This window comes from Euphorbia lathyris, chromosome 3 (genome assembly GCF_963576675.1).
Source record: "Euphorbia lathyris chromosome 3, ddEupLath1.1, whole genome shotgun sequence".
NCBI classification, from domain to species: domain Eukaryota; kingdom Viridiplantae; phylum Streptophyta; class Magnoliopsida; order Malpighiales; family Euphorbiaceae; genus Euphorbia; species Euphorbia lathyris.
Window position 1 is genome coordinate 70305736 of NC_088912.1, and position 71585 is coordinate 70377320.

At 37.2% G+C, this 71585-nt stretch overlaps 6 protein-coding genes across 9 annotated transcripts in view; 4 read left to right on the plus strand and 2 right to left on the minus strand.

The window, feature by feature from the left end:
- Positions 1-1615, plus strand: part of LOC136222686 (3-isopropylmalate dehydrogenase 2, chloroplastic-like) — a 6868-nt gene extending 5253 nt beyond the window's left edge. The window contains exons 10-11 of the mRNA XM_066010419.1: positions 128-280; positions 1272-1615. Of these exons, the coding sequence (XP_065866491.1) occupies positions 128-280; positions 1272-1346 (228 nt within the window). The 3' untranslated portion in view covers positions 1347-1615. The remainder of the gene's footprint in view (positions 1-127; positions 281-1271) is intronic.
- A 2084-nt stretch (positions 1616-3699) lies between these two features.
- On the plus strand, positions 3700-5471 carry LOC136222798 (histone deacetylase 5-like). Of its 3 annotated transcripts, XM_066010514.1 has the most exons (6): positions 3700-3887; positions 3980-4098; positions 4203-4373; positions 4452-4516; positions 4596-4830; positions 5043-5471. In XM_066010514.1, the coding sequence occupies exons 3-5, from the start codon at positions 4296-4298 to the stop codon at positions 4759-4761; spliced, it is 309 nt and encodes a 102-aa protein (XP_065866586.1). In that variant the 5' UTR covers positions 3700-3887; positions 3980-4098; positions 4203-4295; the 3' UTR covers positions 4762-4830; positions 5043-5471. The 3 variants fall into 3 exon arrangements, 1 of the variants encoding a protein (XP_065866586.1); XR_010685697.1 differs by having other exon boundaries at positions 3700-4098; positions 4631-4830; XR_010685696.1 differs by having other exon boundaries at positions 3701-4098; positions 4619-4830.
- A 13843-nt stretch (positions 5472-19314) lies between these two features.
- Positions 19315-25748, plus strand: LOC136224130 (BRAP2 RING ZnF UBP domain-containing protein 2). The gene is made up of 12 exons (XM_066012387.1): positions 19315-19667; positions 19773-19888; positions 20572-20680; positions 20801-20921; positions 21953-22050; positions 23486-23592; positions 23670-23916; positions 24007-24060; positions 24454-24597; positions 24756-24820; positions 25166-25220; positions 25313-25748. The coding sequence occupies exons 1-12, from the start codon at positions 19452-19454 to the stop codon at positions 25481-25483; spliced, it is 1503 nt and encodes a 500-aa protein (XP_065868459.1). The 5' UTR covers positions 19315-19451; the 3' UTR covers positions 25484-25748.
- A 3489-nt stretch (positions 25749-29237) lies between these two features.
- Positions 29238-30724, plus strand: LOC136222996 (peptide deformylase 1A, chloroplastic). Its single transcript, XM_066010731.1, has 4 exons — positions 29238-29681; positions 29885-29974; positions 30064-30131; positions 30231-30724. Exons 1-4 carry the CDS (start codon positions 29289-29291, stop codon positions 30472-30474), a joined length of 795 nt encoding a protein of 264 aa, XP_065866803.1. The 5' UTR covers positions 29238-29288; the 3' UTR covers positions 30475-30724.
- A 244-nt stretch (positions 30725-30968) lies between these two features.
- On the minus strand, positions 30969-40848 carry LOC136222995 (dehydrodolichyl diphosphate synthase 6-like). The gene is made up of 3 exons (XM_066010730.1): positions 40619-40848; positions 40417-40481; positions 30969-32426 (listed from the first exon to the last, which is right to left on the minus strand). The coding sequence occupies exon 3, from the start codon at positions 32397-32399 to the stop codon at positions 31455-31457; it is 945 nt and encodes a 314-aa protein (XP_065866802.1). The 5' UTR covers positions 32400-32426; positions 40417-40481; positions 40619-40848; the 3' UTR covers positions 30969-31454.
- An 895-nt stretch (positions 40849-41743) lies between these two features.
- On the minus strand, positions 41744-46409 carry LOC136222966 (probable polygalacturonase At1g80170). Of its 2 annotated transcripts, none has more exons than XM_066010674.1 (8): positions 45964-46409; positions 45617-45748; positions 45321-45491; positions 45197-45217; positions 44837-45044; positions 42463-42632; positions 42256-42372; positions 41744-42184 (listed from the first exon to the last, which is right to left on the minus strand). In XM_066010674.1, exons 1-8 carry the CDS (start codon positions 46168-46170, stop codon positions 41906-41908), a joined length of 1305 nt encoding a protein of 434 aa, XP_065866746.1. In that variant the 5' UTR covers positions 46171-46409; the 3' UTR covers positions 41744-41905. The 2 variants fall into 2 exon arrangements, with proteins under 2 accessions (XP_065866746.1, XP_065866745.1); XM_066010673.1 differs by having other exon boundaries at positions 42463-42650.
- Positions 46410-71585: the final 25176 nt, after the last annotated feature.

A 71585-nucleotide genomic window follows, 5' to 3' on the forward strand; every position in this document is an offset into this window, starting at 1 on the left:
AAAGAATGGGACCATTTTCTCAATCCTTACCCTCCCATCCTTCTCATATATTCACTTTTCTCCCAAGAGAGAGACAGAGAGAGGTAACATATAACCATGCTTTCTGATGTCGACTTTTGACATTTAGGATAAGGCAAACCCATTGGCAACAGTGCTTAGTGCTGCAATGCTTTTGAAGTATGGCCTAGGGGAGGAAAAAGCTGCAAAGAGAATTGAAAATGCTGTTTTGGATGCTCTGAACCAAGGGTTCCGAACGGGTGACATTTACTCTGCTGGAACTGTATGTGATTTCTCATTTCTATCATCTATTTTTTTATTTTACAACTTTTAAGAAAATCGTTGAACTTGAAGTTTCAAACTCATCTATTTTTTATTATTTTACAAGCTTGTGAGTTTTACTTTTTATTATTTTTCCTATCTCTAGATCAGACTGTTAAACAAGTCAACTTCTAATGTTTCTTGGGAATTCCAGTTTCTTATTGTCTAATGTCCTAGCATTTTCTTCACATTTCCCATGCTATTAAAACAATGTTTCTTGTTGTGCTTACTAGTTTGTTTTATTTTCTAAATTCTCTTTGAACATGTCTGTTTTGGTGTGAAGTAGTTGCATGGGCAATGAGAAATCCATACTTAAATATTGAGAAAATAGTGTAAAATCTCTTTGAACATGTCGTGGTGTAAAGTAGTTGAAAGGGCAATGAGAAATGCATACTTAAATATTGAGAAAATAGGTCTCATTTTGAACCGTGGATTGTTGCAACTTCATGTGATCAGTGGGGGCACAGGCTTGTCAACAAACACATGGTGTCAGGTCAGTTGATCAAAAGATATAGATAACCATATGCGATTTCACGAATTGGACATTCACCATCAGAATATTAGGAGAACAATTAACTAATAATTACTCTGTAGTAGAACACAACCTTATGTCTTAAGAATTACACCTTGACTTAATTTGGAAATTAGGGGAGATGTGGTTTTGGGTCCTAGGAAATGGATATTGAGGTTATGTTGTTCGGCTCTTTAGAGAGTTAGGCTCTGCTGTTTGAGTAGAGAGGGAATTCTAAATTCATGTGGGGGGTTGAGTTTGTCTCATAGAGTTTATCTTTGATTCCAGCTTTGTTTTGCTTTTCTGTTTCTGCTGATTTCAGTGTTACTAGTGAAGAACTATCAATACAATAATTCTATTTCTTCTCTTTTCTAGTTATGAATTTCTTACCCTTCAATGTCGGTGTTTCGCCTTAGTGATTGGTAATGGACTTGGTTTGCAGAAATTGGTGGGATGCAAAGAAATGGGTGATATAGTGCTGAAATCAGTAGACAGCCAAGTTCCTGCTGCAGTTTGAACTAAAACAGCATATATTGCTACAAATTTAAGGAGCTCAAAAGTTGTTTGTTTATCGATAACCTTGCACAGGCCTGATGCTTGAAGAGGATATTTTTTTGGTTTATGATATATAGCCTTGTTCATTAGTTCTCTGATTGTTCCCTGTCTGCTTGCTACTTTGAATAGGTGTTGTGTTGTATACTATTTTTATTCAATTCCTTGGATTAGAGAAGTTGCAAGCTCAAGACATTCACGGCATTATGTAATTTTAATAGAGCTTTCCAGTCATACCCTGATTAGTTTTGCTAGTTTACAGAAATAAAATTAGGACAAAGAAAAGTTTAATAGTGTTGGAAACTTTATTTAGTTAATACCCTGTTTTTGATATTCTAAAACTTTACAATGGATTTGGACTACCATGTCATTTATTGACTGGGCCAATAAAAAAATTTACACATCAGCTAAATTAAAAGGGGAAAGTTGTGAAGGTTTCATAGCACCTGTTTATAAAAAAAAAAAAAAAAAAAAAAAAAAAAAAAAAAAAAAGAAAAAAAAAGAAAAAAAAAAAAATAGCACCTGAACTTGAACATTTTTCTCATTTGACACCGTGAAGTTTCACTTGAACCTATCACACACTTGAACCCAAGCTCGATCCATGAGAGGAGATTTGTGTGTTGTTCTTACAGTTTTTGTGTTACTTGAGATTACGATTTTGGATTTTGGAAGAGATAATGATGTACAGAGAAGAGAGGAGTGTTATAGAGAGAGAAGGATTAACGAGATGAGAAGTAAATTGAAGAGAGAAGATAGTTGCAGTCTTGCAGACCGAAGTGTTTGGTGATTGAACAAATCAGAATTGTAGAGATTTGGAGTTGAGAGAAGATGATTGAAGTGAGGGGTTAAGTGTACATCTGGTCATTGAATTTAAACTTTAGTGAATTTGTTTCAATAAAGTCATAAAATTTTGACTTTTGTTTTAATAAAATCATGCAAAAATTATAAAACTAGGTCAAATTGGAGGTCCATTTACCTATTTAACCCATTTACTCAACCTATTACAAATCTAGACTGATTTTGTGTGACTTTTCCATAATACTTCTAACCTTCACACTTCCCACAACGCGAACGGCCGCTCCCCTCATCTCCTTGGTTACGCAAAAAGTTGGCTCCTCCATTAATGATTTCAAGACTTTTGATATTTCTATCTTCCTTTAAATTGCACGAAATCTGTACCATTTCGCCAAATCACAATGAATTTCTCTTTTTCCTCTCTTCATCTCTTGATTCTGCAACTTCTTAATCCTAGAAAATGAAACCATGGTTCTTCATCTTCCTGTTCTTGCTCGTTACTTGGTTTCTTTCTTCTTGTTACCATCAAAGAAATGGTTATTCTACGTTATTTCCTCCGTTTTCCCCAATTTATCATATTGTTATTGTCGCTTTTAAGGGTGAAAGGCGCGAAAAATGTAAGTATCTGTTGTTTTTTCTGCGTTTTTTCATGGATACACTTCGAGTAGTCGATGATTTCACGAAGATTTGCGAAGAGAAATAGCCTGAAACGTGACGATCTACTTCGTGAATCGATGATTTCGCGAAGATCTGCGAAGAGAAAGAGCCTGAAACGTGTGGATCTACTTCGCGAATCGATTAGTTCGTGAAGTATGCGAGTAGAAAAGTTCATGATTTGACTCGCAGACTTCGCGAAAGCATTGATATGCGACGTAGATCGTCACGTTTCAGACCTCACATACCTCGCGAAAACATCGATTAGCGAAGTAAAATCACCTCTTTCCCTACACATTTACATTCGCATACTTCGCTAATCCTCATTTCGCGAAGCCAAAATTGTCTTTTTCCCTGCCTAACACGATTAATTTTTTCTGAAGGTGATTGATTACATAACATCCCTTTCTAGAAGGCGACGTATTGGGCTGCAGGGGAGATAATTTTCCTTCTTGTACAAGGAGAAATTTCCCTCAAGATTGGCACATTCACTCCTAAAATGGTTGGTTAGGGGAGATTGTGCCAATAATCCGGTACCAATTTTGAAGCGGATGAGTAATCTTGGTGTGCACTATGAGACACATCCATCCCAAAAGGTCTGGACTTCTATTTCTCATCCCAAAAGGCCTGAACCTTTTATTAGGAGTTTATTGTGCTTTGTTAGGAGTTTATTGTGGCAATCTACAAAATAATTGGGCTTTTACAACACTTTTCTAGCAACACTTATTAAAACTGTCTCATGGACTTAACTGATAAAAAAGCCCAAACTCTAAAAAAATCCTTTTAATCTGGATGGACTTTCAGAATACAAAACCAAGTCCAAATAAAAAAAAGCCCGATATTTCAAAATGAAGTCCACTTTCTTATTTGATCTACATCTACATGAGAAGCCAGAAGCAAAAGCGATGATGCAATTTCAACTCACGACCTAGATTGAAATCCAATCTCGATCAAATCGGTGTCATCAAATCGATCTTCATCAAATTGTTTCTCCAATCTCCGTATGGATCTTCGAGCTTCTCATACGCACAGAGATCGTGTCCTTTCTTCGCGAGTGGTATTAATTGCTAACCCTACTTCTGATTGCTTTTTTTTTCGATTTTGATATCAATGGTCTTTGCTCGATGTTGAAACTGCTCCGAGTTTAAGTTTAAGTTTGCTTGAGTTCCTCCGTCTACTTGAGTTCGTTCTAGTTCGAGTTTGAATAATTTTTTCTGCCAAAGTTGCACTGGACTTTGGAACCCCTTGTTTTGGTGCTACAATTTCAGGTGAGTTAGCTGCATTTATTTGTTTCTTGTTCAATTTTTTTTTCCTGAACACCAACTATTTGATGAAATGCCTTAACTAACGATTTACATTTACTGGGTTCAAGTCTCTTGGCCTCAAGGAATAAAACGGAAAGGCTACCGTGTCCCTGTCCCTATCCAATGCAAAACCATGCTTCTCAAATGTTTCAAATTATGACATGAATGCCTCAGTCTTCAACTTGGCTGCTCTGGATTCCATCTCAAGCCAAGGGTCTATCTCTCTGGAGGTTTTTAATGTATGAATGGTTCCATTCTACTGATCTATTGCTAATCATTTCAAGCATTTGAACATGTGATATTTTGTTTTGATGCAGAGGGGATGGTACCATAATGTAGTTTACTTGGGACAGGAACAAGATATTCCAATTCTGACAATGACGTACGCAACATTATGTTTCCTCATCTCTTTTTTTCTTGTGCTCTTCTTCTGCCTAACCTTTTTTTTTGTAATTATTTAGCTGCCCTCTTTTGAATGTTGAAGGCTTTAAAACAGGGAAGCTTCCTCTGTGTGCTCCATCTAAAGAATATGCTAATGTCTTGGTAAAAGGCCTGGTGGAAGGAGGGCAGTTCTTAGAAGATGAAGCCATTGCTTACATAAAAGAAGCTTCTACCAGACCAATATGATTGATGGCAATTATAGTTGAGGAAGGTTCAACTATAGTTGAGGCAGGTTCAACTACAGTTGATTGAATGGTATGAATATAGTTGAGGCAGGTTCAATTTTTTTTTATTGATGAGCTTTATTGATTGAATGGTATGAATGAATTGAATTGATTAAATGGACAGGTTCAAACGAAGTGTTTTTGCATTGTAAATGATTTCCTTGATCTGAGCCTACTCATTTTAGTTGATTTGTACTATATGGATCGGTATTTTGCTACAATATGATAGTGTTAGTTTTTTAGGTTCAAAGATGATGAGCGGGTGACGAAGGAGGATATGAAGAGAGCATTAGAGGAGTAGTATGGTGGCTGAAGTTTGTTCTTGGATTTAGTTTGTTCTTTGTGATGCTGAAGTAACATTTTCAAAAAGAAGAGCTGGTTTATTGAAGAAAGCTCATGAGATCTCTGTTCTTTGTGATGCTGAAGTTTGTTTGATTCTCTTCTCCCATAAAGGGAAGCTCTTTGAATACTCTACTGATTCATGGTACTTTCTAATTTTACTCTTCTTAGGTTTTTTCCTTATAAGATCTGAATTGGGTTTTCATGTTAAACAAATACCATATATAGGAACTTATAGTATGTTGAAACATTTAACACATAAATTGCTTTTATATGAAACTACTAATGGTTCAAGTTTATCTCCTGAGCAGGACATAAGACGAAGCGTTTCAGGTAAGCTAAAAGTGTATGTTGATCCAAGTGTTAAAAGTGTCTGCTGATCCAATTCATGAAATGAGTAATAGATCCATAGTTCATATTTAATTTTTCGGCTTTATCAAACATGTAATTTGTCTATTTTATTTATTAATATATGCTTGTTTAAGTGTTTGATCCATCTCTATTCCCTTGCAGTAAAAACAAATGATATGATGTTGGTGATATATTTGTCTCTCTCATCCGAAGCGTCATTGCACTCCACAACTTGATTAATAACAAGGTGCCAGCCTCTTCCATGAAATTAGTTAGACTTGTAACATCTGCCCTTGTCCATGAACTACTGTATGCAATTGGTGTTAATATCAGAACAGACCTCTCTAACATGCTGCTAACTGGGTCTCCCGAAATGTACTAGCTCATTATCTAGCCACGAATATCACTTCCATTTCAAGGTACACTGAAATTTCAGAGTCATGAACCTGAGGTACACTGAAATCATGCCATGTCTGCTTAATCTATGTTCTCCATAGAGTGTTGTATGTATATTTGCTGCATGATTACTGGTAGAATGAGTTATAAACTTATCAATACCCAACTGCATAATATTGAATCATTGCCCATGTTTAAGAGATACTGGAGATACTTGGTGCCTCAGAATATTTTGCAGGTATATTCACTTTGTGAAAGGGTATACTTTAGTTCCGTACTTACAAAAGATTGCAGTCAGACTAAGACTAAGCATGAGCTTAGCCTAGAAATAGAATAAAGTAGGAGAGAGACATGTGCATCCCTTGACTCTTCTTCATCTATGTCCTGTTTTGAGGGCTTTCAGCTATCAGTAGCCTCAGATTTCCTTCTAAGCCATTCCATTGCATTAGATTCAGGATTTCCATACCAGCTGTTAAGTCCTCAAGCTGAAGAAGCTGCTAAGCTTCTTGTTTTTTCCCCTTTGAGACCTTGTGATCTGCAAATGGAATACTCTCTGGAGTCAAATGTCTATTTTTACGGCAGCCTTTGGATTTAGGCCTCTTTATCTATTTGAATGTGGGTTTCTTTTGTTAATTAGTATAGGATGAAATCTTCTCTTCATCGTTTGCTGCTGCCATGACAAATTATTGGTTGGTATCAGGTGGTAGTTATCATCATCTACATGCAAATTATTGTTTGTGTTTATGGCCATTTCACATTGTGTGTACTGTTTCTTAATTGATTCTTTTATAGGTATATGTGATAGGGGGAGAAGGCATATTGGAAGAGCTGCAGCTTGCTAGATACCCAGTACGTTCCAAACTTCCATTTATGTATTTTCTGTATATTTATTTCTTTTTTATCTCAATTGTTTGGTCCCTGTATGTATTTGAGCCCATAAATAAGCTATTAGCAATTTATTTTGTTGATTCATAGCTCTTTTTCCATAAAAGTTAATAGAATTTTTGTCCTTTTAGGTATGTGATAATTGGGAAATTTTTTTAAGATTCTTACAGTTTTATTTATGTGGAGATTAGAAAATGAGTTCCAACATATTCAAGGGTTTCAACCGACTCCATTTGAGCTCTTTCTAAAATTTGGAGAAGGCTTTTATTATTTTTGGACATTTAAACTTTAGTCACCTTAGTTATGTTGATTTCAGATTTTGTTATTTCTAGTTTATATTGGTGTAAATTGTACTGAAATTTTATTTGCATGGTATGTATGTGGTTATAATTGTTTTCTAGCACAGTACAAAAAAAAAAAAATATAGGATTTCTAGAAATTTACTGACAAAAATTCTTCGGTAAAATTCGTGCTTTAAATTGTTTAGATCGGATTACCGACCGATTTCTGTCAGTAAATCGTTTTGCTTTTTTTTTTTAAAATGGATTCTAGCGGCGGTTTAAACCGATATTAGAAAAGCGTCACTAATCAAAACCTTACCCCGTCGCTTTCATAAAACCGTCGCTAAAGTAGCAGCAGTGGCACTAACAACACTGAAAACCGTCGCTAATATCTTTACCGACGGTTAAAACCGTCGCTATAGCAGAAAAAATCCGTCGGTAAAGGGCTATTTTTTTTGTAGTGAATCTTGTTGTAAATTTTGATGTTGTTGTGATTTTAATGTTGTTATTGTGGCAATCTTGTTGTAAATTTTGATAATGTTATGATTTTAATGTTAGAATCCGTTGTTGTTTGCCATTTTTTGTTATATACCACTTCGCGAATTAGCTTCAAAACACATCCAGGCTTCGCATATGCGAATTAAATTCATCAAGTAAACCAAACTTTAACTTCGCATATGCTAATGAAATTCATCAAGTAAACCAAACATTAGTTTCGCAGGGTTCGCATATGTTAATTAAATTCATCAAGTAAACCCAAACATTAGCTTCGCAGGCTTCACATAATATGGAATCTGCGAAGTCAGACGGGAGGGGGCGAGACGCGCGTAAATATTGAGGGTATTATGGGAAAGTCACACAATCAGTCTAGATATGTAGTAGGTTGAGTAAATGGGTTAAATATGTAAATGGGCCTTCCATTTGACCCATTTTTATAATTAACCCTAAAATCATTCCGGTAATGTCAAACAAAAAAAAAGACTATCAGATTTGTGATGTGGCATCCAAATCAGCAAATGACCACTTTGCTTAGTCATGTGGCAGACATGTGTTTGCCATGTGGTGAACTATTTTTATGATATTTTTTCGTTAACTCGATCATATAAAATTATTAGTTTTAAGTTAACTTGACTATAAAGAGAATGAGATTATAAAGCATATATGTGCTACATTTTCTTGAAAGAAAGATGGAAATTATTCAAATAGTGATTGATTTAATTATTTTCAAAATTGAAGTTGTTGTTGATTGATTAGATATTTGTACATAAAAAAATTGAGAAAAATTTACTTAGCTTTTTTTTTTTTTTAAAGATTGGTTAGCGAGGAAGGAAAAACGGCGGACATTCCAGCTATGCTGGCACCTCCACCACAGACCCAAAAAAGCTCCGAACCAAATTCATTAAAAGAGTAAATAAATGTCATAATACAAAAAGAATAAAGAATAAAATAAAGCCAATGAATTAGGAAAAACGATAAACGCAACGTCCTACACGATCATGAAAAAAGACTGATCCATAAAAATCCGGGACAACATCCCACCAAGTCGAAGCTGTTGCCGTCGGTCCATAATTTGCAAGCGAATCCGCAACATGATTTCCTTCACGAAAAATATGAGACACCACAAAAGCCACAGAATCGATCTGATTTAAACAATTGAACCATTTTTGTCTAAGCAACCAAGGAACCGAACAAGATTTAGATTTGAACATCTGCACAACATACATTGAGTCGTTTTCAAGCCAAATTTTCTGTCGACCTTTGCTGATAGCCATGTCAATGGTGTAAATAGTAGCAGATAGTTCAGCAAGATAAGCAAAGGAACTTTCAATCGGAAAGGCAATCGCACCAAGGCACATGCCAGTATGCGAGCGATAAATACCTCCGCAACCCACACGACCAGGAGCACCCGTGACAGACGCATCAGTATTGATCTTAATCCAATCCCTCGGAGGTGGTTGCCAAAAAATAGGAGTAATGTGCGGAGCCTTAACAAGACGCTTTTCAATCCCGAGCTCACCTAAGATTTGAAGTTCAACTAGCGAATTCCAAATGGAGCCTCGTCCAGTGTGATCAGATTCACGAATAGCTCCCCAAATCCGTCTCAGCGTGACGGAAGTATCAACCTTCTCATCCTCAAAAATGGACCAATTACGAGCAAGCCATAGAGCCCAAATTGTATTAACAATTGCTGCCGCCCACAAATCAGCGATTTGAGTACTGAAACGTTGAATAACAGCATGATCAACCAGATTCTTAAGAGTCGAGTCTGTGTTAATTCGTCTTCCAAACAATGAGCTAACACCATGCCAAATAAATTTGGAAAACCGACCGGAGACAAAAAGGTGGTCCAACGTTTCAGAATCTAACGAGCACAAATTGCAACGAGAAACAACTTGACAGCCGCGCAACTGAAGTTGATCATGTGTTGGCAAATACCCAAGATAAGCCCGCCATCCAATAAGCGAGTGTGCAGGAGGAACACTCTGACACCTTAAAAAACGACTCCAAGACTGTTGAGTAGGAGGAGATCTAAGCCAAGCGTACATGAGCTTAACAGTAAAACCCCACTCGTAGCAGGCTTCCAAACACAAATATCAACATCGTCCCTACCCCGCCTAATATTCCGAAAATCTATTCTCCACATCCGCAGGTAACACGGGCAGATTATGCCAATTATTACCATCCAAATAATCCTCCACCAAATCAAAACAACGACGATGTTGACTAGCAGATAGGCCAACCTGTGCAGCCAGTGAAGGACACATCCAGGTCGCATTCCAAAAATTAAGTTCAGAGTGCTGACCAATCCACCAAAAACAGTGATGCTCAACTTCAGAATAAATGGATTTTATCGAGCCCCAAATAGAAGAATTCATGATATAATGTCGTGACTGTCCCGCTTTATTGAGAAAACGAGTTCTAAGTAAGTTAAAGCAGAGAGACTTTTCTTGAAGAAGACCCCAAGCCATCTTTCCATTCAATGCCTTGTTTAGAATAGACAGATTCTTAATTCCAAGACCTCCATCCTTGAAGTTTTGACAACAAATTTTCCAAAGGACAGTGACAAGCTTCTTGCAATTAATGGACCCAGACCAAATAAAATTCCTCATATGCCTAGTCATACGTGTAAGCAGCGCAGAGGGCCACTTATAAATGCAAAAAGAGTGAATGAAGCTACCAGTAATTACAGAATTTACCAGAGCCACTCTCCCAGCCATAGACAAACAATGCCCTTTCCATTTAGCAAAGTGAGCAAGCACCCTATCCATCAAACTAGTCAAATATCGTGTCTTTGGTAAACCAAAAAACAAAGGGACTCCAAGATAGCGAAATGGAATAGACCCTTGACGAATACCAATAATATCAGCAAGACGATTGCCACGTCCAGAAGAAACAAAGGAGCCCAGAAATAATTCAGATTTGTTCCAACTAACACACTGACCCGAGATAGATCCATACAACTCAAATACACCCTTAATAACAGCTAGATTACCTGAAGAGGCCCTGCAGAAGAGAAGAATGTCATCAGCATAAAATAAATGAGTCGGAAACACCTTTGCAGAAGTATATTGCATTGGAGCAAGTCGCCCAGTATCCACGAGGTGAAGCAACCAACGGCTAAGAAAGTCCTCAGCAATACCAAACAATATAGGAGATAGTTGATCGCCTTGTCGAACCCCTCTTGAACATCTGAAATATCCACTAATGGCTCCATTGTTCAAAATTGAAATCCGAGATGCAGATAAAACATTCAGAATCCAGTCTTTGAATTGAATAGAGAAACCAAAAGCGTCCATCACAGCAAGTAAAAAATTCCAATTTAAAGTGTCAAAAGCTTTCCTGATGTCAACCTTCAAGGCTAAGTTCCCTCCAAAACACTTTTTCCGAAGCATATTAGTGCATTCAGAAGCAAGCGAAATGCATTGGTGAATACTTCGTCCAGGAATAAATCCAAATTGATTCTGAGAAACAATGCGAGATGCAATAGAAGCGAGTCTATCAGCCAAAATTTTTGCAATTATTTTATAACTAAAGTTGCTCATTGCAATAGGCCTATACCGATCAAGAGATATCACACCCTCCACCTTCAGGATAAGGACCATAATACTGGAGCACATGCCAGGATGTATCATGCCACTCATAAAGAAGCTTTTGACAACATCAAACACATTAGCACCAACAATATCCCAGAAAGACTGAAAAAAGACCCCAGAAAAACCATCAGGTCCAGGAGAACTACTGATATCCATTGCAAAGACTGCCATACAAACTTCATTCATATCCGGACAACGAGTAAGCAAATCATTATCCAAGTCAGAGATAAGATGTGGAATGATGCGCCCTCACCTAAGTCAGAGATGAGAACTCACTAAGGGATAAGTGTACCCCGTCGTTATCAAGTAATAAATTTCTGGTTTAAGTCCAGGTTATCGTCCACAGGATTTATTTCTGCAAGTACCGAGCTACTCGATCTCGGATGTTATCTAGGCTTAGGGGGTTTTGAGTTTGTTTGATTAAATTAATCTACTCCTAAGTTGAATTACGCTATTCCTAGCTAAGTTATCTGATTCTAACTAAGTTACTCTACCCATAATTAAGTTAAACTACTCCTAAGTGATCTTTTACCAATGCAATTAACCGAAGGAACATGAAGGGATACGATGATAATGAAAATAGAATGTTTAAACAATTGAATTGAAACCTAAGTCACTTGTGTCCAAGGCGATTAACCCGACCTATCCTCCTAAAGTCCCTAGTTCGTGATTCCCTTGTAAGGCCGAAACTAGTTCTAAGGCTCAGTAATTTGGGCTTAATCTTCTATAGGGTCGTCAATCCTATAGGCACTGACTAGGTCAGATTCAGCTCGCAATATGTGCCAACCTAATTTTGGGATTATCGAATGAGTTAAACCAATCAGACAAAGCGTAAGACAAAGATTAAAACATCAAAACAATTGAATAAACAAGAACTATAATATATATCAAAGATGGAAACATTGTCACGAAGTTACAATAAACCTAGAATTCATAGCATGTATCAGAGGCTAGACAGAATGTAAAAGAAGAAAAATCCCTTTCAGGGAACCTGTCTACCAATGCAGGCGTCTTTCTAGGATTTAAGGATGAAGCTTGAGCAATCCTCGGTGAATGGAGCTTCGGAGGTGTCTTCAATGGAGGTTTGAAGGATATGGAGGAGGTGGAGAGGATTTCTCAAGGTGAAAAGCTAAGAAAATTACAAAGGAAAAAGATCCCTAAATTACAATGAAAAAATCCTATTTATAGACGCGGCTCGGGCCTCGTTTTGACCTATTTTCGTGTCCTTATTGGTGTAGGAAGACGTGGGGCCAATCGTGGCTTTGTGGGGACGGAATTGGTCTTTTTGACCAATTCTCGCAGGGCTGCTCGCCGAGCAGGGCGAGCTGCTCGGCGAGCAGGGCTGCTCGCGACGAGCAGCCCCCTGCTCGCCGAGCAGCCCCCTGCTCGCCGAGCAGGAGCCTGGCGGCCTGCTCGGCGAGCAGAAATGGCCCACGGGGCCCTGCTCGCCGAGCGTTTTCGCTCGGAACGCGCTCGATTCTTGCCGAGTATCCTTTACGTCCTTTTTCGCCCGAACTTACACCTGCGCACGTATAGAAACTCCAGATAACATTAGTCCGAAAGCTAAATTGATCCGTCAATCGCTTATTTTGAGCACGCTTCGTTTGGTGCGACTTTTGACGAACCAATTAGCTTCAAAAGATAACGGAATTATACTATGCATGCTATTTCGGCCATAATTGCCTAAATTGGTCATAAAACGAGCCTAAACAACGAAAAATAAATAAAACGTTTCCAATTCCTAATTAACTCACACAAAAGCATTTAAATGCGAGAAATGCTCGCTTATTAACTAAATAATGCTAAAACCCGCCCTAAAACCGTACCCGAGGATAGGGGTTTTTGACCCCTATCATGGAACAACCTCATAAACTAGATCATAATTCTGCGGCAAGACCTCATCATTTTTAAAAAGACTTGAATAAAATTCAGCAATATCTGTCCCAATTTGATTCAGATTAAAGACCAGCTCATCCTCAATTTGAAGCACTGAAATCCCAGAGGTAGCAGCTCGAATAGATGCCATACGATGGAAGAAGTTGGTATTTCGATCTCCCTCCTTAATCCATCTAACTCTGCTCTTGTCACGCAAAAAGACCTCCTTTCTATGCAAAATATTATCCAAATGTGCATGAGCATTCATCTCCTCATGATGTAGTTCAGGAGTAAACCCATTCTCAGAGATTTCTGCCTGCACACGAGCCAGATCCGTCTCAGCATCAGTGAGACACATATCAATGTTACCAAAAACCACTTTATTCCAGTGATGGAGCACCGGCCGAAGTCGCTTGAGTTTATCGCATAAAGCTTGCATAGGAGGTAAGCTAGGATGCATTCCATTCAAAAAATCAGCAATCACCTCCCTAATCCCCGGATGCAGAATCCACATAGACTGAAATCTAAATCTAGAGATAGGGTGTTTCCCCTTAGAGCAGCTAAACATCAAAGGGCAATGGTCAGAGTGATGCCGCGGCAAAGCCAAACTGCAAATCGATTCCCATAAGTTCGAGAATAAAGCAGATAATAAAACTCTATCCAGCCGACATTCAACCCGCGCAGAGCCAGACCTGCCATTAGACCAAGTAAAGAAGGCCCCATGAGTAGGACCATCAACAAAAGAACCAGAATCAATAAAATCACGAAACTCCCTACAAGGACGCAAAGCAGGAGCCCGTCCCGATTTCTCATGAGATCCAAGGACAGAATTAAAATCTCCAAGAAGCACCCAATGCCCATTCAACCTATTTTGATGAGCCAAAATATTATCAAACATAGTGACACGTCTATTTGCCTAAACGCTCTCGTAAACAAAGCAGACAAAAGTATTTAAATTAGACAAACTCAGAATAACAAACTGTTCATGTCTGAAACAAATATTGGTAACCATGGAAGAATTAATCTTTGCAAAAACACATAGAGTTGGAAGCTCCTTATTGTTCATAGCAATTAAAGACAACCCAAGCCTTCTCCAGAAGGCCTCATTAACAGAACTGAACTCCACCATGGGCTCAGCTAAACAAAGAAAATCCGGTTTATGAAGAGAACATAAACGATGCAAGTAATCCTGAGTATCCCTATTAAGAATACCCCTACAATTCCAGTAAAGAAAGATCATTTAAAACGGACCGGAGGTTTACTGGCTCATTTGTTTCGAGCTGGCAAATTCTCCGTTGTTGTCATAATTTTTTCCCTCCGCCTTACTTTCTTAGTGCTAACTGTGTTCCAGCTATTGTCATCCTCCTCTGCCATATCAGCCCAGGATTTAGTACGGGATGATGATTCAGATGCTGAATCAGCTCCTTCATATCTAGTGAGAATATTGTCCATTCCAGGTGAATCCGGCCTATCAGTTTTATCACAACTGTATTCATCCTCCTTCCTAAGTTGCGGGCTGCTAGGTAGAACAACCTCCACTACACAACCAGTATCAGTAGGAGGCCTAAGCTTAGAAACAATCCGTGAAGTGTCATGTTGAACAGGCACCTCGGTCTGGATTGCATTAGGCTTTTTCACAAACTTCCTCTCCTGTGAAATCATTGTACGTTTTCTTTCAATAACCGGAGCCTCTAGAACCTTTTCCAATGGTTTTTTATTTTTCCTGAAGTCATAAGCCATGTGGCCAATGTTTGAACAAACTTTACAGAAGCTTGGTAATCTCTCATACACCACATCTATCCAAATTTGTTTTCCTTCTCTCTCAATACCCATTTTAACAGGAAGCTCATTCATCAAATCCACATCAATTAACATTCTAGCATAATGACCAAACTCACCTTCAAGAGTGGTATTATCAAATCGTATAAGCCCTCCAATACCCTTTGAAATATCCGAAAGAATTTGAGGATCCCAATACTCCCACAGAAGAGAATATAATCTAACCCAAACCTGAGCATTTGTAGACTTCTCAGCATAGGGGTCAAAGTCTGGAACCCATGGTTGCAAACGGAAAGTACCTGGCTTAGTATTGATAATGCCCCGCGCTAGCAACTGATTCTTGATCTCCTGGGATCCCAAAACCACATGAAAAAAGCCTCTCCCGATAGATATCAGTCGCCAAGAATCCTTCAAACCCCATACCTTTGTTAAAGTTTCCTTAAGAGAAAGAACCTTCCATGGGGCATCTCCTTTGTTTAAGATTAACCTGCCAATCAGAGATGAGGAGCAAAGGGCCGCACGCCTATCATAGGCAGATTGAGAAATTCTAATCGACCGAAGACCGCCAATATCAGAAATCACAGCAGACGAGCAAGGAGTCGGATCCAGATTCCCAGCAAGGACCTTCGCAAATGACCTACCCTGCACCTTCAAATTAGGCTTTCTCAAAGGATCCTGTGAAATCGAAGCAATCTGTGGCTGCGGGATACGCGATTGCGAATTTATGAAAAAGGGCCTTTGGATTAAAGAGAACCTCTATACCGAGGTAGTTATCTAGATAATCCATGATGGATAAAGAGTGATTCCTAAATGATTTGGAATTTAGTAAGGAAAGTTTTGGAGTCTTTTTAGGCAGATTTGAATCTCCATCAAAATTTTCTTAGCTTTAATGTATTGTTAATTGACTTTATTTGTTGCATCAAAACTAACATATAATATTATACTTATTTACTATTTCTAAAATAATATTACATTTTATATTTATTAAATTTAGATTTATAAAAAAGATAGAGTGTGGAATAACTAGGGTCTCAAAATGCAGGAATCGCCTTTGTATATTTTTTACAAAATGTATTATTATTTATAAAGACATTTTGTCGACGGGAGACAGGAAAAAAATTATTTGTCATGAACGAAAAATTTATTGCAAAAATAGTGTTAGATGCAATATCAATTTAAAAAGAAAACGAACAAAAAGAAGAAAAACAAACTTCTTAATAAATTAAATTATATAACAAATTAAAAATTATATAATACTTTTCAACCTTTTAGAAAGAAGAGGAAAATAAGAGGAAATTATTAAAACCTGCATAAAACAGTTTCCTTAAAACAAAATTTGCCTACTACAGAGCTGACATAAGTCGAACTTTACTTGTATGCAAAATTATCATCAAAGAAGTAAGAGTGAAAAAATGGACCAAATTTATAGTGTTTTTTCTAAGATAAGAAGATGAAGAAAGGAAATAGACTAGAGGAGATAAAAAAACCGCCTAAAATTAATTCTAAAATTTAATTCCATTCAATAAAATTAATCTACTTGCCACCACTTTAGATTTAAAAAGATTATGATAGTGGAGAAATGAAAATGGATTGGCCTAAAAGAAAAGAAAGTAATTCGGAATGACCCAATATAGTCGAGAGCCAATTTATAAATCATAAATCCTAAAAGATATATTTTAGACCTCTAATTTATAAAATCTATCCAAGGTGTTGCACTTTGTTTGGGAATTTTGCCTAGGTATCCTACCATGATTCTTCAACCTGCAGCGACGTAGAATTAATATTAGCGGCAATTGTACCCAGTGTGCTCACCCGATTGAAGATGAACTCTATATTTTTAAGCTCTGTCCAGCTGCGAGAGATGTATGGAAAGTGTTAGGTCGGCCATTTCGGCTTGACAAAACTAGGGCAGCAACTACAGTGGACCGGTTAGAGGCATGTATGGATAATTTGTCGGAGTATGAGCTTAAATTTTCTATTGTCATTTTGTGGTGGTTATGGTATCATCGGAACATATTCATCCACAATAATGATTGGCTCAAGACAGATCTTCTCATTGATAAGGTCCGAAATTTTTTAGTAGAATGGACCAAGCTACCTTCGTTGATAGTACTGGTACGTCTCATTCCCCCTCATCTAGTAATGTAACCCTTGGCCCTTACAAGGCATGGTGTCCCCCTTCTACTGGCGTCATAAAAATTAACTGTGATGCCGCATGGGAGGGTAATGGTTGTGTCATAAGAGCTGGCTTAATTGCTAGAAACTCGAATGGACACGTTATGGCATCTGCGGACATTCCTATTGGTATCTGCACTTCGATTGAGGAAGCTGAGCTTCAAGCAATATCTGAAGGTGTTAAATGGGCAAGAGACTATCAATATTGAATCAGATGCTAAGTCGGTGGTGGAAGCTCTGTCACATGGTTCTATCCCTTAATCCTCTCTTTACTTTCAATATACTGATGTAATTAGCCTTAGTTCTCTGTTTTCTTTATGCTCATTCTATTTTGTTCATAGAGAAGACAATAAAGTAACTCATTGGTAAGCCTCTTGAGCCAAAGGTTTTGATTCTCCTACTGTGTTAATGGAGGATTGCTCTGATTTACCTTCTTCATAATAGGATACTTTCTTTATGAAAAAATAATTTTTTTAGTTTGACATTATTTAAACTTAGTTGTTAAAATATATTACTTGATATTTTCGGATCTGAATTTCTACCTAAAATTTCTAAATTATTTTTGGACTAGTACAAAATTAATATATAAAATTTGGGTGGGACTACAATTAAATATTAAGTTGAGAATTAAAGATTCACCTTGTCCCTTGGAAGGAGGTCTGCCAGGCTAAAAGCATGGGGGGTCTTGGCATTAGACAAGCTAAGGACAACAACAAAGTTTTACTAATGAAGCTCCTCTGGAGAATGTGGCAATGCCCCTCTTTTCTTTGGGTTCGTCTGCTCTGTGGTAAGTATCGGAAGGATAAAACCTTTGGGGGCCCTAAGGAGAGAGTTGTCAATTGTTCTTTCCTTTGGAAAGGGCTTAGCGCCGTGTTTGCTGAATTCTGCTCGGGGGTTGGCCTGGAGGTCGGTAATGGCAAGTCCATTAACTTCTGGTATGACACCTGGATTGGAGATAACCCGCTTATAGATGTTTGTAGTTCCCCCCGCCTAGCAATATCCGCAACTGGAGGATTGCCGATGTGGTGGACTCTGATGGGGACTGGATTTGGTCAAAGTTTGATACCTTCTTTAGCCTGGATACTCTCCTTAGAATAAGGGGAGTTATGATTAGTAATCAAGAGGAAGACAAGGATAGGCATTGCTGGGCCCTGACTAACAATGGAGCTTATTCTTGCAAATCTGCCTTTGAAGCCTTTAACCTCAACAGATCCGACCCTCTCTCGGATACTTGGAAATCCATTTGGGCCCTTAAAATCCCTTACCATATATTAGGAGCTTCCTGTGGCTGGGAGTTAAGGATAGGTTGCTTACTAATTCGGATAGGCACAGACGACATTTGGCGGATTCAGGAGCTTGCAGTAGATGCAGAGGCCATGTTGAAACTTTGTGCCATGCTCTTAGGGTCTGCTCTAAAAGTAAAGAGGTGTGGAAGAAAGTTTTCCCACACCACATTCTCCCTTCCTTCATTGCCCACTCTGAGAATGACTGGTTCTCTAATGGGGTTAGTGGGAAGTTACTGGCTAACATGGAGCATGGTGACATTTTCTTTGCTATTATTTGTCACCAAATCTAGAAGTGGAGGAACGAGGAGATTTTTAGTGAGAAGACTGTCTTTATTCAGAACTTACCTGAGTTCTTCTCGAAAAAGCTCCTTATTATTATTGAGAGCTTCAAAGGGGATTCCCTTGCCAGGTCTACCCAGAATAAAGAGGTCCACCTTGTTGGTTGAAGTAGGCCAAAGGATGGGGTGGTGAAGTTGAATACGGATGGCTCCTGCCTCAACAATGGAAGAGTCACGACCGGAGGTGTTCTTAGAGACGCGGGGGGCGCCTGGATGTCTGGGTTCACCCATAACCTGGGGTTGGGCTCGTCCTTTTCGGCGGAGCTTTGGGGTATTCTCTCTGGTGTCAAGCTTGCCAGAAGTCTGGGTATTAAGAGGCTTTCTGTAGAGTCTGATAATAAGGAGGCCATTAATATGATTTCTGATAATCATGCTATTTGTCTTAATAGCCAAAACTTTATCAAAGCTATTAAAAGACTTGGCTCTTTCTTTGAGTTCTTAGAGTTCAGTCACATCTTCAGAGAACAGAACCGAATTGCGGATCGCTTGGCGGCGGCTGGGCATGAGGGAATGTTAGGTGTTACTACCCTTTCTGATCCTCCTATCTTTCTTTCTTCTATTCTCTTAGAGGATAGGATTGGGATCAGCTTTCCTAGGCTGATCCCATGCTAATTTGTTTTTTTTTTTTTTTTCTGTTTCTACCAAAAAAAATATTAAGTTGAGAATAATATAAATATTTAAAATTATTGGTGTATACATACTATACCACCAAAAGAAGTCGAACCTTGCGAATTTGTTAGACAGATTTAGGATGAAACCCAAATGAATTGCAACCCAGTACCATTTCAGACATAAATTGACTCTGATACCAAACCCCGCGATCACTCTTTCATTTTAACTGAATCTCATTGGAATGTCTCCGAGCTCAAGCGCTGCAGCCTCTATAGCTGCGCCGGAGGACCGCTTTCGGCAATCGGAATCGAAGATAACTGCTGACTTTAGTGACTCCTCCACGTCTTCATCGTCTCCAATTGCTCAAGCTTTCCCTTTCTCCTCTGGGAACCCTAGGATTGAAGAAACACGCGGTGTTATGCATCTATTCTCCAACGATACCGTTTCATCTCTTCCTGTAAGCTCAATTTCTCTCTCCAACCAACCGTGTTTCTGTTCACTTTAGAAATATTTCTCGGGGTGAACATTCACAACTTCTCCATTTCTTAATAATGTTGCTCAGGTTGGAAGAAAACCTCTTGTGTCAGTGCTTGGAGTGCCAAACCATATGACATATGCAGATTTTTGTCAGTTTTGCGCTTCATTTATTCCGCACATATCAGAGATGCGAATTGTCAGGTAATTATATAATTTTCATTAGTGGTCACACTTACAGTTTTTATTGAGGTATTAGATACAACCATCATAAATACCTAAAGAATGATCCGCATGTGTATACACAATATAGTTTTGGTTGTGAAAATTCAGGGGACTACTTTCAAGTTTAGCTAGTGGTGAAAGAAATTTTGATTTTAAAGAGGGACATTAAGCTACCCAGGACTAAAGAATGAAATTTAGAAAGTGATGCAGCATAATTGAAGGTGGCAACATCCTGGTTTGAGAATAAAAAAAAAAGGGCGGCCCGGTCGCACTACGCCTCCCCGCTGAGCGAAGGTCCGGGGAGGGGTCCCACCACAAGGGTGTACTGGGGGCAAGCCTTCCCCTACCAATTTATTTGGCAAGAGGGCGAGCCTTGGCGCATCGGTAAACGTTGTTGTCGTGTGACCAAGAGGTCACGGGTTCGAGTCTTAGGGGCGGAATGATCTAACTAGCCCAAGGTTCATGACATAAAGAACTGCTTTTGAAGCATGATCCAACTTCCAAGTGTAAAGGGATGTTTGAAAGGTTTGGGAGGAATAAAGAATAGACTGTACAGAGAGAGAACAAAAGAACAAGGAATAGACTGTTCTCCTTCTCCCTCCCCCTTTTATGTTTTGTTAACTTATGTCTAATATGATCCTTGTTTTGATTTTTTTTTGTAGGAATGATGGGATGGAGGATCGATATAGTATTCTGATAAGATTTGATAGTCAGGACTCGGCTGATAAATTCTATAAACATTTTAATGGTAGACAGTTTAATTCTTTGGAGGTAGGATCTGATCTCGTTTAATATTCTTAATGAATGGATGCAAGATCTACTAGTTCATAATTTGATGATATGTTGCTAAATTACCATTGGGAATATCTATTGATTTTTACATATATTTAGGAAGATGTTTGCCGTGTGCTTTTTACGGTTGATGTACAATTCACTGGCTATAGTGGTTCACTTGACAATCAGCCTGTCCCAACAAGTACAACTGAACAACCTTCATGTCCAGTTTGTCTTGGTAAGTTCAATTTCACGTCAGGAATTCTCAACTCTGGATCCTTGCTGCCTCTTTCATCTTCTTCCTTTTTCTTTCTATCTTTGTTTCATTTTTTTTTCCCACAAGTACACCTACTGTAAGTATTTCTGTGGTGAAAGAATTTATCTTCTATCTAAAAAATGAAAATATCATTGGAAGATGTTGGACATTTTAGAAGTTATAGATTTGGTAATTGGTAGTAAGTTATTTAATATTTCTTTTCCAAACATGTTGAACAAGGGCTTCTAATTTGTAAATGCTAGAAAAGCAGGAATTTAATTAGACTGAATGCCTAACTTGGCATATATATATGTGTGTGTGTGTGTTTATTTCGTAAAAATATCTACGTTTAGCTTACTGGAAATTGACTTGCTTAATATCTGTAAATGAATGTCTTTTGGGCTCTCAAATTCTAGTTTTATCATTTATGAAAAAATTGAGAAAAAAAAATAATAGTATTATATCTACATTGGAGATTTGTCTTCCTAAATGGCTTGACATTTCAGAAAATTGAAAAAGCTGGGGCATAATCTCCTTGACTTTGTGTCTGAGTGGGTTAAGCAATTATTACATTTTCCATGATGTCAATTGCATGGAGTATTAATGCAATTCAATTATCTTGATTCCTGGTTACTTTTATGATATAGACTTGAGTCTGGCCTGCTGCTGTGGTTTTTATCTGTGTTTACCTGCCAAAAGTAGAATTCTTCCTCTTTGTTTATTTTTCCCCCCTTATGCGAAATCATTTTACTTTGTTTTATGTATCTGTTTGACTTGATTTTCTTTTTCACCAACGAAAAGTAACTTTGTTGATTGTATTGGTACACCCACACTTGTGAGACAATGATTGCTTTGTGGTCTATTTGGTCATTACTTCTGTAGGTAAAATCAATTGGCCGGTGTACAAACTTGCTATTAATTTAGTAATGTTATCTATCCTGCTTGAAGCCATCATATTTATTAATTTATGCCAATTGTGTCTTATGCTTTATCTCATTCTTCTTCATTTACAGAAAGATTAGACCAAGACATGGGTGGAATTCTCACAACTATATGCAATCATTCTTTTCACTGTTCGTGCATTTCAAAATGGACAGATTCTTCTTGTCCAGTAAGTTACTGTGATTGTTTTGCATTTTCTTTATCTGTGGTAATAGTGCTGCTGGGCATGGCAAAGTGTCTTCCATACCTCTGACTTAAGCTTCCACTTGCTCTCTTAAAAAGCGTTGCTGACAATAGGCGAAGTTAAGTTTTTTAGATGTAGTAAAGCAGAATTTCCTGCATGCTTCATTTGATCAGCTAAAGAGAATAGTAGTTGAATGTGTAATGAAAAGATCAGCATAATTCTGCATTTATATATTTATGCGCGTGTTCTCTCTTTTTAGTTGAGCCTGAGCAAGTATTCACACCATTGCCTTTGTTGCAGAAGCAGCAATGTAGCGTATGTTGGTTATAACGGTGGTTCATTGATTGTAGCCTTGTAGATAATTATAATATAACCATATAATAAAACGATTCAATTCAGAAATCAGCTGTGGTTGCAGCACACTTATGATAAAAGTTTTCATAAAATTGCACCAAGTCATGATTGTGTCCTGTCCCTTAATTTACTGTGGTCTGACGGCTGGTAATAGTGATTTATCCATTTTGATCATCAAAACACGATCCAATAAAAGTTCAGGAGTTGTCAGATTTAAAAAACACCTGACTTGTTCTAGGCAAAAGTAGTTTTTGCAATCGCTGCTTAGGACTTCCATAGTTCTACGAATCCTCATTCATAGGCTATGCTAGAAGGAAGGTAATAAACTGTTAATCAGTCATTATGAGTGTTTCAAGTGTTCTACTTTTATGACCTATTTTGATGGGTTGGAGTAGGGTTCATTAGAGAGCCCTACAATTTCTAGGAAAGATAGCTAAAGACTGAAATTATGCTGTTTATTCATTTCCATGCTTAGCAATGTCTTATAGACAAGCCTAACAAACGTCTAGCCATAATTCAAAATTAAAAAACGATTAGCTATTATCACAACTCAGCTGCTATTGATTCTATATATAAAAAAAAGGGCGGCCCGGTCGCACTACGCGTCCCCGCTGAGCGAGGGTCCGGGGAGGGGTCCCACCACAAGGGTGTACTGGGGACAAGCCTTCCCCTGCCAATTTATTTGGCAAGAGGCCGCTCCTAAGACTCGAACCCGTGACCTCTTGGTCACACGACAACAACGTTTACCGTTGCGCCAAGGCTCGCCCTCCTATTGATTCTATATATATATGAAAAAAAAACTGCTTGAATTCTGTGTCTTCCAGATCAGCTCCTAATTCAAAATTCAAAATTGGAACTACCTTAACTGACTGAGAGTAAGCTGCTGGAAGCTGAGCTGGTTGTTGACTTGTAACCTATGGTCACAAGTTTGAGGTTCTTGCTGCTATGAGTTGCTGATTCCTTTATCTCTTTAGTAATTCATGTGGTGCATTATGAATTTTAAAGGTTCCATTCAGATAAAATATTATGGCCTAAGTAGCCAACTAATATCGACTTCTGATTTCAGGTTTGTCGATATTGCCAGCAACAACCAGAAAAATCAACATGTTTTGTATGCCAAACTTCTGAGAATCTATGGCTTTGTGTTATCTGTGGTTTTGTTGGGTGTGGGAGGTAATAATTTTCAAATTTTTATTGTGATCTCTTTCTCTCACTTTTTCCTCTTAGAAATTCTATTTCTTCTTGATCAGGTATAAAGAAGGGCATGCCATAAGGCATTGGAAAGATGCACAACACTGCTATTCTCTAGAATTGGAAACGCAACGTGTTTGGAATTATGTTGAAGACAATTATGTTCATAGATTGATTCTTTCAAAAACAGATGGGAAGTTAGTTGAATTGAATTCGCACTGCGTGCCCACTAATGAGGGTTGTGGAAGTTTTGACTGTGTAAACTCTGGCACTAGTGAGGCTCTTTTGAACAGCAAAGTTGAAGCTGTAGGCTTTCTGTATTTCATTGTAACAGATCTTTATTGCATTATTTTTGTGTCCTTTATGTTGCAATAATCTCATTTGGATTACTCACAGATTGTTAACGAGTACAATGAACTCATGGCTACACAGCTTGAGACCCAAAAAATAGTAAGTGTTTCTTTTCTTTTTCCATTGTTGGATTAATTCATTGAGACCATTTTTAACTTTAGTTTTTGATTGATATATAGTTAATTTTTTTTATCTCCGAATAAGTCAATGTAATAAATGTAAGCATGGCTAAGTCAACTAAAGCATTGTTAGACTGCATACAATGTCTCCTTGATTGAAGGAGAACCTTGTATATATATGTATTGCTATTAAGTAAAATACATCAATGTAGGCTCTTCTCTACATGATATCCCATGTATTCCTAGTGTATTACATGGTTTATTACATCCTATTACTGCTAAAATTTCTATGATGAACAAATGAAATTCGTATGATATCCTGAACATGTAGTATGCAGTTTCAGGAAATTTAATCCATGTGTTCTTTTGATAGTATTTTGAGAATTTGCTAGAAGAAGTCAAAGAAGATACTGAACGAGAAATTTCAGAATCAATTAAGAAGGCTGTTGCACAAAAGTTACAGAAGTTGCAGGCTAAACTGGATAGGTGTCTCAAAGAGAAGAAATTTCTTGATGAAGTAAGTGTCAGTTTCTAACCACCATATTGTTGTATGATAAGAATTTTATATTGGAATTTATTTATTTCATAGCATTGTTTATGATATATTTCCTCTGGAAAATATTAAAATAGATTACTTCATTATTGATCACTGCATTTTCTTGTTTCTGTTTGCAGGTGAATGAGAATCTTATGAAGAATAAAGAGATATGGAAAGCAAAAATACAGGAAATTGAAGAGAGGTATAGAATGTACATTGCTGTAAATAGCATAATCATAGGAATTCTCATTTATATATTTTCCTAGTATAGCTCCTGTATAAATACCCGATTATTCTAATAGAAGATGATTGTATTCTTCCCCTTTCTCTGCTTTCTCGCACATGATAGACCTTTATCCACTTGTGTTTGGTTTTTCAATTTTGATGCAAACAGTTTTCTAGTTAGTTTATAGATGAGGGAAGATTTTCAAAATCTCATCATACTCTCTTCCCAATATCTGCATTCTCTACATTTCTAGAGCGCGTTTACTTTCTGTTGCATATATAGATAGCATCACCTTACCTTATTATAAATATATATTTTCAGGGAGAAAAAGGCTATAAAAGCAAAGGATGATAAAATTCGGGACTTGGAAGAACAGGTGGTTACATTTATGACTTATTTTCTACGTTTTATTTATATTAGTGAGGGCATCTATGTTTATTATATGTTACGGTGGAAATTTGATTGCAGATTAGAGATTTAATGGTGTACCTTGAAGCGGGAAGAACGGTGGAGCAGGTGTCAGTTCCAAATGAAATCAAGGATGGAACTGTACTACCAATCTCAGTAGATTCTTCTTCATCAGGAAAAGGAAACAATTCTAAGGGGGCCAGAAAAGCCACAAACAGGAGAAAAAGCTGATAATGTAAAGGGTGCTTGAGTGAAGATAGCGAGTCGATCAGGAGTTTCATAGGTGTGGATTCTCATCACAGATGGGTATTTTAGTGCAGGTATATAGTGGAACTTGTTGGTTTTAACATAGTGAAGGAAGAAAGATTACAGTGATAATGGTGTATGTAGTATTTGTACAGTCATAGGTTTTAGTTAATGTGGAGTATTATTGCATCCTGTAAATATTTAAGGATTTTCAACTGCAAATAATTTTATTAATTTGTTTATTAGTTTATGTTGTGTCCAGTTTAGCAGATGATAAAATGAAAAGTAATTCTGGGAGTTGTAGAGTCTGTGTGGAGCATTTGGCTATTTAATATAAGAAAGTAAAATATGATTTGTAAATTACTAAATAATTGCATATTGATCATGCTATAAAATAAGGGCTAATTGCTAACCTAGCCTATTTGAAGGGGTTCATTAACATATTTGATTCACGTTGCTTCCATCTCACCAAATTAGACACTTTCATCTATTTTGGATTTGGATAAGAATACCCTTATTTCAATTCACCTCTTTCTCAGAGTCTCAACGCTTTCTTCGTCATCCCAAACCGACGAAAAGACGGTTTATAGAGAGAAGAGATTATATTTTGTTCAATCTTTGAAGAATTAGTGTATGCAGAAGATGATTAGGATGGAAAGCTAAAAAATGGAAAAAAAAAATCTAACAATTGAACTGCTGCGATGTTGCATTTGTGACGAATTCGTTACAAATGCGATAAGAGTTGTCGCATTTGTGACGAAATATGATAAATTTTGCCACAAATGTGACAACAATGGAGGAAAATGGATGAAAATTGAGGAAATTGAAACGATACCGTTACAGATGAAGAAAGAGGCAAGATCAGCGAGAAAAGCAGGCGTATAAGAGAAACATATAATTTCTACGGAAAATTGAACATAATACTTTAATAATCTCAAAAATCGTTAATGATTGGTATCAGAAATTGAAGAAGAAGAAGCGGGAGTAGATGGATCGATTGAATAAAACTAAGGATGATTTTGTTCAAAATGGATGAAAGTATCTAATTTGGTGAGATGGAAGTAGAAATAGATTAGATATGTAAATGAATTCTTTTAATTAGGCAAATTTGCCCATAAAACAATTCGGAATTGATTCATTGTTATATCATTGAGTAATTGCATTTGGTTAGGGAGTTATTATAGAAATTGATACTTACGGAAATGAGTCTTCTTTTCATAGTTTGATTTTAAATATTCTTGGCAATATTTTTATGTTGGAAAGATGAAGAGGAAATTATGCTTATTACTATATGCACGGAGCCAGTCCCGAGTTTAGACATAGAGGTGGTAAAAGTATACATGATCCGATTATAAGACACCAAATCGATATAAAATTTTAATGTTTGACTATAGCTTAGTAGGTAATTTGTCAGTTTTAGGTTAACTCGAAATTGACACGCAAATTTTTAGGTTGGGTTTATATTAACCCGAAAATGACGTGAATATTTAAAATTATTGTTATATTTTCTAATGTTTTTACATATTAATTTTAGTTATAAAGATAATAAAATTATAATTATTACTTGCAAACATGACTCGAACCTCCTATGTTATAAACACATTACATGATCCTCAATAGATTTTTGGATGATTAACGTCAATGTTAACATATTACTAAAAAATAGTATCATATCTCGTATTTTTTTCAAAACCATCATTAATATAAGTATATAGTAAAATTACATGTGATTCAAAAACACGATACGAAATCGACACTAACTCGATTAGGTTAACACGATTATGATACGCAAATTTTTAGGTTGGATTATGGTTGATTTTTTCAACTGAACTAACAAGTTGATCCATTATGAGGATACTATAAATATGTTTTAGTCAAAACACATGCAAGTTTGAAACTTTTAAGGAATGAAGATTCCTCGTAAGGTTTGGAATGCAAATCATCCAAAGCTCTATCACTCACAACAACAAACTCTTCAATATCAAACTACATTCTCACACCACCTATACCGAAATACATATATGATTTGTCCTCTTGATGAACCTTCCTAATAATAAAACAGTGTATAATAACCTTATTATGATAACTCAAATTAACTTATTTAAAAAATTACAAAAACATGTCTTACGGAACATCCTCAACGATTATTACTCAATCTAGACTTATGGCAAACATATTGATTTCACTTTCAATTTGTACATTAGAAGTACAATATTGAAATAGTATAGAAAATATGAATTCTAATAGACAAAACAAATAAAACAAATCATAAATAAATTAAGAAACACATTTCAATACAAACAAAATAACCCAATTTCACATGATTCCAACAAAAATAACACAATTTCCACCAATCTTATATAATTTATTCCACTTTCAAATAATTTAAACCAATTTCAGATGTTCAAAATAGTACAATTGCAAATAAATATAGAATAAACCAAATTTCAAAACTATTTCACATAATGCCAACCAAACTAGGTATAATTTCAATCTTATTCCATATCAAATAATTTAATCAACTTTATAAGATCAATTGCACATAATTTCATTTATTTCAAAGCAATTTCAAAAGCTTTAAGCGACTTAGTTTACACAGTTTAAACAATAATAATACAATCTCTTCGAATTTAATGTAATTTTGATCTTTAAGATACTTTTACACACTTTATTTCATACAAAATCAACCAAATGTGGAAAATTTCACCTAGAATCACACAATTTAATCGACTTTCCAAAACCAATAAACCAGGTTCAATTAATTTGAGCAATTTTAAAACACTCCTATAAAAAATCATCCAATTCGAATCACTTTAAAATCATTGCTAAACTTAAAGAAAAATAATAAAAACAAAATGAAGCAATATATACCATAAAAATATATATATAAAACTTTCAATAAAAAAAATTTTAAAAAAAAATAATATACCTAGAACTTACGAATCTACACAGTTTCATTACTACTACCTTTAAAACAAAACTTAATCATTAGCTTTTTGAGTGACTTTTTTTTTTTTTATGCATCTTCTTTCTAATACCCTTCTCAACAACAGAAGATAATATGATATCCTAAAGTTGGTGACCCCGTTTTGTCCCTCTTACAAAAAAAAAATGTTCATATTTATTTAAGATAATATATTTTTTAGGCTAGGCGAACTCACCCAAAAATTGAGAATTTTTTTTATGAGAGGGACGCGGAAGGGGATAAGAATTTAGTGACATCATATTATCTTCCATCCTTAACTTTCTTAACATCATCATCATGCAACTTCTTCAATGACTTTTTTTTCTAAGAATCACTGTCTTTAGCAATATTTTTGCTCTTCCTAACACCACAAACAAATAAAGAAAATAAAGGAATATGCAAATCCTTCATAACATCAAATACAATTTTACTATAAAAACTGTCAAAACCATAAGAAGTGGACGTTTTATCCTTATCAAAAGAAAGGCTGTAACAAACTTTCTTACTCCACCTTGTTATTCACAAAAACTCGAAAATGCAAACAAATTGAAATAAAGAATCAGAAGGAAACAGCAAATAAAATTGAACATGACAATTAATTAAACAAAAAAACCTAAAAACATTTAATAGCAAAGGACAAAAATTTAGGGAAAGCAATAACAAAGAATACTGTACATGCAATAATAACAAAATTATGCAGCAGAATGTTCTCTAAATTAACATTTTACGTAATTGTCCTTTCTAGTGAAATGGATAAAGCCTAAGGCAGTATGGCCCTAGTGAAGCCCAAAGGGAGGACTGACAGTCACTCTTCACTCTTTAGCCATGGAGACCCTTCACCGGTTCTCCCTCCGTCTCCTCGCCGATAAATGTGTCAACCCAACCACACTTTCTCCGATATATCGTTTTACTCGAATGCCCATATCCAAGCCCCAGTTTTTGAGCTCCACCATCAGAAGGCCCTTCTCTTCCCCTCCAATTGCTAAAGCTGGTTGGCTTCTGGGTCTTGGGGACAAGAAGAAGAACAACAACATGAGAAGTAGCTTGCCGGATATAGTTAAAGCGGGTGACCCAGTTTTGCATGAACCGGCTCGAGAAGTTGCTCCTGAGGATATAGGAACAGAGAGGATACAGAAAATAATTGATGATATGGTTAAGGTTATGCGAATTGCTCCTGGTGTCGGCCTCGCTGCTCCTCAGATTGGAATTCCTTTGAGGGTAACTTCATCATCTTCCTCTTTTATTGTTTGCTTCTCGACAAACCTCAGGAAAATCAAACAATCTGGACTGTTTATTCATCTCTATATGCTGTTTGTTTAGCTTAAAACATTGAAATCTTAACCCTAACATTTTTCTTTTGAATTCCAATATTTGATCGAGCTTAAAGGCATTCCATCTTATATACATTCATATTTGTGCAGATCATAGTTCTGGAAGATACAAGTGAATATATCAGTTATGCTCCCAAGGAAGAGACTAAAATGCAGGATAGACGCCCTTTTGATTTATTGGTATGTTTGTTATCCATTTGGATAAGGAGAGAATTATTTGAATTTACATTTTCAGCATACATTGCAATTTATTAGCTCATTTGAGGCAGGTCATTGTGAATCCAAAACTTATAAAGAAGACCAACACAACTGCACTATTTTTTGAAGGCTGTTTGAGGTAAGATAAACTTCAATCATATCACAATTCGTGTTTAGTGCACATTGATATAAATACTTAAATATCTTCATCACAATTTGTTGTTATATCTTTTTGCAGTGTTGATGGGTTCAGAGCAGTAGTGGAGAGATGTGTTAATGTCGAGGTAACAGGTTTGAGTCGATATGGCCAACCGATCAAAGTGGATGCATCCGGGTGGCAGGCCCGTGTCTTACAGCATGAGTGTGATCATTTGGATGGAACTCTATATGTTGATAAGATGGTTCCAAGAACATTTAGAACTGTTGACAATCTGAATTTACCTCTAGCTGAGGGTTGTCCCAAGCTCGGTGTCCGGACTTGAAAGTGCAGCTTGTGGGGGATTAATGGTAGAATCTCAAGCCATTGTGCGCTACATATAGTGCAGTTTAACTGTAAGCGCAGAGAGACTGTATGATCGTTTACACTCTTGACAATGATTATGTTGTTAGAAGTAGCATAGGACTTGGTTTCAGTATTTAATAAAATTAGTTAGTCCCAGATGCTAGTGGTATCATAATTGGAGTTGGATAGTTGTGGATTTGGTTTTCAATGGAGAATTATTTGGATTTTCATATTATAATATGTAGATGTTGCTTTGCGCTCAGTAAAAGTACGAAAAATAAAGAATACAAGAGACATTAACGAGATTTTGCACCCTCTATTTTTTGCTACAATGTTAATACGAAAAGCTCAAATTTTTGCAGATCTGATTGTGAGTTGCTGATCTTTATATAATCTTCTTGCATCATTTCCATGCCAAGTATTATAAAAGCAAGTAAACAAAGGTGAATAAGAAGCAGAGACAAATCTGACCAGTCGTGAAAAGTAAAAGTGGCAAATCGAAAACTGTGATAAACAGAACACCATACTTAAGTTTGATCTTGAGGTTTCTGTCCAAGATATATGAACTTTCTATACATATGGAGGCCTCTAAACATGAAATTCTTTCTTGTAAACAACTCTGATGCCGCCTCTAAGATCCACTGGTAAAGTTGTAGCATACCCTTGAGCAAAACATGGATTCATCCGCTGGTTTGACATCATGTGTGCATCCGAGCAGAGTGATCTCAGCAGTAGCAAGACTTGTAAGTTAGCTCATCCAGACTGGACGTGATAGAAGTTCCTTCTGCAACACCAACAACGTTGGAAGTTGAGCTGGTGGTAACTGGCAAAGGGTCCTGGAAAAGAAAGACAGTACCAAACGGCAGTGTTGTTTGACTATTGTTTGCTCCTGCAACACCAGTCACTAATGTTTGGAAATTCGAGTCCTTTTCATGTCAGACACGAGCAAATGGTTTCATATTAGAAGTGGTTACTTTCCTTTTCCAAATAAGAATGGTTATGCTGGAAGTTTAAGACTGCCAGAATAAAGTGCCATAGACCAATCTCAGGCCACAATGCATTTGGTGAATACAGAAGGCAGTTGGTCGACTGCCAAAGTAAGAAGTTGCTCAGGCGGGTCTCTCCAGAACTTCTAATCAGGATCTCAGGTTCAGGAGCTACTGACATGTACATGTGTTTCTCAATGTCTATCAGCTTTATTATCGAATACTTCTCCTGCATCATCTTGCTATCCTCAAAACAAGTCAAACATTTTGCACTTCCATCTCTCTTGTCTACATCATTTTTCTTATTCTCTTCCTTCACTTCTTCAGCACAAATATTATTAGTCTTAGAAAACTTCAATGTTCGAATTTCCTTCCATTTATTTATACAAGAACCTTGAACAGCATGTACAATCTCGTCACGTGAAGTATATGCAATGCAGATTAAAAGGGTACACTTGGTGTTATTAGCAGTAGCCTTCATGACTTTTTCTGCTGCAATCTTTAGAGCCTCACTAACAAGTTTCAAATTACCTATAAAACGCACCCTGATTCCATATTGGTGCACAATGCTTTCTTTTTGGAGCAATTCTTCAGTTTTTTCTAGCATCAAGTCCATAACTTCTGTAACCTCGTCAGGAGATCTTTTAAAATTATCTATGCTAAAGGCATAAACAGTCACATATTTCACACCCAGTTCATAGCAGTACTTAAGTATGGATATGAGAGATGAAAATCCAGCTCTGTGACCAGCCCCTTCTTTGGACTTCTTCTTCTTAGCATACCTTCTATTTCCATCCATTATGAAAGCAACATGATTGGGGATGGGCCCCATAGACAGCACACAAAACATACAAATCCTTATAAAACGACACAAACTTTGGTACAAGTTACCCAATCCACTACTGCTATGCATTCCCATTTTACTAAGAGGAAGCGCCAAACCAGCCTGTTCAAGAAAAAGTGGAAATAATTATGTTGATGGAGTCGGTGGCTCCTCTAGATTTACTGGAGAATTAATTAGAGAGTTCAACAAATACTTGACATTAAAATATCAAAGTATCACATGAACACATACATATGATAATACCGTAATACTAAAGTGCTTCAATATAAACATACTCATATGAAAATGCAATTCAAAACAATATATATAAAAGGTTAGAATTATACATTTTATTTCTATAACCAAACAAGATGGTTTTCTAAATTCATCTACATGATTCATGCAAGACTAAAATTTTCCATTTGCAAAATTTAGAGGAAAAAATATCAAGCTATTTGATCCATTTCGGACTAGGAAAATAAAAATCAAGGAAGAAATAGTCAAATGGCGACAACTTATATTACTATCAGCCAAGTTATGTGTTAGCAATGAGGCAGCAGACAGTTCTAATAGGGCTAGGCCCATAGTTTGGAGGGTTTATGAAAGAAGGAAAAAGGGCCAACAGGATGACCACGTGGCTGGGTAGTATTGGCTAGGTCAGTATGAGAGTGTGTGTAATGAGGCTATTAAATAAGAGTGAGGGTACTGTAGAAAGGAGGCGGTAGTTTTGTTGTTTTGAGGACCTTTCTGTTATGTACAGAGGTCTGTGAGGGGACACTTTCCCTGGGTGGGCATTACACTCTTTTGGTTCTCTGTTGTATTGCTCATTTCATCAATAAACTTCATTTCAATCCATTCATCTTGTCTAGCTTTCCTAATTGTTTATCTGAATTCTTTATCAGTGGTCCGACCTGCCGGATGCCCAACAACACCGGCGACATGGATCAAAGGGTCCAAAGCAAGTTCGACGCCACCGACGCGAAGATCGTTGGAGTGGAGAAACAGCTTTCTGGAATGGGAAACCAGGTTGCTAGACTTTCACAGCACATGACAACCATGGAGGTATCCATGGAGGAAATCAAGGTCCAGTTGGCTAGCTTGGTGAAGAAACTTGAGAAACGACCAGTTGAGGAAGAAGACGCAGCATCCCAGGGAAGAAACCCAAGAGTGGTTCGAACCCCAAGCAGTACAGTAGAGGCGGAGATGGTAGGCCAGAATCCCACACCCGGAACACGGCGACAGTTAGAGTTGATTCCGGCCACTTCTAGTTTCAGTGGCGGCAGACCACCGAGAGACAACTATTTGGGAGGGAGAAAAGTGAAACTACCCCTGTTTGAAGGCGTGGATCCTAGGGGATGGCTCACCAGAGCCGAAACTTACTTCCGCATTAATCAAACACCGGAAGAACTTCGTATTCCTAATGCCGAGATATGTATGGAGGGATCGGCCATCAACTGGTTCACCGTTTTACAGGAATCCACTCCTCAGCTGACTTGGGAGGTGTTCAAGGAAGAAATACTTCATCGGTTCAGTAATCTCGACATCTAGAACCCTTATCAAGAGCTAGCGGCCATGAAGCAAACGGGAACGGTGACCGAGTTCATTGAGGACTTTGAGATGGTGGCTTCCTTGGTTCCCCGTCAACCGGAACTTCAGTACGTAGGATACTTTGTGAATGGGTTAAGGGAGGAAATACGGGATAAAGTGCTTATGCACAACCCACTTTCCCGGCTAGAGGCGATGAGGCTGTCGAAGACGGCGGAGGTGACGATCCATAGAGAGAGAGGCGGCGCTGGAAATTTCAGGGGACTGGGTGGTAACATTAGAGACAGGCGTTCTCTTTCTCATGGGGCTCAGGGTTCAGGAAGTGGCTTCAACAGGCCTGGAGGCACAGCAGGCCCAAATCAATCTAAATGGGCTGGTTCTGAAGGAAAAAATTTTAATGGCCCAAAGGCTGAAACATCTTCCAGGAACTCTTATTCCTCTACTGCGCACAACACTTACTCATCTTCACAAGGCAGTAATTTTAGAAACAGAGGCACCAAACACATAACCCAAAGAGAATGGGATGATCGAAAACGGAGGGGGCTTTGTTTCCGCTGCGCTCAACCCTACACGCCTCAACATCGCTGCACCGAGGGGAAACTCCGGATCCTCCTACTGGCCGACGATGAGGATGTCGATGCAAAAGGAGAGATTGTGTTGGCTGAAGCGATTCCTTCGAACGACGGAGAAGAAAATGAGGGTGTTCTTGGAGAATGTCACGTTCTAGAACGCAACGGAATTGTGGAGCCCAATGATACCGAACTCAAAACCTTCAAGGTTAATGGAGAAATTCAGGGAATTCCTATTTCCGTCTTGATTGATAGTGGAGCCACCCACAACTTCATTTCCAAAACGCTGGTACGATCTCTAGGGCTGCCATCGGAGATGGGAAAGGAAATTACGATCCGTTTAGGGGATGGTTACACCGTCAAAATCAGGGAGCACTGCCCTTTAGTTAATTTATCTATGGGTTCCTTCCAATGCCAAGTTAAAGCCTTAGTTTTTGAATTGGGGAAGTTAGACATGATCTTGGGAATAGAATGGCTGCGAACCTTGGGTGTAGTCTGTCATGATTGGGGACAAAGAAGAATGAGATTTTGGCAGAAAGGGGAGTTGGTTGAGTTAGGAGGGAACTTGGAGAAAGAAAGCCAAACAATATCCTCACTCCACTGTTTGTTAGAAGCCGGCAGAAATCGGGTGCAAATTGGGGGGCAAAATATTCCTCAAAACAACCATGGGCTCAATGAAGAACAGCAGCAAAATTTGAAACAGATCCAGGGGAATTACAAAAAGGTATTTCAGGAACCAAGAGGGTTACCACCACCTCGAAAGATTTCCCACGCCATCACACTAGTCCCGGGAAGTGGCCCGGTTTGCGTTCGACCTTACCGTTACCCCCATCATCACAAAGACGAGATACAAAGGCAAGTGGCAGACATGTTGGGGCAAGGTATCATTCGCAACAGCTCTAGTGCTTACTCTAGCCCAGTACTCTTGGTCAAGAAGAGGGGCGACTCGTGGCGTTTATGTGTGGATTATCGAGCCTTAAACAAGGTAACCATACCTGATAAATACCCAATTCCAGTGGTGAATGAACTCCTCGATGAGCTCCATGGGTCTCAATACTTCTCGAAGATCGACTTGAAGTCGGGGTTCCATCAGATTTTGATGAAAGGGGAAGACGTTGAAAAGACAGCCTTCCGGACACACGACGGACATTACGAATACTTGGTAATGCCATTCGGCTTGACAAACGCCCCGGCAACGTTTCAAGCCACAATGAATGAGATTTTCAGGCCCTACTTGCGGAAATTCATTCTCGTGTTTTTTGATGACATTTTGATATTCAGCACCGATTGGGACACTCATCTGAGACATGTGGAAATCGCACTGGGTGTTCTTAGGGACCATCAATTTGTGGCTAATTTTAGCAAGTGTCAGCTCGGGGGCAGATCGGTTGAGTATCTTGGTCATATTATCTCAGGCGAAGGTGTCGCCATGGATCCCGCAAAGGTGGAAGCGGTAATGTCATGGCCAATTCCGCGAACGGTAAAGGGTGTAAGGGGGTTCCTCGGTCTCACCGGTTACTACCGGAAATTTATAGCTGATTATGGAAAAATCGCGAGGCCTTTGACAGAATTAACCAAGAAGGATCAGTTCCGGTGGACTGAAACGTCCCAGCAAGCGTTCGAAGCACTGAAGGTGGCGCTCACAACCGCTCCAGTTTTAGCTTTGCCTAATTTTGAGGAGACTTTTGACATTGAGTGCGACGCATCGGGGCGGGGAGTTGGGGCTGTCCTAATGCAGAATTCCAGGCCAATTGCATTCTTCAGTAAGGCCTTGGCTGATAGAAACTTGGCTAAATCCGCTTACGACAAGGAGATAATGGGATTGGCCCTAGCAATTCAACACTGGCGGACGTACATCCAAGGTAGGAAGTTCAGAGTTTTTACTGATCAGAAAAGCTTGAAGCACTTACTTAGTCAGCGCATCACCACTTGCGATCAACAAAATTGGGTCGCGAAACTACTTGGATATCAATTCGAAATCTTCTATAAGCCGGGAAAACTAAATATGGCAGCTGACTCGCTTTCAAGGAGAGGGGAGGAAGGGGATCTCTCCCAATTTATGGCTTCTTACCCGCGATGGGAGGATGGGGCAAAACTGATCAGCGAAGCAGAGACAGACACACACTTGTGCAAGATCAGAACTGACTTACAAAATGAACCGGAGTCTCGTCCGGGATTTCAGCTTAAGGATGGGGTGCTTTTATACAGGAACAGATTGGTGATATCAGCACAGTCGTCCCTGATTCCGGATTTATTGAATGAGTTCCATTCGTCTCCGACGGGAGGGCACTCCGGCTTCTACAGAACTTACCGTAGGTTGGCAGCCAATATATACTGGGTGGGTATGAGCAGAGCTGTCCAAGAATTTGTTAAAAACTGTGACGTTTGCCAACGTTTCAAGGCATCTACGTTGGCTCCAGCAGGTTTGTTACAACCCCTTAACATTCCAGACGTGGTTTGGCAAGAATTGTCCATGGACTTCATCACCGGTCTCCCTAGGTCTAAAGGCTTCGATGCGATCCTTGTAGTGGTGGATAGGCTGAGCAAATATGCTCACTTCATCCTCCTTAAACACCCATATTCAGCTAAGTCCATTGCTGATATATTTATCAAGGAGGTGGTACGTCTTCATGGAATTCCGGAGGCAATAGTCAGTGATAGGGACCCCATATTCATGAGCAACTTCTGGACAGAGCTGTTTAGGTTACAGGAACAGTCCTGAAAATGTCATCGGCCTATCACCCCGAGACAGACGGGCAAACGGAGGTCACCAATCGTTGTCTAGAAGCATATTTGAGGTGCTTTGCGGTGGAGCAGCCCCGAACTTGGGCAATTTGGCTTCCTTGGGCCGAGTATTGGTTCAACACTTCCTTTCACATCTCCACCGGCATGTCCCCTTTCGAAGCGGTCTACGGAAGAAAGCCCCCAACACCATTTCAGTTTATTCCCGGGGAAATCAAAGTAGAATGGGTAGCTAGAGAACTATTTGATCGGAAGGAGGCCCTGGAACAGTTAAACTACAATTTGACCAAAGCGCAGCAATCCATGAAACTGCAGGCCGATAAACACAGGCGAGACATAACGTTCGAGGAAGGAGATTGGGTATTTTTGAAATTGAGGGCCCCATAAACAGCAGTCTGTGGTCCGTAGAGTGAATCAGAAATTGGCAGCTCGGTTTTTTGGGCCCTTCCAGGTTAAGCGTCGCATCGGACCAGTTGCTTACGAGCTGCAGCTTCCTGAGAATTCCAAGATTCACCCGGTGTTCCATGTATCAATGTTGAAACCGGCCAACAAACCCCAAGTTGTAGAGCCCGTCTTACCGGAAGGTTTCGAAGTCTCAATTGACGAAGCTATCGTACCAGAAAAAGTGTTAGCTACAAGGAAGATCCGTCGGGAGGGGGAGGACATCAGTCAATGGCTTATTAAGTGGGAGCATCGTAGTATTGAGGAAGCTACTTGGGAAGACGAAATCAATATCAAAACCCAATTCCCGAGCCTCAGTCTTGAGGACAAGACTGAATTTCATCAGGGCGGCATTGTTAGCAATGAGGCAGCAGACAGTTCTAATAGGGCTAGGCCCATAGTTTGGAGGGTTTATGAAAGAAGGAAAAAGGGCCAACAGGATGACCACGTGGCTGGGTAGTATTGGCTAGGTCAGTATGAGAGTGTGTGTAATGAGGCTATTAAATAAGAGTGAGGGTACTGTAGAAAGGAGGCGGTAGTTTTGTTGTTTTGAGGACCTTTCTGTTATGTACAGAGGTCTGTGAGGGGACACTTTCCCTGGGTGGGCATTACACTCTTTTGGTTCTCTGTTGTATTGCTCATTTCATCAATAAACTTCATTTCAATCCATTCATCTTGTCTAGCTTTCCTAATTGTTTATCTGAATTCTTTATCATTATGAAAATAAAACTATCCATTGTTCTTATTATATAGTGGTGTAATCATTTAAGACAGCAATATAAATACAAGCAAAAAAAGCAAAGTCAATATAGCAGCAGTATCATGTACCTATATAAAAGATGCATAGTATATCAAAGTAATATTAAAACAGAGATAAGGTAAAAACTTGCCCTAAAGATTTTGAGACCAATTTGTCGTTCAAAATGGCGCAATGTTCATCCTATGGTAGAAAGGTTAGTTCAGTTTTGAAGAAAATACCGATAACGAGCCAAAATCTAGCAGTAACTAATTACCAACATTTTTTTTAAATCTCTGGGAAGAGGGAAAATATGGGTTAGGGTTTCCACAATGGGGTAAATATTGCGCCATTTTGGATGATAGGGGTTAAATTTCTCTCTTCCGAAATCCTTAGGGCGAAATTGTACCTTATCCCTATTGAAATACAAAAACAATTAACTAAAGGAAAAAAATATGAACAAGGATTATTCAACAAAATTTTCAAGCTCAATAAATATTGTTTTCTGTGATTTTTGGCGTTATTAACCAAATATTATGCCAATACTGACAGACGAACACTATCTAGTTATAGAAAATAAAAATGTATAATTCTGACGTTATTATACTATTTTGCATTGTACACTTTTCCGTATTAAGTAATTGAGTACACTTAAATATTGGAGGACTTTAGTCTAATCATATTTATATGTTCAGGTGGTACTTTCATACTTTAATGTCAAGCACGCGTGTTCTCTCTAATTGATTCTTCGGTAAATCTTGAAGAACTGACTCCGTCAACATATACTTGTTTCCATTTTTCTCTTGAACAGGTTAGTTTGTCACTCCCTATTTTAGTTTCTACTAAAATGGGAATACACAGCAATGGTGGATTGTGATTATATCATTTAGTTTTATAGGGATTTGCACATTTTGTATCTATGAGATTAATCTCCAGCTATATTTCCTTCATAATAGATGGAAATCAAAGGTATGCTAAGAAGAACTTCAACGAAAAGGGTTGGTTACAGAGCTGGATTTTCATCTCTCATGTCCGTACTTTATTACTATGAATAGTGAGTCAAGTAACATATGTAACTCTTTAGGCCTTTAGTATATGTTTTGATGAGGTTAAAAGTCTAATGAACCTGAAGATAGAATACACTGAGTTTCTTTAGGAAGAGAGCATTGTGCACCAATATGGAATCAGTGTGTATTTAAAAGGTAACTTGAAACTTCTTACAAGCCTGTAAGCTTGTGAAGATTGCAGCACATGGTTTGTAAGAATCGCAATAAAAAAAAGGTGATGCAAAACAATCTCAATCTATGAATGAAGCACAATGTGGTTATAATTTATGCTTGTTCAAAGATTCTATGAAACTGAAGTATTGATTAATGACTGACTTGGTTTGATTTGAAGAGAGCAAGATGATGTAGGAGAAGTATTCAAACATAAAAGCAAGAAGACATTGAGAAGTGCATGTACTGATGCACAAATCAATAGCTCCCAAGTTTGATATCTTGAATATTTCTGAATGAAGCAAAGTTCTACATATTTCTTTTAAAATTCTTCTCTATGGGATCATTAAGCTATTGGAACTATTTAGTTCAGTGAATAACTACAAGTTGTATTTCTACCCTGCCAAGTTCTATAGTTGCAGAGGCAAGTGATAAGTAAATCAGCTATATAAAACTAGAGGATATCAAAGCCGCGTTCAGAATGAGAATGATTTCGAACAGAGGAGAAAGCAACACATTGAGTAGATCCTACAAGGCCCATCTTAGGACGTTAAACTCATATTTAACTTGTACAAGAAAATTTTCTGATTCTACTCAAGGAGAGTCACTTGCAAGTTGCAAGCATATCATATAACCTAATGCTTCATGGCAAGTATATGAATCCAAACTGATAAAATAAAACAAAATAATTTGCAAATTTCTGGTTATAGTTAAACTAAAAATAGTCACTTGCAAAACTGCTTTTAACCTAAAAGGCATATACATCAAACAAGAATATGGAGACATTACATGACACGAACATTTTATGAAATTCACATAATAGGCAAACCGGACAACTATAAGTTCAACTATAGAAGTCATACCTCTAATCAGAGTTGCATATCAAAACAATTTAGCTAAATGTCACTCTGTATCTCTACTTCCAATCCTGTTACAAAAAAAAAGTAAAGTTAAAATAACCATTAAAAATCACTGTAAAGTAGCTGTGAGTGTGAGCATTGCAGCAGAAAATAGACATGGAATGGAAAGAACGGAGGGGGAAAAAAGAGAGTAGCAGAAGATTACAGAGGAAAAGATGGAATTTGAAGTCTGAGAGTTGAAGAAATGAGACGGCCAAAGGCCAAAACAATTTCTCGCGACAGCAGCACCTTCGGGCGGTGGAGGGGTGGTGTGGGACTGCAGAAGATCGACACTTAGAGAGTAGAAAAATAAGAAATTAAGGGATTTTGCCAATTTAGTTTGGGTTATGGTAAATCAATTCTCTAATTAGGTTTATGCTTAGTTGTTATGTTAAAGCAGCCTCCAAAATATGTTTGGTCCAGTTTATAAAAGGATAAAATATCCCTAATATTAGCAATCAACCATAATTTTACTCTTTCAAAATAAAAATAAAAATGTACTACTAAGATTCAAAATGATAAAATATTATCCATAACATAAAAAAATATTACAATTTTAATATTGGCAGGCTGGGCTAATTCAAGACATCGTTAATGAAATTTTCTACTTTGTCACAGAAATCTTATTATCTAAAATGTACATACGATATCATGTTATTACTAATCAATAACAAAATATAAATATTTGTATAAATTTTATAAAAAAAAATTATATCATATTCACACTTTAGAGAGAAGATCAAAATCAAACATTTTGTCGAATTTATAACAATAGTCATTTAAGAAAAACTATTTTTAGATTTTTTCACAAGTAACTTTTTATATTTATTTGATTTTAACAAAATATTTTTTTCATTTTAACAAAGTACTTTTATTCTATAATGTAATTATGATCTCTATAACACAATTGCCAGAAGGATAATCGGCTCAATAGATGAACATTTGTTTGTAAATGTGTTATTTAGTAGATCCAACATTTTCTTGTTTAAATCAAGATCTCTAATGTTATATTATATGACTCCTTTAATAATTGCAACGAATAGTGGAGCAGTCCAGATGAATGTCATTGATGAAAGTCTCCAATTCGTCAAAAACCAATAAATAGATAGCTGTGTTTAGATTTTATATCCTTTTTAACTGTTTGCTCATGTGGCTTGTGCTGGAGAAGTCTTTCTCTTGTTCTTTTTGATCTATTGGTGGCCATACAAACACAAAGTATTCATTAATTTATGGGCACAGAATAGAAGAATTTTAGGACTCCAACTTGGAAGCAGAAGAAACTACCATCTCATATCCAAATTTTGATGAAGGCTTTAAGATAAGCATTATTTACTGTAAAGATGTGGCACAAATAAGGAAGTACAGGAGAATTATTAAGAAAGTGTAAATCACAGTCTAATGTACAGGCCAGGAAAGTGGAGATATAAAAGGCAAGGCAAGGGCGGCGCAGCCTTCAGAAAGATTGAAGGAATTCGGATACAACTTTTTGCTGAATAAAGCTTTGAGTCTCTGAGAAGCAAGGAGGAGGATAGACTGGATCCAGACTCGAGCCATATGCTTCCCAACAAAATGATTTTGAGCTTTCCCCCTTGTATGAAACCAGTTGAATATCTTCTAAATATAAGCCTTCACAAGGTAAGTAATCACTGCAATCAAATCTCATAGCAGCCTCTGTAGCCGAAGTTCCCTTAATGTGCATGAAGGATATGTTGGCAACTTTAACAGCTGAAGTCTGCATTACATACAATTACAGATTATGTATAATCAACTACCTCTAAGGATGGGGTGGCAACAACTCCATACCTGGTTTGCACATGGGTGAGAAGAATCGCAATAATATTGGTCTATGATGATTGGATTTGATACGTTTTCCATTAACACATTCCGGAAAGTAATATCATTGGCATTACCACTACCTCCCTGTTTAATACAAAATGCCAACTCTATCAATCATAAAATTATCCATCTTCGTATGAAGAGACACAGTGTAAGAGCTGTTGTGAAATTTACCTGCCACGTTTTAATTCGGAGTCCATTATCAGTGTTCGACAGGAATGCCCCATCTACAACTATATCGCGGACATTTGATGATGAGTTATATTTTCCCAAGCTTCCAATGCTAATGCCGTGGCCTGGTCCACAGACGATATTCCTGATTCTGATCCTCGAGGAGCTGCTGACTATAGAGATGCAATCATCTCCTCGATACAGAATTTGAACTTATATAAGAAACACAAAGTGCATCTAAATTGTGCAAGTGTACTACATGCTATTGAATATGGACAAAACATAAGAAATGACAACCTTCAAAATCAGAAAAATTTATCTGAATTGCATAGAATTGAAAAAGGAGGAAATGTATATCTTCTCTAGACTTTCAGAAACTGAGTTTTTTTAACAGTGCTGATGACTGTGACATATGCCCAAGCACGGGTAAATTTCATCAATGGTGTACAACCTTTACCTCATTTCACACTTTGGTGTACATACAACCTTATAGATGACCTCCCACTTTAGTGTATAGCAGGTAAAAATGGCCGGTCAACTCCTGGTCAACGTGCCACCTCAGCCCTACCATATGTATAATGACTAAAATACCCTTATCCCTAAAAAAAATAAAAATAATAGAAATACACTCTCTCCTATCTCTCTTTCTTTCCCTTCTCTCTCTATGCTTCCATAGACTACAGTTCTTATTTTTCCTGGAAATTTTAAAATTGAAAAACCATTTTTATTAATCAATTATTATATAAACTGATTTACTCATATCTTTACCATTTTCAAAGTTAATATGAGAAACTTTACATGAAAGTGGCAGATTCAAATGGTAATGGTAGATTCAAATGCTTGGTAGATTCAAATGCTTATGATTCAAATCTCTTAGCGTCATAGAAGTTTTTAGGCTTATGCGAATCAGAAATCCAAAAATAGATAAGAGAAGCAGTGAGGGGCTTGGAATCGGAAAGGACCAGTGAAGAATCGCCGCCTCACTTGAAGGGAAGACGAAGAAAAAGAAAAAACCAGAAATTGGTGGTCGAGGGAAAAAAGAAATCGACAGATTACGGAAGAAGGAGACTACAGATTACGGAAGAAGGAGACTGAGTTTCATATTTGAGGCAAAGAAACGAGAGAGACGGCCGGAGGTGGGATTCACCATCACCAAGCGAGAAACCTGCCATGGAAGACCAAGTTTCAATTTTGAGAGAAAAAGAGGAAGAAGATAAAGAGGATGAAGATGAAGTGAGGGATGGTTAGGTTATTATTTAAGATAATTTGACAAATTGATGGTAATTGGAGCCATGGATAAAATTTATGTACTTATTTCTACTTTTTTTTTTTTATCAGAATTACTTATTTCAAATAAAGGTGATGCTCAAATGGATGAGGATATTTTACTCTTTTTCTATTTATTTTTACTTTTTTATTTATTTTTATTTTTTAGTGATAAGGGTATTTTAGTCATTATAGTGTGGTGGGGCTGAGGTGGCGCGTTGACCAGGCGTTGACCGGACATTTTTACCTGTTGTACACCAAAGTGTGATATGAGGTAAAGGTTGTACACCATTAATGAAATTTACCCGCCCAAGCACCCAAAATGTTTATCATCTCTACAGAATTGCAAATTTCAGTTCATGACCCCATAGTATTATGGTAACCATGTTACCGCATAGACCTATGGCAGCTTATCAACATCCGATTAAGGGCACCGCATGTACTCAAGTTTAACTTTTTTAGTGGATCAAATGCAAGAACAAGTTACAATATATTTCCTTTAATATCAGGCTATCCTATGAACCTATGGCAGCTTATGGGCATCGGATTAGGGGCACTAAAAATACTAAAGTTTAACTTTCAGTGACTCAAATGCAAGTACAATAAAAATAACTACCTATAGAATTTCTGATAACCCCATATAGATGGGCAGGTATTTATCCATTCTTTACAGAAATGAGTAATTAGTTACTGCTGCCTGCATTCATAGAAAACTTTTATACTAGACTTTTTACATTCAAGAAGCTAGAACTAGAACGGATATCCATCAAAAAGCTTCTTATCAAATTCTTTGTGTGCTTAAGCAAATATCTAATAAGAAATGGAACTGAAAATAAATAGATTATTGGGATTCACATGTAAACAAGGACAAAATGCAAAAGTTGTCATGCTTAAGTATTTGCAATCATAAAAGGATGAACCATAATAACTTATATTTAAGCATCATTAAGGTTTAAATTGATGGTTTGGAAGTAAGAACTCCACACCTTTTGTTTTCTTGTGATATGTTGTTAAAAGATGAACATAAAAGAGAAAGAAAAACATTTTTCATGATCAAAAACTTCTGAAGCTTAAAACTCAAATATTAAATACTGGTTTCTGAAATAATGACCTGTTTCAACTATAGTATCTCTAACCTCAACACCACGGGATGCGCTGATGTGAATTCCGTCTGTATTGGGGCTAATAGCAGGTGATGCCACCACAAGATGGGAAGCCATAACCCGGATACAATTAGTGAATGCAACATGCATTTGCTGAGCATAGACAATCCTAAGATTCATGACTTTCAAATCCTTGCACTTGTGGAAGGTCAGTGACTGTAGAAGGACAATAGTTATACCAGATTAAGTTAATAAACATATAACACGAAAGCAACATCCCAGTGGCAGCAAATGGAAAGAAAAATATTCAAAAACAAACAAATAAATGGAACCAAATGCATTGATCCAATAATATAAGCAGCACCAACCGTTGGAGCATGTCGACATGGCTGCCACAAATAAAATTGAAGCCAGATTCAGAAAAATGCATAAATAAATTAAGAAGAATTATACTTCGAAACATGAAATATGAGAATGAACAATTAGCCATACATTTCTTGGGTTGATCTTGCAAGAACGAGCCCACCATCTCATTCCCATACCATTGATTGTTCCTCCCCCATCTATAGTAAGGTGATTTATCCCATGGAAGTAAAGCCATTTACGACGATTCAGACCTTTCCAAGAACTCGGATCTTTGGGGGCAACAATAGTACCAGAAATCTAACAATTATCAATTCCAATACAGTGATTAAAAAGTTATACACAAACACTGAAAAAGGGAACTAAAAAATGAAATAGCATTGGTAAAATAGTTCCAAGCTAAGTAATTTCAAAAAAATTCTTACATTAAAGGTGATTCTAGATTTACAAGGTCCAGCAAAATCCACAGGATGGACTAGAAAAGTATATCCAGCTGGAATTTCAATTCTGGTTCTTGCTGGGAAAGAACATGCCATTTTCCAAGCATCTACGATAGCCTAAACAAAACCCAGAAAATAGTAATGTGACAGTGTCTTCTTAACAGTAATTTTGCACAAGGTTAAACAACAAACATAGTTAATCAAAATCCAAAATTAATAGACCATTGAAGTGAATTTATCATATTTTACAATATTGTAGCTTAAATAGAACAACAAAAAAGGCAATTAATGATCACAGTATACACAACAGATGATGACTCAAAAAAATTCACCTGAGTATCGTTATGAACACCATCTCCTACAGCTCCAAAATGAGGGAGAAAGAGGACCCTTTTGAAAATGGGTCGGCTTCTTGCCGACAATCTAGACTGTGGGAGCTGAAGGAGAGAGTCGAATCCTTGTATACATACAAAATTTGTACAAATATATACATAAAAATTGATCAAAACAATTACAAATGGTATGGCCTGGTTAATCATACTGTTTTTTGAGCTTAGGGAATAGTTTACGCAGCTTCAAAGACTTTGAGTTTGGGTAAGCTCAAGTACTTCCCTCATCTTCTTCATATTTTAATAGTTTGTGTAAATTCTGTGATTTGACAGGGTTGATTGATAATGAAAAGAGAGAGTGGGGGATGAGGTCCCTTCGCCTGTCATTTTCGTAAAAGAAAGGAACGTTTAGGAATATAACCATTGATTTATTAGGATTTATGAACTGCAATCTACTTCTTCTTCTTCTTCATTATATTGTTATGTGTGGGCTAAGAGTTGGAGTTAGGGTTGCCGTTAACGGGCCCAGATTTTTTTTATGAGGAAATTACGTGATAAATCAAGTTTAATCATTATTTTACAGTTAATGTAGTTTGTGTTTTGTTTTTTTGGATAAGATTAAAAAAAAAAAATTAAAGCTATTACCAAATAATCAATTTCTATATTCTTTTTAAATTAAATAAATATTTCTTTAAAAAAATAAGGTAATTGTTTGATTCATTGGAGAGAAATAGTATTGCAATTCACAATTACATCGAAAAGAGTTTAAATCTATATCTTTAATATTGTGATAAAGAAATATCAAATATTAATTTTTTTTTAAATTTGCGCAATGCGCTTAAATTAAAGAAGAAAGAAAAATTCCCACCAGACCCGGATGTGATTCGAACTCATGACCTCCCAAGGTATAGGTAAGCTCTCAACCACTAGGCTAAGAGCTTCACCACCAATATCAAATATTAATTGAAACTACACAACGGTAAGAAAACTCACTCTACGTAGAATCGATTTCAGAGTTTTTTTATTCTTTAAAAAAATTTCGTGGTCTTTGAATGATTCAGGTTTGTGTGATAATAAATAAAAATCCTACTTTTCCGTGAAGGAAAACACGATAATATCTATATAGGAAGATAAATCACGACTATTCATATATAGAGACACACTACAACTATCTATATAGAGATAAATATAAAAAAAAACAAAAAAAAACAAATAAAGGAGAAATAATCAAACTTACTATCATAGTAAAATAATTAAAAAATTTATTAAATAAAAAACAAAACAAAGCAAAATAAAGAATGAGTTTATCTTCAGACTTTAGCCAGAAAATAACTTTAAAAACCTAAATGGAGGAGTTGAGGGTTTTTTATTAAATTTTTTAGATGTAAAATTGAATATTAGAAAAGTACGTTCCTACTGGTTTCTTGTTGCCACGTTTTCATGGAATATGTTAAATAGTTATTCCTATAGAATCCATGTTCCATCATTTAGTTTAAAAAAATTCATGGAATACCTATTATATGGAATACTCATTATCTCATTCCTTGTCCTTCATAGCCGATGCTTGAGGTGGTACTATCCCTAACATAACAGCTTGTGGATTCAGTGATTCCGATTTCGCAAATCTTAGTTCAAGTCCAACTCTTTATTGGGGTGGGCTCATAGGTTGTGGTGTCTTGGATGGTATGGTTCCTAGGTAAATGCAGGTCTGCGGGTATGACCAAACCTTCCGTATTTGGTAGACACGACGTCTAGAGCTTCATATTCAATTTGGTATGACTTGCCATTCAATTGGAATTGAGCTACTAGAAGCTTGGATAAGTCAATTTCAACTCTAATTCTGACAAAATTCTTGCGGGCGTTCGATTAGCATAAGACAATCATTCTCATAAAACTACAATGGTAGTTAAGGGTGAGCAACGGTTCGGTTCGATTAACCGAACTGAAGTTTGTGCTATTTTTATAACCGAACCGAATAGGATTGGTAACCGAAAATTTTCGGTTCGGTTATTGACTGAATAACCGAAAACTCATAATATTTAATTTTTGTATATTTTTGTTTAATTGGTTTTCAAATAATACTCTTATATAAAAGTTACAATTGAAGAAATTAAAAACTAATGAACCAACATTTATATATATAAAGATAAAAGTATATTTTTCAGGGGGTAAGTTATTTATATATGTAAAAATAAAATTATATTTTTTATATTTATATAATAAAATCGGTTTGATTATCGGTTATACCGATATATTTTTTCAGTAACCGAACCGATAACTGATTACCAAACTAAGTCAAAATTAAAACTGAACCGAACTAGTATGTTAAAATAACCGAACCAAACTAAAACTTTGGTTCGGTTATTGATTTAGTAATCGATTACTGGTTATTTTGCTCACCTCTAGTGGTAGTTCATGGAACCTAGTTAAAACTATAGTTGAATTAACTATTGCATCAGATGGTATAAATGTGGGAGACCATGTACGAACAGTCGGGTAATATCCCTAGACCGTTCAAGGTTCGTTTTGAGTCACATCATCCCATTCTCAAAATCTATCATATCAATCTTATTTTTGGCTTCCATATATCTCAGGGATGTACGGTTAGAGTGATGAATCCAACATTCTGTCTTACTATCTTTAAAATCAAATCATATGTTTCTTTTTATTCATTTGAAACCGAATTAAATACATTTGGACATATATAGAATAAGTACTATTTTAAACATTTGAAACTGGTGGAAAAAATACTACATTTGTTCTACAATACATATTTTTTAAGGTTAATGCATACTAATTAAGAAGTGTAATTAATTTTAGGGACAATTACAAAAGTAGCACCTTTTTGGGGGTTAGTTTTCATTTCTAACACACTTTCAAAATCTCACCAAAACTAACACATTTCATTAACTAATTTCCAACCTTACCCTCATCTCTAACCTTTTAATAACGTTGTCTTCCCCCCATTTTTCTCTTTTCGTCCCGCGCTCTCTCTCTCTCTCTGTCTCTCTCTCTCTCTCTAAAGAACGGGATCAATTTACAGCTAACGATCAACAATAAATCCAACCCACAGTGTGTGCTTCAAGATTTTATACACAATCATGTAAGTTTTTCATGAATTTACAATATTTAAAGCTTCGTCCTATTCATTGTTGATGTATCGGTTTGTTTCTTTGAAACCCAATGTATATCGTTGTTGTCGTCTATTCATGCTATTCCTGTTCGTGCGAAACCCTAAAATGAGTGACATCAATTGTAAGAAGATGCATTTGATTTGGAACTTCAATCTGCGATTTTCTCGACAGTGTCGATATGAATGTCGATATGAATGTCGATACAAGGTTCATATCGACATTCAGAGATGTGTGATTTTCCATTCTAAATCATAAAATTCAAACACAAATCACATAAAACATAAGCATAATTTTTATATTATATATTAAAAAGGAAAGAAATACATAAAACATTAAAAAACGAAAAAAACAGAGTAACAAACACAAAACACATAAACAAAAAAAGAAACAAACACAGAACAACTAATATAAGTACGTAAACATTAAAAACAAAACAAAAAAAAACACAATTATTGGTACTCAGGACCCATTAACACCTCAGCGTAGTCCTTATTGGACTTCTCCAAGTCCCGCTTGAGGCGCCTTACTGTCCTCCTGAGCCGCCTGTTTTGGGCCATGACTGACTCCAGAAGGTCAGAGGTCTCTTCTGCAGCCCAAGACATGGTTTGTGCCATGCCCCTCATGAACCTGACGATTTCGTCCGTGTCTCCATCACGGAACGAGAGGATGAAAGAAGCCATGAGTTCTTCGAACTCAGGCATAGGATGAGGTGGTGGTGGTGGTGGTGGTGGTGGCGACTGTGGTGATCCCGGTGGTGACGATGCCATTGTTTTTGGATAAACTTGAGAACTGAAGAGTTTACTAGAATGAATAATAAAGTATGAACAGGTAATGAGTCTATTTATAGATGAAGGAATTGTAATATGCATGGGGAATCTCAACAGACTATAGGGTGATATTCGAATAAGAGTGACATTCGAAGAAGAGTGAAAGTCAAATTAATCATTACCTGCATTTAATGCTCACTAATAGAGTATTCCAGAAAAACGTCTATGTTTGAGGTCTGATGCAAGCATGTTGACACATGCAAGTGGCGGGCTAGAGGTGGAGTCATACTCGGTTCAGATATGTTCATACTTCGGAGAATTGACAGTATGGACAGTCACACTTGTGATAGGGGTGGACAACTATTGCCACATCACAGGCAAGCGGGGAAACGAGTAGCAGGTATCATACTTAGTGAGAAGTTAGATATGGAGAATCGGGTGTACCGTCCAAGTCACATCATTTGGGAGATTGAAAAATTATTTTCAATCAATCTATCTTACATGCAAGCTTGGAGAGCAAGATGTTGGGCGGTAGATAGCGCGAGTGGTACACCTGAAGAATCGTACATGTTGTTACCTGATTATTGTGAGACACTGAAATTTGTTAATCCAGGTACGGTGACACATATTAAAACTGATGATGAAGATAATTTCAAATTCTTCTTCATGGCCATTGGTGCTTCAATCCGAGGTTTTAAGGCACATATTCGCCCCGTTATATGTGTAGATGGAACACACTTAAAGGTTAAGTATGGCGGGGTACTTTATGTTGCGGTTGGAAAGGATGGTAATAATCAAATTTACCCTCTTGCATTCGGAATTGGGCCGAATGAATGTAATGAATCATGGGCTTATTTCTTCACCAGGTTGAAAGAATGTATTGGTGAAGTTGAAGACATCGTCATAATATCAGATAGGAACAAGAGCATTGATTATGCAGTCAATATGGTGTATCCAAATGCGGTACATGGAAGTTGTGCTCAGCATTTGAAACAGAATGTGAAGGCTAAGTTTGGGGGCGGGAAAAAGTTAGACATAGCGTATTGGCAAGTTGTAAAAGCATGGCGGACCTCTGATTTCCAGGAAAGATTCGCCAGACTTCGTAGTATAAGTCCAGGGGCAGCGGACTATCTAGAGGAAGCTCGTCGAGAGAAATGGACACGTGCGTACTTCTGCGCACGTCGGTATAACATTATGACAACAAACATATCAGAATCATTCAACGCAAGAATGGGAGATGGTAGACGTCTACCGATCACATTGTTGGTTGAGTATATATGGACAATCCTCCAAGCATGGTTTCATGAGAGGCGCACAAAAGCAGGTATGATATTAGGACCTCGTCCATGGTATAATAGTAATAGTTCTTATGTACTCACATATTGAAAATGTTTTTGCAGGGGAACGGGAGACATATTTGTCCATATTTTATAACGAGAAGATGCATAAACATGTCAATAAGTCCGTTCAGTGTTCATATAAGCCCATTGATGCACACAATTTTGAAATCGGCGATCGAGGTAAGGGTGGGATAGTGAATCTGCGCGCGGGAACATGCACGTGTAGGAAATGGCAATTGTCACAATTTCCATGCAGACATGTATGTAAGATTGCATCCATGCATCGATTAGAGAATGCATATGCGTGGGTGCATCGATACTACAAAAATGAGACTGTACGATTATCGTACCATGAACCCATACATCCACTAGGCCACCAGTCTGAATGGAAAGTTTGTGATCCTCCTAGGCGGGTGCTTCCTCCTAAAAAGGCTGCGCCTAGAGTGGGACGTCCGAGAAATCAAAGCCGAATACCGTCAAGGGGCGAGGAGGTAACTCCGACAAGGTGCACCAGATGCGAGCAAACTGGTCATAATCGAGCGACTTGTACTAGTATGTTACGAGTTCCATCTCGGCTTCCACCAACAATATCGAGTGAAGCAAGCTGTTCTAAAAACTCTGCTGGCAAATAGTGTACTCTATCTTATGTATTGTTACTTTATATTCATAATTTGTGTATTGATAATGAGTATTGATAATGAGTATTGATAAATAGTGTACTCTATCTTATGTATTGTTACTTTGTATTCATAATTTGTGTATTGATAATGAGTATTGATAATGAGTATTGATAAATAGTGTACTCTATCTTATGTATTGTTACTTTGTATTCATAATTTGTGTATTGATAATGAGTATTGATAATGAGTATTGATAAATAGTGTACTCTATCTTATGTATTGTTACTTTGTATTCATAATTTGTGTATTGATAATGAGTATTGATAATGAGTATTGATAATCGCCGATATGTTTCCATATCGACATTGTACATGCCGATATGTTTCCATATCGGATATGTCCACGCCTTCCATGACCCCATATGTCCCTACGTAATCGCTGATATGTTTCCATATCGACATTGTACACGCCGATATGTTTCCATATCGGATATGTCCACGCCTTCCATGACCCCATATGTCCCTACGTAATCGCCGATATGTTTCCATATTGACATTGTACACGCCGATATGTTTCCATATCGGCTATGTCCACGCCTTCTATGACCCCATATGTCCATACGTAATCGCCGATATGTTTCCATATCGACCTTGTACAATAAGAAGATGTCACCAATAATATACATTTATAAGTTACCAACAAACGTTTACATGTTAAAATAGATTACAAGCCAAGCAAATTAGGCATTGGAATAAGATCATTCTAGTTCAACAATCTTTGGTTGAAGAGTTCCAAGCACACCCGCAGCCTATAGAAACGTCCATCAAACCCAGAGAATCCATAATCCGTACATAATGGCCCTTTTTCAACATAATGCTGAGCAAACAAGCATAGGAAGACACCACAATCATTGGATTTGCACAGCTGTTGTGGGCACCCGCGAGCCCTCTCCCACTTTATCAATCTATTGCCATTATCAGGCCGCCCACTTTTCTTCCAAAACTCGACCTCTTCCATTGCTCTTGTCATGATACGAAAACGGGGTTCAAGCCATTTGTCCATTGATTCTTTGGATGCATTTGACTCCAGACTATCATAGAACTCTATCCTCATTTCTTCCACGTAGAACACACCGAGTAACCAGTGTTCTCCTTTATAATTGATGGGTATTAGCACATGTTTAACCTCATACCAGGGCCGACTGTGAAACTCTTTCATCCCATTGATTCGTTGCACAAACACATTGGAATGTCCCCATTTGCCGGGTTTGTCATAATTCTTGGTCATATTTGCAAACTCCATAAAGCCAAAGAAATTTGAGTCGATGGCAGTCCAATCCTGACTTTGATGGACGTATTTACCGTTTAATAACCACAAAAATGCATTTACAAGCTGCAACACACATGCACAAATAAGTTCAAACACAACACATACATAGTGAAGAATATAAACCAACAACTTGGAAAGTGACCAATATCTTACTTGACTATCTATATACTTTCCAGTTATCTCTGCCTCTTCAAACCACGATACAGTCTGACCCCAATCGGTTCCACCTAACGTCCTCAGCTGATCGCGGGGGGTACTCTTCTTCCAGTCGTCATATGATTCTAGAAGGTGTCCTTTTATACGATCGCGACCATCGTGTTGTTCCACGGGGTACTTTGCATCATCATCATTATCAAAGTGATATTCCATCCGAGGATCAGTGAATGGTGACTTAACGTCTTTCCCACGTTTCTTTTCTCGCTGGGGTCTACCTTTCACGTCTTCCTCCTTGATGTTTACATCCCTTCCTCTACCTCTCCCTCTTCTTCCTCCTCTTGTCCCTCTTCCTCCCACTCCATCCCTTCCTCCTGCATCCTTTACCCCCCCTCCTCTCCCTTTCCCTCCTCCTCTTCTACCTCCTCTTCCTCCTACTCCTCTTCCTCCTCTATTACCCTGCCCTTCCTCCTCATGTTTAACCTCGATAGTCAAATCTTCTATTTCTCCTTTGTCTTCACGTATAGGTAAAGACGATTGGACAACTTGGTTAACCAGAAGAGTAAGCTGTCCATGATCGATCTCAGCATCATGGCCGTCATGGCTCTCATCCTGTTAAAACACCAAATAGAGACACAGATTATGTCATTGTGAATTCAGTTAAAAGCACCACTTTAAACGTTAAAAACAAACTTACATCAATCAGCATAACAATTTCCCTCTCCTGCTGCTTCTTCTCTCTTTCCTCCTGTTCTTTCTTAGCCCTCTCCTCCTGCTGCTTCTTCTCCCTTTCCTCATGTTCTTTCTTAGCCCTCTCCTCTTGATCTTTCTTCTCTCTTTCCTCCTGTTCTTTCTTAGCCCTCTCCTCATGATCTTTCTTCTCCTTCTCCTCCTGCTCTTTCTTCTCCCTCTCCTCCTGCTCTTTCTTCTCCATCTCCTTCTGCTGCTTCTCCCTTTCATCATGTTCTTTTTTAGCCCTCTCCTCATGATCTTTCTTCTCATTCTCCTCCTGCTCTTTCTTCTCCATCTCCTCCTGCTGCTTCTTCTCCCTTTCCATATGTTCTTTCTTAGCCCTCTCCTCCTGCTTTTTCTTCTCCTTCTCCTCCTGATCTTTATTCTCCTTCTCCTCCTGGTCTATCTTCTCCTCAGTTTTTCTATTCTCCCTCTCCTCCTGAACAGTTTGGTCATCCAGACCTTGTCCTCCAATCCCCATATCATACATATCAACGTCGCGTTGTGACTTCAGTTCCTGCACATCACGTTCTACAACGGACAATCTATTTACAAGGGTATTCAGTTTCCTATCTCGCTGACCAAAGTGTTCAGTTATCATCTTCTCCTGCTCATCAAACTTGGCATTCATCTTCTTCTCATACTCATCAAACATCCTCCTCAGTACTCGTTCAATACCAGAGTGTTTCTTCTTCTGGACAGGTACTCTAGGTGAGACAATGAAGGCATTTTCATCATTATCAGTATCAGATTCACTGCCATCCTCTACATCAACATATCCTACTTCATATGTACCCAATCCCTCCTGTTCCTCCTTTTCCATACCTTCATCCTCTTGCTCCTCTTTCCCCTCTTCTTCCACCTCCTTCCCCTTTGCAGCCTATTGCCCTTTTTCCTCCTCTTGCACCTTTTCCAAATCGGTAAAGACATGGTCATAATTACAATGCATACCATCCACATGGTTTACTAGATGATCATACCATGAGCTTTCTTTCTCGGTGTCTTCAGCTGTAAGTTTTGTGGCATTTGGTTTTACACCCGACTAAAAATACAATACAAATGTACAAATAAACAAATCAGTCAGATGTATAGCACAATAGTGACACATATAGGCACAATGCTTGGTCAACTTACTTCAAAAATGGTTAGGACTTTGTGTCGGAAATAGCAGCGGAAATATAAAAATTTTAGCCTACTTCCTTTTAACCATAGGATCCGTTAATCGTTATTTCATATAAAGAGGGATAAGAAGATATACCTTTCGATGATCAATCTACCGTTGCAAACGAAGTGCCCACAACTTCAAAGGAGATGTAAACTATTTACCAATCTGCCCCTATTCGAAACAGATCTTCTAGACTTCCGAACGACAATCCCTTCGGTGGAAACGTAGAAGAATATGTCTAGAAGCTACTGTCCAAACATCGCGACGATCCGACGGTTCAATCTCCGGGAATCCTCAAAATAGTGAACTGACCTGATATAGGCGAAGAAAAACGAATTTCTCCCTTTTGATTGTTTTTCTTCTTTCGTGAACACGGTGAGGTTAAATTAGAATCAACCCTTATGAGATGTAACCAAAATAGATTACCTCTAATTAACCAACACAAGATCAAGGAGAAAGAGGGATGAATTAGATTAATCAATCGATGGAATGCCGAATGAATTCTTGTCCACGAACTTGGGGATGAGAATTCTTTCTTTCTCTCTCCAGAAGCAATTTCGAAAATCACTTGTAGGGGGGAGGAATTAGTGTGTCGAAATTCATTAGGGTAGGGGTATATATATTAGGTTGTATCTAAACCTAGTTAGATAGGAATAGGTCACTTAATAGGAATCCAATTCAGAATAGGATTTCTAATTATTATCTTACTATATGTTTAATATAATTAGGATAATAATAAGTAACCTAGTTAGATAATAATAGGAGCATATTAATCTAATTAAAACTCCTACTTTAATTATCTCTTAATTAATTTAATTCATAATCCTAATCAAATTAGGATTAGTGGAATAAATTAATTCCTTCCCTAATCATATATATAAATTTCGACCCCCCTATCCATGTGGGCCTTACTGGGCTCAATTGGGCTTCCATCTATTAATCAGATCCATCTCTCTTTTGTTTCCAAGTCTTATGTGTGATCCATTAGGTCCTTACTACTTCTGGCCGTATGCAACTATTAAATTAATTTCTTCAAGAATTATATTTAATCCTTGCATAACGGAATGATGAACAGAGCATGTTATCGGCATGTCATTCCCCCAGAGTCCGTTAAGAAGACAGGTTGATTCTGCCGTTAACCCTTCCGTATTAGTTACGGTATAATACGATCCTTTTTCAACTACATCCTTGAACTGAATCTTATGACTATGGATAATGTCAAGTCACATATAGCGAGACGTTCATTTTACTTGTTATTGGCCGAGTCAACTCAAAAGATAGGTTAAGTGAAATCCGAATTTCTACTCTTAAGCTATCACCTTGCAAGGGTTTAGAGTCGAGTCTTCCACAAGCGATCCTTGGATGTATCTCCCATTCATCGGGAGTGATAAATGCTCAATCCAATGTATAACTACCCTGACATTACCTCCTGTGACACCCAACCTTTGCAGTTCACACCCCAGAGTCATCTCTGTTAAGGATCGTGGGACCACGCGATCAAAGTCTCACATTCAGTAATTCAGGATGACCAATTAACATTCCTTTGAGTCTGAGGATTAGTTATACTTATTAATACCAATGAGATGAACAGGTGACAAGGATGAATCTACCCATCCTGTTATCTCAAGTCGGATCCCCAATCCTAATGAACAACGTTTCACCGGATCTATGTAACTGTCCAGATATCTATATATGTGAAGCTTGTGAGATCAGCTTTCTGTCGGACAGAAGACATTGTTACATACAAGTCTCAACTGTGATATATCAATCCTAAATATATCACTTGACTTGGGGTGGTTTTAAGTTTATTAGTTTATTATAAAGTTTTGTCTCACTTCATGCTTGTATGAACACTTTATAATCACTTTAAACAAACTTACGGATTTCCTTTTATTAGACTTTATTTAGTGCTTAAAAGGGATTGCCTTTATATAGTTATAAAACATATATCTCATTAAAACAAATGATATAAAGAACAATTCATTTACAATAAGTTTGTATCCTGCAACAATTGACTATAGGACACAAAACCCCAACATACTCCCACTTGGACTAAAGCCAATTGTTTCTAAAACTTATCCCAGTAGAAGTTAAATGACGATCATGTACTTTCTGGGTTAAAGGCTTTGTTAACGGATCTGCAACGTTGTCCTCTGTAGGTACTCTTTCTATTCTCACATCTCCTCTAGCCACAATCTCTCTAATGATGTGGTATCGCTTTAGGTAGTGTTTGGATGCATTATGAGACCGTGGTTCCTTTGCTTGCGCAATGGCTCCATTGTTATCACAGTACAGAGTAATGGGATTGACAATGTCAGGCACCACTCCTAGTTCTGTAATGAACTTTCTAATCCAAACCGCTTCCTTTGCCGCTTCCACAGCAGCGATGTACTCTGACTCGGTCGTAGAGAAAGCCACGCTTCCCTGCTTGGAACTCTTCCAACTGACCGCGCGCCCATTCAAGATAAACAGGTATCCTGATTGGGATTTAAAATCATTCTCATCTGTGAGATGACTAGCGTCTGAAAATCCTTCAATTTTCAGATCTCCTTCTCCGTACACTAGGAACATATCTTTAGTCCTTCTCAAGTACTTAAGAATGTTCTTGACGGCAATCCAATGCTCGTCTCCCGGATTCCCTTGGTAACGACTCGTTACTGATAACGCGAACGCTACGTCAGGTCTAGTGCATAGCATAGCATACATAATCGAACCGATCGCGCTGGCATACGGGACTACAGCCATGCGTCGTTTGTCATCATCAGTTTTAGGACATTGATGATTGTTTAACTTCACTCCATGCACCATGGGTAAGTTACCTCGTTTCGATTCAAGCATGCTAAACCGATTTAGCACCTTTTCAATGTATGTAGCCTGTGAAAGACCAAGCAGTCTACGCGATCTATCTCTATAGATCTTTATACCAAGTATATAGGCTGCTTCACCAAGGTCTTTCATTGAGAAGTTACCGGATAACCAAACTTTTACCGATTGTAATAGAGCAATGTCATTTCCCATTAATAGTATATCGTCCACATATAGTATGAGAAATGCTATAGAGCTCCCACTTGCTTTCTTGTAAATGCAAGCTTCCTCGCAATTTTGTTCGAAACCAAATTGTTTTATGGTTTCGTCAAAACGCTTATTCCAGCTTCTAGATGCTTGCTTGAGTCCATAAATGGATCTCTGAAGTTTGCAAACTTTATTTGCATCCTTTGATATGAAACCTTCAGGTTGCATCATGTATACATCCTCAAGCAGGTTTCCGTTTAGGAAAGCTGTTTTCACATCCATTTGCCAAATCTCATAATCAAAATGAGCGGCAATTGCAAGCATGATTCTGATTGATTTGGACATAGCAACGGGAGAGAAGGTTTCGTCATAATCAACGCCTTGTTTTTGACGATATCCTTTCGCTACCAACCTAGCTTTGTAGGTGCTAACCTTTCCATCCATGTCAGTCTTCCTTTTGAAGATCCACCTGCACCCAATGGGTTTTATCCCCTCGGGTGGATCAACCAAAGTCCACACTTGGTTAGTATACATGGAATCCATTTCAGAATCCATGGCCTCAAGCCATGCTTTAGAATCTGGACTAGTAAGAGCCTCTTCGTAGTTTTCGGGTTTGTCGTCTAACACGGGAACCTCATCATCATCTCCCACTAGAAAAACATATCTAACTGGGAGTTCATGAACTCTTCGTGATCTACGAATAGGTGCCACTGGAGTCTCATCTAATGGGACTTCTTCGGGTACTTCAACCGCTTCTGTTGTTTCAGCCGGCGTCTCTTCCTCTTGAACTTCGTCGAGTTCAATCACGCTTCCCTTTTGTGTTTCTTCGAGAAACTCTTTCTCTAAGAAGGTTGCGTATCTGGATACTATTACTTTCTGATCATCTGGATGATAGAAGTAATACCCTACGGTCTCTTTGGGATATCCAATGAAGAAACATTTATCAGATTTAGAATCTAATTTGTCGGACGCAATGCGTTTGACATATGCCGAACAACCCCATACTCTCATAAATGAGAACACAGGTTTCCTACCAACGAACAATTCATACGGTGTGGAACTAGCGGATTTAGTTGGTACTCGATTTAGGGTGAAGAGGGCAGTTTCTAAGGCATAGCCCCAGAACATCTTTGGAAGTAAGGCCATGCTCATCATGGACCGCACCATATCTAATAGGGTACGGTTTCTCCTCTCGGATACACCATTGTGTTGTGGTGTATAGGGAGGTGTCCATTGCGAGCATATCCCACATTCAGTTAGATAATTCAGAAAATTATCAGAAAGATATTCGCCACCTCGATCGGATCGAAGCGTCTTTATTTTCTTTCCTAATTGATTTTCTACTTCATTCTTGAAGCATTTGAACTTGTCAAAGGCTTCTGATTTGTGCCTCATTAAGTAGATATAACCATAGCGAGTATGGTCATCTATGAAGCTAATGAAGTATCTGAATCCTCCTCTTGCTTGGACTGACATAGGACCACATACATCCGAATGAATGAGTCCTAGAGTGTCTGATACACGCTCACCTTTATTGCTAAAGGGTGTCTTTGTCATTTTACCTTTTAAACATGATTCGCATGTTTCCAATGATTCAGAATCGAGTGGATCTATAAGCCCATCTGAATGTAGCTTTTAGTATGCGTCTCTTGTTTATATGACAATCCCACAAGCAAGTTGAATTATCTAGCTTATGTCTTTTGGTATCAATTGCGAAAACAGAAATCTAACACATAAATCCCATTTTGTGATATTCCTGGAAAATAGAAAATCCTATCTCTATAAAAATCGTAATGTTTGTTCTTTATCGAAATATAGAACATACCAGATGTTGGAGTACCGGCCTTTTCCCTTCTTGAGGGTAGCTAGGTACACCAAACAGTTTCCTTTCCAATGCCTTTCTTCACCACAGAAGTGGCACTCTCCTTTGGGCTTCTTAACTTACTTTCCCTTGGACACATCTTTCTTACCTTTCTTGGGATGTTTATGATTGGGAAAATTCCCTTTCCTTTTCTATGATCCCTCTATGACAATAGCCGGTATTGCCTTGTCTTTCTGAATATTGGGCTCAACTGACTTGAGCATATTTGCAAGCTCTTCAAGAGAGGTTTGCAAGTCATTCATCTGATAGTTCATGATGAACTATGAATAACTCTTTGGGAGGGATTGAAGAATTAAGTTTACACTTATTTCGTTATCCATCACGAATCCAATACTAGAAAGTTTGGTAATATAGCCAATCATCTTGACACAATGTGTCATGATTGATGTGCCCTCTTGCATCCTGCAACGATATAACCATTTGGATATCTCGTAGCGTTTGCACCTGGTTTGTTTCCCAAACAATTTCTTTAGGCGCATGATGATGGAACAGGCATAGTTGCCTTTGTAATTCCGATGTCATCGATGCAAGTATGATGCATCCGACATGATCGTCATCAGCCTTGTGCTTCTTGTAAGCATCGATTCCCTCGATGGGAGCATCATCCTCAGGGATAGGGGGTATCGATGTATCAAATACATACTCTATTTTATCGAACTTCAAAACAATTTTGAGGTTGCGATACCAGTCGGTGAAGTTTGAACTATTCAACTTGTTATCGGTAAATGTATTTTGCAGATTGGTGTTAGTCATGATTTTAAGAGTGTTTCATTAAACTGAGTATGAGAAAGAGTAAACGTATGTTATTCATTTGTTCTAAAGTATAACAATCTAAAATTATAGGCCTTTTAATTTATTTCAGATTGCTCCCACTATTTTGCCAAATTAATAACCCTCCATATTAATTCGAAGAATTTCACAAATCCTTTAGTGAGCTAGGATCCTAACTCCTGAGATTTCGCCTTAACTTTAGCCAACAAACTAGTCTCATTCGTTAGGTAGATTCATTCAATCAATCACATCTCGAATGTGACTCCTAGGTTATTGGGTTACTAACCACATTAGTAACTAATATGTCATTCATATTAATCCCAACCATTTTGCCCATTAGTGTATGAACAACATGACTTTTGCCAACCAATTGTCATACTCTAATTTAAGTATTACCCCATATTCATGAAAGAACTATTTTCGATAATCCAGGTGTTACCATAAGACCCCGAGCTTGACTTTTGCCAACAACTCAAAGGCCCCCAGTACTGCCGGCTGAATTATAATATTAGGGAGGGGCAACCGATTTTAATAACTTATTTATTTACTTAACTTTTTAATGAGGGATTTTTATTTAAGTCTCATAATCTAACTTAGTCTTGATTTGTTTTAGCATACATCAGACATACATTCACACATACATTGGCGTTATGGACATATCATCTAAATTATTCCGTCGAGCCAGAGACGGAATAAAAAGGGCAAACCTAAGGAAATACTAACTATTACATATTTCTCTTTAGGTCCTCCGTCTTCTCCATGGCGCCTTGAAATTACATATTAATTTCTATACTACTAAAAGAAAACTTCAATTGAATTGAAGGGAATCGGATGAGAGGAGAAATTACAATAGATAGTAGAAAGGCAGGACGCGCAGACCTTATTTCAAAAATACCAAAAGACTAAAAGAGGGTCCAAATATGTCCATAACTCCAAACATGCAAAGACTCAATTAAATAAATTTAATTGGTTGATTACCTAACTGTCTTATGTAATATTTAGGTTAATCACATTAACTTATCAAATTAACTTTCATCCAATTTTACTTCTAATCGTTTTATATCTTTATATTAATTCTTAGATTAATATAACCATACAAAACGTTGATTATGTATGTCCCAATTATTTTGATTTCAATTCATTTAACGCTTTGATTTACAACTTGGTAAAAACAAACTTTTAAACGAATTTTCATTCGATAATCAAAACAGAAAACTATTAATTTCCGAAACATGTATATATATTTTATATTCAAAACTAATTTTAAACACATATATATCAGATTTTCAAAACGGTTGAAAAGCGATTTTCAGAAATAGGAAAAACTACAATAGATTTCCGTTTTATCTTTAGAATCAATAAAACTAATTTTATTAATCTAACCATAAAACTAATAGATTTTGTTATAATGATTATCAACCGAAATAATTAGGAACATAAGCATAATCAGTTTTAATTAACAATTAATCAAAACTTTATTTATCTTTAGAATTAATCAATCAATACTATTTGTCCATTAATCCTAACCATAAATATTTATTCAATCCTATTGAAAACTTCTATATTTTCATATATGAAATAACAGATTTAACGATGGCTCTGATACCACTGTTGGAAATAGGGCTAATGTATAGCAGCGGAAATATAAAAATTTTAGCCTACTTCCTTTTAACCATAGGATCCGTTAATCGTTATTTCATATAAAGAGGGATAAGAAGATATACCTTTCGATGATCAATCTACCGTTGCAAACGAAGTGCCCACAACTTCAAAGGAGATGTAAACTGTTTACCAATCTGCCCCTATTCGAAACAGACCTTCCAGACCTCCGAACGACAATCCCTTCGGTGGAAACGTAGAAGAATATGTCTAGAAGCTACTGTCCAAAAATCGCGACGATCTGACGGTTCAATCTCCGAGAATCCTTGAAATAGTGAACTGACCTGATGTAGGCGAAGAAAAACGAATTTCTCCCTTTTGATTGTTTTTCTTCTTTCGTGAACACGGTGAGGTTAAATTAGAATCAACCCTTATGAGATGTAACCAAAATAGATTACCTCTAATTAACCAACACAAGATCAAGGAGAAAGAGGGATGAATTAGATTAATCAATCGATGGAATGCCGAATGAATTCTTGTCCACGAACTTGGGGATGGGAATTCTTTCTTTCTCTCTCCAGAAGCAATTTCGAAAATCACTTGTAGGGGGGAGGAATTAGTGTGTCGAAATTCATTAGGGTAGGGGTATATATATTAGGTTGTATCTAAACCTAGTTAGATAGGAATATGTCACTTAATAGGAATCCAATTCAGAATAGGATTTCTAATTATTATCTTACTATATGTCTAATATAATTAGGATAATAATAAGTAACCTAGTTAGATAATAATAGGAGCATATTAATCTAATTAAAACTCCTACTTTAATTATCTCTTAATTAATTTAATTCATAATCCTAATCAAATTAGGATTAGTGGAATAAATTAATTCCTTCCCTAATCATATATATAAATTTCGACCCCCCTATCCATGTGGGCCTTACTGGGCTCAATTGGGCTTCCATCTATTAATCAGATCCATCTCTCTTTTGTTTCCAAGTCTTATGTGTGATCCATTAGGTCCTTACTACTTCTGGCCGTATGCAACTATTAAATTAATTTCTTCAAGAATTATATTTAATCCTTGCATAACGGAATGATGAACAGAGCATGTTATCGGCATGTCCTTAATCATTCCTCCAGAGTCCGTTAAGAAGACAGGTTGATTCTACCGTTAACCCTTCCGTATTAGTTACGGTATAATACGATCCTTTTTCAACTACATCCTTGAACTGAATCTTATGACTATGGGTAATGTCAAGTCACATATAGCGAGACGTTCATTTTACTTGTTATTGGCCGAGTCAACTCAAAAGATAGGTTAAGTGAAATCCGAATTTCTACTCTTAAGCTATCACCTTGCAAGGGTTTAGAGTCGAGTCTTCCACAAGCGATCCTTGGATGTATCTCCCATTCATCGGGAGTGATAAATGCTCAATCCAATGTATAACTACCCTGACATTACCTCCTGTGACACCCAACCTTTGCAGTTCACACCCCAGAGTCATCTCTGTTAAGGATCGTGGGACCACGCGATCAAAGTCTCACATTCAGTAATTCAGGATGACCAATTAACATTCCTTTGAGTCTGAGGATTAGTTATACCTATTAATACCAATGAGATGAACAGGTGACAAGGATGAATCTACCCATCCTGTTATCTCAAGTCGGATCCCCAATCCTAATGAACAACGTTTCACCGGATCTATGTAACTGTCCAGATATCTATATATGTGAAGCTTGTGAGATCAGCTTTCTGTCGGACAGAAGACATTGTTACATACAAGTCTCAACTGTGATATATCAATCCTAAATATATCACTTGACTTGGGGTGGTTTTAAGTTTATTAGTTTATTATAAAGTTTTGTCTCACTTCATGCTTGTATGAACACTTTATAATCACTTTAAACAAACTTACGGATTTCCTTTTATTAGACTTTATTTAGTGCTTAAAAGGGATTGCCTTTATATAGTTATAAAACATATATCTCATTAAAACAAATTATATAAAGAACAATTCATTTACAATAAGTTTGTATCCTGCAACAATTGACTATAGGACACAAAACCCCAACACTTTGGGCAATTTAGCGATAGCGGTCTTTTTCCATCGTAGCCATCGTGGGATGCGAGTGCCTTTATAGGATGGTGTAGGGATGCCTGGAAAAAACTTATTCCTAAATCTATATGGCTTCTTTATCCCACTGAACCTTTCCAGAAATGCTTCCATGTCCCCAAACCGTAACCCACTTAGGAGTCCAAACTCCCAATCCCCAAATCTTAACTCAACACCTCTAACTCTGAAGCAAAGCTCCCTGGGTTTGAGGTCTTCACGTATGATCTCCCTTGTTAAAACGGTGTGGCATAGGACTCCTACAAATACTGTATTGGTCATTTCCAAGTACTGGCCGAAGCAACTCTTCCTAAATAGATTTAGTTGGTCTGATGTTAACAACCCCTTTATCTGTTCTGCTGCTTGTAGGTTACACCTAACCGTGATGACGCTTTCCGTTCCAAATGCTTTTTTGTATTTATATGCAGGTTTCTTCTTGGCTTTCTTCTTCGACGGAGAGGCATGCTCATCTCTCTTCCTCTTGTCTACACGATCATGCTGAAAAATGTTGTAGACATATCATCAGGGAACATAAAATCAAGCTAATTATAACGTTGACCTAGAATGAGCTAGCGTATGCTAGAATAAGAGAGTTATCGGCAATATAACGTCGATATGAATGTTCTATCGGCAATATAACGTCGATATTAATGTTCTATCGGCAATATAACGTCGATATGAATGTTCTATCGGCATTATAACGACGATATGAACGTTCTATCGGCAAACCGATCGACGATATGAATATTATAGCGGCAGTATATCGTCGTTATGGATGTTCTATCGGCCATTAGGCTGTCTATGAATATGTGCTATCTACAATTAGGTTGCCGATGAACATACACATCGACGAATTTCAACCAAACCGAATGACTTCCTAACACCAGACGAACCCAGAAAAACCCTAACACCAGAAGCAGTAAACGAAACGAAACGAAATGTTCCTTCTCAAACACAACAAATGTACATGCAATAGAAGAGAGAAACGCAAATGTAAAGTCAAGTTATTTACCCTCTTTTTCGTTCTTCCTTCTGAGTTCGATTCGTTGTCTGAGCTTTGTGTTCTCGCCATGTCAACTCCAAGTAACAGAGATTCGCCGGATGAAATGTACAGAATCGGCCAATGAATCGTCGGAAAGTTAGAGAGATGAATAGAGGGGTGTTAGGTTAGAGTGATGGAAGTTCGAATATTGAAGAGCGGGAGCGGAGTGTTAGAGATGAGGGTAAGGTTGGAAATTAGTTAATGAAATGTGTTAGTTTTGGTGAGATTTTGAAAGTGTGTTAGAAATGAAAACTAACCTCCAAAAATGTGCTAGTTTTGTAATTGTCCCTTAATTTTAAGTAAAAGACTTTGTTATCCTTGTATTAATTGGATCCACTAGTAACTTTATCTATTCCCAAGACAAAAGGTCAACTTAAATAGGGGTATATTTGGTAAAAGTAAATTAATATATATATAGATTGAAGCAAAATGTCATATATTGTAGAATAAATTTTTTTTCTAGTATTAAAAGGTAATTATTAATGTGGAGTCGAATTGTGAGTCAGTTTTATTGGGTTTTAAAAGCCACCAATGCGCTACGAATATTGAGTTTCTTCGTCCCACAACACACATAGGTTTGGGAGCTTCCTTCCATCCAGCTAATGGTTTGCTAATTTGAAAGAAGTTGTTATTTTCTCTTTAATTTAATACAAGTCCCAAAAGCTCACCATATGAAATTGAAAAAGGAACAGGGTCAGAGTCAAAGAGAGAATCAACGACCGTGTCAGTGAAGAAAAAACAAAAGGAAGAATTTTTTTTGCATCCCCAGTTAAAAAGATACTGACAAATTAAATTTCACATTTATAAAATGCCCTGCACTGCAGCCTCTGAATCAGCAGTTACTTAATTACTAATTTCCATGCATAATATATTTGTAGGTATATAACCAAGCATTTACTAGTATTTAGTAGTATATCCCTCAACTCAACTCTCTGCCATAAGTCAGAGCAGTCGGAATATGATATAATCATGTGATTTTGTATTTAATTAATTTTGTAAGGTTGTATCATGTGATTTATGGCCGTTAAAAACAAGTAATGATAAGGTTTTAATGAGACTGACCATAATTGGGGGAATCCAACTGTAAAGAACAACTCGATCGGCATTTGTAACAATTAAGTTTATTACGTAGAGGAGTATGGTCCAATTCACATGTCAATCATGCCTTCCTTCTTTCTGCACTATTCAATTTATTTATATCCTTCTTCTTCTTCAATGCCATATATATTTGGTTGCCATCACTCTCTTTCTCCCTTACTTTAAATTAACAAACCACTACCCTTTCTTCAATAGGTGGCACAGCCGGATAGGTTAATTTTAGTCCTCAGATTTAAGTAATTTCTTAAAAAAAAATTAACCTCCAACATATTAAAACTTTATCGTTTTGATGTGTTGGTAAGAAAATTAAAAGTATCTAAAAAATTATATAATAAAATGATTCACGAAAGTTGAATCTATAATTCTTGTTATAAAGTATGAATTTTTTAAAGTTTCGTTAAATTTGTAAGACAGTAATTTTTTATTCTTTTTAAAGTTTTTCATGAAAAATTAATGGTCATTATCTGGTTTTGATAAAATTATTCATAGGATATTTTTTCTTAAAGTTATTTTTATCTTTATAATATTGTTAACAAGACTTTGATTTGTTTCACCATATATTTTTGGATTTAGAACTTTTAATTAACTAAAAAAATAGATAAGTAACTTTGAAAAGTAGTCAAAGTAGCAACAATTAAATAAATATTGGAAAGGAAGGATGTTTTAGAGTACGTGGGTTTTCACCTATACCGACCTAACATACACCATGACCATCAACTTGCCTCACCTACCACCCATCAGTAGCTCTAATTGAGTAGAAAATGTAAATAATAATAAAATACTATACTACCTACGTATATCATGAAAATTTCTATAAATGGTATAGAATTAAACAAACTAAACAAATGTTTGAGAATGAAATCCAATGATGATTTTTTTTGTTTTTTTTAAACGGTATAGAATTATACAAAACTAAAGGGGTTTGACTCGTACCTGAATAATAGAATGAAATCCAGAAAAGAAATCAACAATAAATGAATAGAATGATTCTGAATTTTCTTACATACTTGTTTATTCGTTTTGGTTCTAAAAAAGGAATGATATAGCTATGATTCTATTTGTTGATGTTTAATTCAAATGAGATAATAAAGCAGAGATCTGAATTGTTTTTAACAAATTTTTTCATACATATATTCTACATTAATAAATTAATCACATATAAATATAGAAATTAAAATCAATTATTTCAACATTTAAAATCAAAAGACAGTAAAACAAATAAAACTGAAATAAAGTTAATAAAAAACATGCATAAACATTAGTATATTTAAAAAAATCATTTTGAAATAATTAAAAATGAATATTAAAATGAATAATACAATAAAATAAAAAATTTGATTAAAATTATTTTTCAGAGAAAATAAGTAAAAATAAATAGGTACAATGATCAAAAGTAAAATTTGATCTAGAATTAAAAAAAATGTATAAATAATTATTTTGCAAAGAAAATAAGTAAAAATAGATAGGTCTATGATCAAGAGTGAAATTAATCTAGGTTAAAAAAAGTATAAATAAATTATTATAAGAACCAAAACGAAAATTAAAAAACAAAATTTTGGTCCAAAACAGAAAATTAAATTAATCCAAAGATAAAAAAAAAGTAAAATAAATAAGTATATAGTTCAAAATAAAAATTAAAAATTAAAGTAGAATTTTATGAGAAATTTAGAGATGCAAGATAATAAGAGGTAACTCAAAACTAAAAAGTAAAAGTAAATGTTTGTATTAATAAAATAAACACCAATAAAAAGAATAAAATATCCTATTTCTCTTTCTCTTAACCTTTCTTGATTTTTAATTAAAGGCTGGTTATCGAGGAGGAGCCGAAGACGGACATCCCAGCAAAGCTGGCACCCCCGACCTCAACCCCATGACCCCCGAACCAATATTATTAAAAGAGAAAATAAAAAAATCGAAAACAAAAGAATGAAAGAAAAAAAATTACAGAACAAGATCAAGAGAAACGGTAAGAGCACCGTCCTCCCCTATTATGAAGAAAAGCCGATTCATAGAAGCTCGGAATATCATCCCACCACGTAAAACTAGAAGCTGTCCGTCCAAAGTTTGCAAGCGAGTCTGCAACCTGATTACCTTCGCGGAAAATATGAGAAACAACACAGTTCATAGCTTCAACCTGTGTCAAACAATTTAACCAATTTTGTCTAATTACCCAAAGAACCGATGTGGATTTGGATTTCAGCATCTGCACAACATACATAGAGTCGCTTTCAATCCAAATCTTCCGCCAACCTTTGTTGTAAGCCAAATCAATAGCATGAACAGCCGCAGACAGCTCAGCAAGGAAGGCAAACGAACTGGTGATTGGAAAAGCAAATGCTCCCAAACACAAACCAGTACTTGATCGAAAAATTCCTCCGCACCCGGCCGGTCCAGGGGAACCCAAAACAGAGGCATCAGTGTTAATCTTCGTCTAATCGCTCGGAGGAAGCTGCCAAACAACCGGGATAATTCGCGGCCCTTTAGCATACCTTTTAGGAATCCCGAGCTCTCCCAAAATTTGTGATTCCACTAACGAATTCCAAGTAGTACCCCGGCCCGTGTGAGAAGATTCTCTTAAAACTCTCCAAATGCGTCTTAAAACCATTACTGTTTCCGGTTTTTCATCCTAAAAAATGCATCTATTCCGAGTAATCCACAATGCCCAAATAGAATTTCCAATTGCAGATGCCCATAATTCAAAATTTTGAGAGCTAAAACGTTGAACTATGGCATCACTTATGAGATCTTTAAGTGTCGAGCTTGTGTTGATCCGACGTCCAAACAACGAGCTAATACCTTGCCAGATAATTCTAGCAAACGGACAAGTGACGAAAAGATGATCAATTGATTCCATATCAAACAAACATAAGCTACAACGCGAGACAATAAAACAACCACGAGATCTTAGCTTGTCGTGAGTAGGCAAATAACCGAGATAGGCACGCCATGCGACTAAGGAATGTGCAGGAGGAACGCACGGATGTCGAAGGAAACGACACCATTGCTGCTGATCAATCGGATCCCTAAGCCAAGCATACAACAAATTAACAGTAAGAACCCCACTCATAGCAGGCTTCCACACGCATTTATCATCTGCGTCCTTTCCACGCTTAATGCGTCGAACCCTACCCTCAACTTCAGAAGGAAGCATAGGTAGGTTATTCCAACTATCTCCATCCAAATAAATTTCGATTGAATCTGAACAAGAACGTTGCTGTCGAGCAGTTAACCCAACTTGAGCAGCCAGAGAGGGACACATCCAACCCCCGTTCCAAAAGTTTAAGACCGAGTTCTGACCAATCCACCAGATACAATGTTGCGAAATTTCCAAATAAATGCCCTTAACCGAAGCCTAAACAGATGAGTTTAAAACCAATTGATGCGGCTGTCCCACTTTGTTTAAGAATCGGGTTCTCAGTAAGTTAAAACAGAGCGAGCTATCCTGAATTAAGCCCCAAGCCATCTTCCCAGTCAGAGCTTTGTTTAAAAGAAACAAATCCTTGATACCAAGCCCTCCATCTTTGAGACTTTGACAACAGACTTTCCAAGGAACCGTTACCAGCTTCCTACAGTGAATTGAACCGGACAATACAAAATTCCGCATACATTTAGTCATACGGCGAAGCAACGCAGCAGGCCACTTGTAAATAATAAAAGAATGAATAAAGCTCCCAGTGATAACAGAATTTACCAGGGCAACTCTACCAGCCATTGATAAACAGTTGCCCTTCCATTTAGTAAAATGGGCAAGGACCCTATCCATCAAACAATTTAAATGTGAAGTTTTTGGCCGGCCAAAAAATAACGGGATACCAAGATAACGAAAAGGAATCTCCCCTCGATGAATTCCAATTAAACCAGCCAGATGATTCCCACGTCCAGTAGTGACAAAAGAACCTAGGAAAAGCTCCGACTTATTCCAGTTAACACATTGACCTGAAATAGAGCCATACATCTCAAAGACTTCCTTGATAACAACAAGATTATTCACAGAAGCCTTGCAAAATAAAAGAATATCATCCGCATATAATAAGTGAGTGGGAAAGACCCCTGATGAGGTATAACGCATCGGATTCAGACGTCCAGTGCTACTCAAAAGTAGAAGCCAGTGACTAAGAAAGTCCTCAGCAATTCCAAATAGAATAGGAGATAACGGATCACCCTGTCTAACCCCTCTAGAGCATTTGAAATAGCCACTAATGACACCATTATTGAGAATTGATATCCGAGCAACTGATAAAATGTTTAAAATCCAATCCCTGAATTGCAAAGAAAAACCAAACGCATCCATTACAGCCAATAAAAAATTCCAGTTTATTGTATCAAATGCTTTCTTGATATCCACTTTTAAAGCCAAATTTCCGCCAAAGCATCTTTTCCGAAGCATATTGGTGCCCTCTGAAGCCAGGGATATGCATTGATGGATACTCCTTCCAGGAATGAAACCAAACTGATTCTGTGAAACAATGCGGGAAGCAACCAAAGCGAGCCTGTCAGCCAAAATTTTTGCAATAATTTTATAGCTGAAGTTGCTCATAGCAATGGGCCTAAAATGGTCCAAAGAAAACGCCCCCTCAATTTTCGGAATAAGGACCATAATGCTTGAACTCAAACCAGGATAAATCAAACCACTCATAAAAAAACTTCTGACCATAGCAAAGACATCTGATCCAACAATATCCCAAAAAGTCTGAAAGAAAACCCCAGTAAACCCATCAGGTCCAGGCGAACTGCCTTTATCCATCGCAAAAACAGCCAAGCGAACCTCATTCATATCCGGACATTTAATTAGCGAATCATTATCCGAGTCAGAGACCATACGCGGAACAATATCATAAACTAAATCATAATTATATGGCAGGGTGTC

Excerpts from the sequence above, each read along its gene's own strand:
- LOC136222798 (XM_066010514.1), top strand. The coding sequence starts at position 4,296 with ATGAATGCCTCAGTCTTCAACTTGGCTGCTCTGGATTCCATCTCAAGC. Across the intron at positions 4,374-4,451 it reads TCTCTCTGGAGGTTTTTAAT|AGGGGATGGTACCATAATGT; the intron begins GTATGAATGGTT and ends GTTTTGATGCAG. Across the intron at positions 4,517-4,595 it reads ATTCCAATTCTGACAATGAC|CTGCCCTCTTTTGAATGTTG; the intron begins GTACGCAACATT and ends GTAATTATTTAG.
- LOC136224130 (XM_066012387.1), top strand. The coding sequence starts at position 19,452 with ATGTCTCCGAGCTCAAGCGCTGCAGCCTCTATAGCTGCGCCGGAGGAC. Across the intron at positions 20,922-21,952 it reads TTCATGTCCAGTTTGTCTTG|AAAGATTAGACCAAGACATG; the intron begins GTAAGTTCAATT and ends CTTCATTTACAG. Across the intron at positions 23,917-24,006 it reads TGAACAGCAAAGTTGAAGCT|ATTGTTAACGAGTACAATGA; the intron begins GTAGGCTTTCTG and ends GATTACTCACAG.
- LOC136222996 (XM_066010731.1), top strand. The coding sequence starts at position 29,289 with ATGGAGACCCTTCACCGGTTCTCCCTCCGTCTCCTCGCCGATAAATGT. Across the intron at positions 29,682-29,884 it reads AGATTGGAATTCCTTTGAGG|ATCATAGTTCTGGAAGATAC; the intron begins GTAACTTCATCA and ends ATATTTGTGCAG. Across the intron at positions 30,132-30,230 it reads TTTTTTGAAGGCTGTTTGAG|TGTTGATGGGTTCAGAGCAG; the intron begins GTAAGATAAACT and ends ATCTTTTTGCAG.
- LOC136222995 (XM_066010730.1), bottom strand. The coding sequence starts at position 32,399 with ATGGGAATGCATAGCAGTAGTGGATTGGGTAACTTGTACCAAAGTTTG.
- LOC136222966 (XM_066010673.1), bottom strand. The coding sequence starts at position 46,170 with ATGATTAACCAGGCCATACCATTTGTAATTGTTTTGATCAATTTTTAT. Across the intron at positions 45,492-45,616 it reads AATCTAGAATCACCTTTAAT|ATTTCTGGTACTATTGTTGC; the intron begins GTAAGAATTTTT and ends GATAATTGTTAG. Across the intron at positions 42,651-44,836 it reads AGATACTATAGTTGAAACAG|ATGATTGCATCTCTATAGTC; the intron begins GTCATTATTTCA and ends TGTATCGAGGAG.